Source organism: Prunus persica, chromosome G3 (genome assembly GCF_000346465.2).
Source record: "Prunus persica cultivar Lovell chromosome G3, Prunus_persica_NCBIv2, whole genome shotgun sequence".
Taxonomy (NCBI): Eukaryota; Viridiplantae; Streptophyta; class Magnoliopsida; order Rosales; family Rosaceae; genus Prunus; species Prunus persica.
This window is the reverse complement of record NC_034011.1, coordinates 26,078,930-26,147,220: the sequence shown is the minus strand read 5'-3', so window position 1 is coordinate 26,147,220 and position 68,291 is coordinate 26,078,930. Positions and strand designations below refer to the sequence as shown.

At 37.6% G+C, this 68,291-nt stretch overlaps 13 protein-coding genes and 1 long non-coding RNA gene across 22 annotated transcripts in view; 9 read left to right on the top strand and 5 right to left on the bottom strand.

Moving 5' to 3' along the window:
• Nucleotides 1-249, top strand: part of LOC18781712 (60S ribosomal protein L27a-3) — a 780-nt gene extending 531 nt beyond the window's left edge. The window contains exon 1 of the mRNA XM_007215056.2: nt 1-249. This exon is cut by the window's left edge and continues 531 nt beyond it. Coding sequence (XP_007215118.1) covers nt 1-46 — 46 coding nt within the window. The 3' untranslated portion in view covers nt 47-249.
• LOC109947865 (zinc finger MYM-type protein 1-like) lies at nt 1,561-4,659 on the top strand. Of its 3 annotated transcripts, none has more exons than XM_020559123.1 (2): nt 1,561-2,303; nt 2,709-4,659. In XM_020559123.1, exons 1-2 carry the CDS (start codon nt 2,246-2,248, stop codon nt 4,595-4,597), a joined length of 1,947 nt encoding a protein of 648 aa, XP_020414712.1. In that variant the 5' UTR covers nt 1,561-2,245; the 3' UTR covers nt 4,598-4,659. The 3 variants fall into 3 exon arrangements, with proteins under 3 accessions (XP_020414712.1, XP_020414711.1, XP_020414713.1); XM_020559122.1 differs by having other exon boundaries at nt 1,561-3,629; nt 3,819-4,659; XM_020559124.1 differs by having other exon boundaries at nt 1,561-4,108; nt 4,228-4,347.
• LOC18784500 (glycosylphosphatidylinositol anchor attachment 1 protein) lies at nt 4,931-8,548 on the top strand. Of its 3 annotated transcripts, none has more exons than XM_007214925.2 (6): nt 4,931-5,263; nt 5,385-5,476; nt 5,592-5,691; nt 5,896-6,754; nt 6,896-7,032; nt 7,592-8,548. In XM_007214925.2, the coding sequence occupies exons 1-6, from the start codon at nt 5,142-5,144 to the stop codon at nt 8,463-8,465; spliced, it is 2,184 nt and encodes a 727-aa protein (XP_007214987.1). In that variant the 5' UTR covers nt 4,931-5,141; the 3' UTR covers nt 8,466-8,548. The 3 variants fall into 3 exon arrangements, with proteins under 3 accessions (XP_007214987.1, XP_020415734.1, XP_020415733.1); XM_020560145.1 differs by having other exon boundaries at nt 4,965-5,263; nt 5,367-5,476; XM_020560144.1 differs by having other exon boundaries at nt 4,965-5,263; nt 5,358-5,476.
• Nucleotides 9,811-11,775, top strand: LOC18783962 (F-box/LRR-repeat protein 4). Its single transcript, XM_007217811.2, has one exon. It carries the CDS (start codon nt 10,076-10,078, stop codon nt 11,498-11,500), a length of 1,425 nt encoding a protein of 474 aa, XP_007217873.2. The 5' UTR covers nt 9,811-10,075; the 3' UTR covers nt 11,501-11,775.
• LOC18783774 (cyclin-dependent protein kinase inhibitor SMR6) lies at nt 17,796-18,364 on the bottom strand. The gene has a single exon (XM_007217267.2). It carries the CDS (start codon nt 18,270-18,272, stop codon nt 17,946-17,948), a length of 327 nt encoding a protein of 108 aa, XP_007217329.1. The 5' UTR covers nt 18,273-18,364; the 3' UTR covers nt 17,796-17,945.
• On the top strand, nt 21,728-23,247 carry LOC109947840. The gene is made up of 2 exons (XR_002270611.1): nt 21,728-22,284; nt 22,887-23,247. It is a non-coding gene; the product is annotated as an uncharacterized LOC109947840 (long non-coding RNA).
• Nucleotides 25,853-38,950, top strand: LOC18781677. The gene is given in 16 exon segments (XM_020559043.1): nt 25,853-25,989; nt 25,992-26,339; nt 26,521-27,030; nt 27,147-27,302; nt 27,402-32,015; nt 32,139-32,426; nt 32,510-32,992; nt 33,725-33,838; nt 33,929-34,084; nt 34,175-34,744; nt 34,854-35,153; nt 35,243-37,498; nt 37,641-37,802; nt 37,890-38,021; nt 38,112-38,261; nt 38,351-38,950. Coding segments are annotated over 16 exon segments (10,572 nt in total). The 5' UTR covers nt 25,853-25,953; the 3' UTR covers nt 38,648-38,950.
• Nucleotides 39,067-40,017, bottom strand: LOC109948154. Its single transcript, XM_020560115.1, has one exon. The coding sequence runs from the start codon at nt 40,015-40,017 to the stop codon at nt 39,067-39,069; it is 951 nt and encodes a 316-aa protein (XP_020415704.1).
• LOC18781961 (pescadillo homolog) lies at nt 42,673-46,529 on the bottom strand. Its single transcript, XM_007214889.2, has 13 exons — nt 46,410-46,529; nt 46,200-46,285; nt 45,717-45,965; nt 45,496-45,618; nt 45,294-45,378; nt 45,099-45,209; nt 44,859-44,952; nt 44,431-44,717; nt 44,054-44,161; nt 43,814-43,935; nt 43,410-43,629; nt 43,083-43,280; nt 42,673-42,966 (listed from the first exon to the last, which is right to left on the bottom strand). Exons 1-13 carry the CDS (start codon nt 46,437-46,439, stop codon nt 42,877-42,879), a joined length of 1,803 nt encoding a protein of 600 aa, XP_007214951.1. The 5' UTR covers nt 46,440-46,529; the 3' UTR covers nt 42,673-42,876.
• On the top strand, nt 49,099-53,531 carry LOC18781752 (denticleless protein homolog). The gene is made up of 16 exons (XM_007215189.2): nt 49,099-49,489; nt 49,591-49,694; nt 49,776-49,884; nt 49,987-50,051; nt 50,493-50,531; nt 50,808-50,904; nt 51,024-51,120; nt 51,215-51,278; nt 51,346-51,422; nt 51,543-51,621; nt 51,876-51,955; nt 52,218-52,302; nt 52,399-52,467; nt 52,543-52,610; nt 52,693-53,236; nt 53,329-53,531. The coding sequence occupies exons 1-15, from the start codon at nt 49,423-49,425 to the stop codon at nt 53,126-53,128; spliced, it is 1,536 nt and encodes a 511-aa protein (XP_007215251.1). The 5' UTR covers nt 49,099-49,422; the 3' UTR covers nt 53,129-53,236; nt 53,329-53,531.
• Nucleotides 53,766-56,907, bottom strand: LOC18783565 (mitogen-activated protein kinase kinase 3). Of its 2 annotated transcripts, none has more exons than XM_007214968.2 (9): nt 56,613-56,907; nt 56,267-56,515; nt 55,817-56,035; nt 55,577-55,714; nt 55,238-55,405; nt 54,906-55,019; nt 54,719-54,826; nt 54,379-54,470; nt 53,766-54,293 (listed from the first exon to the last, which is right to left on the bottom strand). In XM_007214968.2, exons 1-9 carry the CDS (start codon nt 56,718-56,720, stop codon nt 53,933-53,935), a joined length of 1,557 nt encoding a protein of 518 aa, XP_007215030.1. In that variant the 5' UTR covers nt 56,721-56,907; the 3' UTR covers nt 53,766-53,932. The 2 variants fall into 2 exon arrangements, with proteins under 2 accessions (XP_007215030.1, XP_020416375.1); XM_020560786.1 differs by having other exon boundaries at nt 55,238-55,383; nt 55,636-55,714.
• Nucleotides 60,589-62,810, top strand: LOC18781820 (LOB domain-containing protein 25). The gene is made up of 2 exons (XM_007216859.2): nt 60,589-61,083; nt 62,021-62,810. The coding sequence occupies exon 2, from the start codon at nt 62,041-62,043 to the stop codon at nt 62,566-62,568; it is 528 nt and encodes a 175-aa protein (XP_007216921.1). The 5' UTR covers nt 60,589-61,083; nt 62,021-62,040; the 3' UTR covers nt 62,569-62,810.
• On the top strand, nt 66,281-67,189 carry LOC18782328 (oleosin 18.2 kDa). Its single transcript, XM_007215041.2, has one exon. It carries the CDS (start codon nt 66,397-66,399, stop codon nt 66,865-66,867), a length of 471 nt encoding a protein of 156 aa, XP_007215103.1. The 5' UTR covers nt 66,281-66,396; the 3' UTR covers nt 66,868-67,189.
• Nucleotides 67,295-68,291, bottom strand: part of LOC18784167 (WD repeat-containing protein 82) — a 3,340-nt gene continuing 2,343 nt past the window's right edge. For 2 of the 4 annotated variants that reach the window (XM_020558827.1, XM_020558826.1), the window contains exons 7-10: nt 68,225-68,291; nt 68,057-68,138; nt 67,921-67,970; nt 67,295-67,673 (exon numbers count right to left, since the gene is read on the bottom strand). The exon at nt 68,225-68,291 is cut by the window's right edge and continues 71 nt beyond it. In XM_020558827.1, coding sequence (XP_020414416.1) covers nt 67,494-67,673; nt 67,921-67,970; nt 68,057-68,138; nt 68,225-68,291 — 379 coding nt within the window. In that variant the 3' untranslated portion in view covers nt 67,295-67,493. The remainder of the gene's footprint in view (nt 67,674-67,920; nt 67,971-68,056; nt 68,139-68,224) is intronic. The other 2 variants (XM_007215590.2, XM_020558828.1) reach the window with 1 other exon arrangement.

The following is a 68,291-nucleotide window of genomic DNA, read 5'->3' as shown; positions in this document are numbered from 1 at the left end:
GAAGAAGATCAAGGAGGCTGGCGGAGCCGTCGTGCTCACCGCTTAGGTTCTCATCCATTTTGATTTTCTAATCATTTTAAAGCATTTCCATTATCTTATAATTTGCTACTTTTATTATTACTGAGATATGTTATTAGACTCTATGCTTATTAGATGTTTTTGTTTACTTACGCCAACAAAAAACTGAAATGGATTTTGTGGACCGTTGCTCATTTTTTATATGTCAATCAGTTGCTCAATTTGAATTTGTTCGTTTTGATTCTGTGTTTGCTTGCTGGGATTTAGTTATAAATGAAAATGGAATGATTGATAGCTTCTGAAATTGGGTACATTTTGGCAATGTGTTCAATCTGAACCTGGTCTGCTTAAGGGGCTTTCTTTATAGCTATTGTAGGAGCAACTTTAACAGTTGTTGGTGTCTGATTGGCTCGTGCTTGCTGGCAAAGCGAGGACATTGTTATACTGTACCAAACTTCTACTATTGCTCTTAGGGTGCTTTTGGATGAGGGAGTCAACATTTCTTTCTGAAGAATTGGATTGGACTGAGTTTTGTTTGTTTGTTTAGGTAGCTAATAAAAGGGTTATATGGTATGAGGCAATATTGGTTCTTTTCCCTTTGCATTCTGATGCCCTGTTAAGATTCTTTTGCTTGATCATTTATTCATCACTGCGTTATGGATGTCCTGAACCGAACCCATTGGGAATGTGCTGCAAAGTTTAATTGACCTGGTCCATGACTCGCGACTCTCGAGTGAATTACTGCTGCTCTTCTCCGGGCAGTATTTGGAAGGTTGAATTGGTTTGGTCACGAGGGAAGAACCAAAAACACTTGTTAAGGAGTAGTTTCGTTAACTCTTTCCAATAGTTGTGATCAATTCCTTAACGAAAAGCTGCAGAAAGCAAAACTACCCCAAATTTTGATTGCATCAGTGCATATGACCGCAGTTCAGTATGGCAGTGGAAATAGGCATTATAACATGGGAGAGAGGAGAAAGAGATGATAAGGCCAGATGAGACAATGAGAAGGGATATATAGAAGAAACAATTAAAACCGAATTAACTCCAACCAGCAAATTGCTATCCTGTTTTGTTTTTTATGATAGCAAAATACAAATGCCTAATAAAAGAAGTGAGAACAATAACAATTATCGCTTACTTGGGATTTAAAAAAAACCCCAATTATAGGCAAAACAATCAAATGATTGTTTTTTATTGAATATTGAGTGATAACTTTTTTTGAATGTCGGAGTAAAATTTAAATAATTTTAACTCTGACAATTTTTCGATGAAAATGACCTTATGTGCAGGGGCGGATCCATGTTGGGACAAGAGGGGTCAGACGACCCCTTGGAAGTCTGGAAAATTGGCAACGGAGTCCATGGAAGCCCCCTTGGACCCAGGCTGGAAGCCCCCTTGTATGCACACAATGTGCTCGACGAAATGCCCCAACGAAATCCCCTTTGCAGCTGCGCAGCAGCGCTGCGCGTAATTTTTTTTAAAAACTGCCTTGCCAAACGACGTCGTTTGGTCAAGGCTCAGTCAAATTTTTTTTTAATTGACCTGGCCTCAAAACGACGTCGTTTTGGGCCAGGTTAAAAAAAAAAAAACAGAACAACACACACGCACAGCACTGCACAGATTCATTTTCTCCTTCATTCCCAATTCCACATCAGCCCCTCTCTTGCCATCCTCTCAAACCCTAACCTCCCAACCTCCCAACCTTGGACAACCTCCATCAACTCTTCACTGGTGGCCCAGTGCCGATCACCACCACCTTCTACCGCCGTCCGCCGCCCATTTTTTAAACTACAAGTAAGTAAGCATGGAAAATCTGAAATTAATAATTATAGTGATAAAAATTATATTGTTGATATTGATTTGTTTTTTTTATGTAATGAAATTTATGGATATAAATCATATTGATTGATTGAGTTTATGCTTGAAATTTATGGATATGATTCATGTTGATATTTTTTTTTTATGTAATTAAATTTATGGATATGAATCATAGTGATAATCATATTAATGTAGATTGATTGAGTTTATGTTTGATTGATAATATGAATTGATTGGGTATATTAAATATTGATTGCTATTTGATATGATAATTTGGTATATTGAATATTGATTTATATGGGTTTAGGGAGTATATTGAATATTGAGAGTGGGTTATTGAAATTTTCATATTCATATGATAATTTGGATAAAAATTAATGATTGATTGAATTAATTGATTTGTAGATTTATGGAACGATTCTTTAAAAGAAAATTATCTACGGATAGTTCTTCTCTGTCTAATCCGGGTAGTTCAAATGCAAGACCAATTGAAGTAGATGAGATCTTAGCTAATCTTCAAGCAGACCCTGGACTAAGAACTCGAATGGCGGATTATAGTCCTAATATTCGGGATGAGATCCGAAGAGCATATCTACAAAAGGGACCTTGTCAACCTAGAAGTTATAAATTCCCACAAACTAATCAATCAGGAATTAATAGACCCTTCATTGCTCATTGGTTTGATGATCATGATTGGTTGGAATATAGTATTGCTAAAGATGCTGCGTTTTGTCTTCATTGTTATCTCTTCAAATCTAATTTTGATCAAGTGGGTGGTGATGCATTCACTGGGGTAGGCTTCAATAATTGGAAGAAGGCGAAAGAAAGATTTAACCTTCATATTGGACCGGTTGGTAGTGTTCACAACCAAGCTAGAGAAGTTGCTTACAATTTGATGCATCAAACTACACACATTGAAACAATTGTGATCAAGCAAACAAGCCAAGCTCGCACGGCTTATCGCACTTGCTTGAATGCATCACTTAAGTGCACTAGGTATTTGTTGCGGCAAGGGCTTTCTTTTCGTGGTCATGATGAAAGTGCACAATCAAGTAATAAAGGGAATTATTTAGAGCTCTTGCAATTTCTTGCGGATCATGATGAAAAAGTTAAGGCCGTTGTGTTGGAAAATGCTCCGGGAAATTTAAAGTTAATAGCTCCTTCAATTCAAAAAGATCTTGTCAATTCTTGTGCCAAAGAAACCATTGATCTTATCTTGAGTGATGTAAAAGATAGATATTTTTCAATAATGGTGGATGAAGCACGTGATGTTTCAATAAAGGAGCAAATGGCGATGGTGTTGCGTTATGTGAATGACAAAGGACAAATAATTGAAAGGTTTGTGGGGGTTCAACATGTAACCGACACTACTTCAAGTGCACTAAAGGAAGCAATTGATGAATTCTTTTCTTCCGCGAATTTGAGCTTTTTCAAGCTACGAGGACAAGGTTATGATGGAGCTAGCAATATGAGAGGTGAGTTCAATGGCCTTAAGACAAAGATTTTGAGAGAACAACCTTGTGCATTTTATGTTCATTGCTTTGCTCATCAACTTCAACTAGCTCTTGTTGCGGTAGCAAAGAAAAACATTGATGTCAACTCTTTTTTCACAACGGCTAATAGTTTGGTTAATGTTGTTGGAGCATCTTGTAAGCGTCGCGATGCACTTAGAGCACAATACCAAGAAGAGCTTGTGAGAGCTTTTGAAGATGATTGTCTTATAACGGGGCGGGGCTTAAATCAAGAAAGGACTCTCATACGTGCCGGCGATACACGATGGAACTCACATTATGGTACGTTGATTAGTATCATTTCTATGTTTCCATCTGTGGTGAATGTGCTTCAAATGATTGTTGATGATAATCCTAATAATAGTTCGGGTGAAGCCTATAAGTTATGGAGAGAAATACAATCTTTTGAGTTTGTGTTTCACTTATTTGTAATGAAAGCTATATTGGGAATAACAAACACTTTGTCTCTAGCATTGCAAAAGAAAGATCAAGACATTGTGAGTGCAATGAATTTAGTGAAAACATGCAAGGAAAACCTGCAGTTGATGAGGGATAATGAGTTTGAAGAATTGGTTGAGCAAGCATCCTCGTTTTGTTACAAACATGATATTATAGTTCCTACCATGGATGAGGAATATGTAATTCCAGGGAGATCACGGCGTAATGCTCCAATGAAGACAAATTATCATCGTTATCGTGTGGAGATCTTTATTCATGTAATTGATGGGCAACTTGCGGAGTTAAATGATCGCTTCAACGAGGTAAGTACTGAGTTACTTACTTGTTTGGCATGCTTGAGTCCAAAAAATAACTTTGTGGCTTTTGACAAACGAAAGCTAGTTCGTCTTGCTCAATTTTATCCTTATGATTTTTCGGATAGAGACTTATTGATGCTTGAAGATCAACTTGGTGTTTATGTTCATCATATGCGTTCGAGTAGTGATTTTTCTCAATTGGAAGGGATAAGTAGTCTTGCGGAAAAAATGGTGGAGAAAGGAATGCATGAAATATTTCCTTTTGTGTATTTGCTTCTTACGTTGGCTTTGGTTTTACCGGTTGCAACTGCATCAGTGGAGAGGGCATTTTCCGCTATGAATATTATTAAAAATCCACTTCGCAACAGAATGGGAGATCAATGGTTGAATGATAGCTTGATTGTTTACATTGAGAGAGATGTTTTTGCTTGTATTGATAACGAAATTATAATGCAACGTTTTCAGAATATGAAAACTCGTCGTGGACAATTGTAACTTGTATTATTGGTTTTGTTATGAATTATGAATGGAAGTACTATCTTTCTATCTTTTTAGCATTATTTTCTTTGTAGAAAAATTTCAGAACTTTTACACTAAGCCCCCTTGGCTACATAATCCTGGATCCGCCACTGCTTATGTGTTCGATTCTTTCCTCGACTCATGCATGATACATGATACATGATGTTTAGCAAACTTGAGTCATAAAGAAAAGTGGTTGATAAAAACCCCGAAGACAGGAAAAATAACGCCGTGACGGCCCAATTTAGACAAAATCAAAGCAAAAAGCCCACTGTGCATACAGCTAAACGGCTTGACCCAATAAAAAAGCCCAAAGCCCGACGCAACAACAGGTCTTCAAGTCCACCACCGGGATCTTGTCGTCTCTGAGCTTCAGCCTCAGCTCAGCTCTTCGTCTTCGTTCGGAAATGGGGTCAGATTGACCGACTGACTGTCTGAGAAACTGTCACTTGCCTTAATAAGAGAAATAACTCATACGAAGCAAAGCGCCTTTGGATTTGAAATCCATTCCGAGGCAAGAATGGTGGCTGAGAAGGAGAGCGAGAGCGAGAGCGAGACACCCCTTATACCTAGAGCTCGACCTAAACCTAGACCAATTGTACAGTTGGGGATCTTCCTCATCTCTCACAGCCTCCTCTTCAGGTACTCTTCACTTTTCCCTCTATCTCATATTTAGTATTTCTTTAAATTTCATAAAATATCAGTAACTCTTCACCACAATCCCATCCGCCATCAGCAAGCACAGATTGGTGTCTTTTTGCAGTGTCGTTTTCTCCACAGCTGGGGTTCTGGCTCTTTTGCTGCTTCCGGTTCTCGCCAAGAACACCTACATCTCCGAGAATGCCCTTATGCCAGGTCAGCTCTCCATCTTCAATCTCTCTCTGCTTCTGATTCATTCACCTTTGTTTGTGTTATTTGTTCAGTTATTAACATGGTTCTGTTGCTGCGGGTGCAATTGCTTACTTATCAGGCTCTGTGGCTCCTATGCTCTCCAATCAGGAGGTTGCAGAGGCTAATAGATTGGTCAAGGATTTGACTTCATTGAATTCCAAGCCTCTCGCTTCGGCAATGTATGCCCTTCTTCTTCGAATTTCAGCTGACCCTTTCGTTTTTTTCCTCCTAACTCTGGTCTATATACAATGCTATTTCTGCATATTAAATTATCAACTTTGAAGATAGTATGAACTACACAGCTTGGCTCATTTTTACTCGCGTTCATGCCTCTAATTAAGCTGATATTTGTCAAAGTTTTATGATAACATTCTCTGTTGCAGAGGAAGTCAAAGACTCATATCACAGTACATGTCAAACTTGGGCGCTGAAGTTAGTCATCATAAGTTCCACCCTCAATTAAATCAGTTTCACCCTCTGCACTTCTTTTCTAGCCCTGATTCTGGAAGAGTTGAGCAGAACATCAGTTGTGCATTGCATGGTGTCAACACTGTTGGAATTATCAGAGCACCGCGTGGTGATGGGAAAGAAGCTATTGTCTTGGTTACACCTTTCAATTCAGTGAAACTTAACCAGAATGAGGCCTTATCCTTGGCCATTGCATACTCCGTGTTTTCCTTGCTCACTAGAGTTCCTTGGCTGGCCAAGGATGTTATATGGCTCGTTGCAGATTCCCAATTTGGAGAGTATTCTGGAGTTGCTGCTTGGCTAAGAGACTATCACACTCCTGTATTTAGTGGACTGGGCACGCTAGATGCAGAAATGTGTCCGGAAAGCAATAATATTTATGGACTGAATGAGAACCTTTCTACAAAAAGGACGATTTATGATGGATTTAAACGCGCTGGGACAATGGCTGCAGCCCTTGTCATCAAGGTTGCAGATCGAAGTGAACAATATGAGGATAGTCTCAGCATCTATGCTGAAGCATCCAACGGGCAGATGCCAAATCTTGACCTCATCAATATTGTGAATTATTTAGCAGTGCATAGGCAAGGTTTGCGGGTGAAGGTGGAGAAATTTTGGCCTTTACTTGGCTTGAAGTGGCTCAAGACTTTGGGTGAAATATTTGAATCACTAGGACATTTGGCTAGAAGTGTAAATCCCCAATGGAAATTTGGTATCCCAGCTGCAGATTATATTGAGGGCAGTGCTACACTCGCAAGTTCATTGTACTACCAGGTGGGTCTACTTTTCTTTATGTTGTCTCAAATGTCTTTGATTACAGTTTGATGAGCAAGGATATAAGACAATTTGTGTTTTCCCACTAATCTCTGTCAACAATGGTATGTTTACTTATATATCGATTCTTCATGATGTCAGGCTTTGGGTGTCCCCACTGGCCCCCACGGTGCCTTTCGTGATTACCAAGTTGATGCAATTACTTTGGAAATTTTTCCCAAAGTTTCTTCTTTGGATAACAAAGTCAGGAAAAATGACTTTCTTTTACGAAGTGGCCGGTTAGTGCTGAGTCATATCTCTTCCCATGAAAATTTGTTAATCTGCCTTTCCAGTTAACATCTACTATCTAGAAGTCTTGATATCTAGGTGAAGATTTCATAATGAATACTTGCCATTGGTGAATTGTTTTTTGGAGGTCATAGTTGTCTGTAACCTTTCTACCGTACTGACTGTATTCCTTTCCTTTACTTTTCTTTTTGGTCTGGGGAGTGAAGGCTTAGTTATATTTCATTGTGAGAAAAGGGAATGTGGAAAATATATAAAGCTGTTAACTTTTTCTTAATAGGTGGATCATCTGCATTTTCACTTTCACTTGGTGCATTTAAATGTCCTTAGGGTATCTACATTTTCTATCTTTTTGTAGTATATAGATTGTATTATTTGCTATGATCTCCCTAATTTAGTTTGTTCTATTGTACTCTTTTCTTATATCGTTCTCCACTCCAGTCATATCATGATTTGTTATTTTACTTGTCTTTGTATCCATGATAAGCAATAAGATGAAAATTCCTTATATTTGTGTCAATCTGGATTCAGGTTTTCTTGTTATTTGTGCAGATTAATTGAAGGAGTCATACGGTCAGTAAACAACCTCCTAGAGAAGTTTCACCAGTCCTTTTTCCTATACCTATTAACGTCTCCGGGTAAATTTGTGTCGGTGGGAGTTTACATGATTGCTTTTGCACTTCTAGTTGCACCACTTCCAATGGTGGCAGCTTCTCTCTATGTTGATGCCAGTAACTCCGATTATAGTCTAAAAATAGACAAACCTGCTCCCTTTGCCAATGCTTCTGATGAACCTTGCATCACTCTCAAATCATGGAAATGGCTTTTTGCAGCGAAGAAAGTTTTTTTTGTGCACTTGTGGGGCTCTGTTGTTTCATTACTCCCGTATTTCATCTGTCAAATACCCAGTTGCACTCCAACAACCAGCTTTATTATCTGGGTTTTCCTTTCAATACTCAGCCTTGTGGTCATGTACATTGTCTTGGCTTCTCCATCCTCTCATGCCAATGAATCTCAACCTCAAAGAGGAGAATGGGCTATCTTGAAATCAGTAACTCTGTCAGCTGCCTTCATTGGTTTGTGTCTCATGTCAGTCATTAACTTTGCTTCGGCAGAAATTGGGGGTTTACTGATGGTCCCAATGTGCTTGATGGCTCATCCTTTAAAGCTGGATGTTAAAGCTAGGAGCATCAGAACAGTTTCAAGGGTGGTTTATAATCTTGTTCTGGGGTTTATTGGGTTCCCACCAATTGCTTTTATAGTGTTGAAAGGTGCATTCGAGGGTTTCAGCGGTGTTAATGTTGGCGACTTCTGGTCTTGGGTGGAGTCTCTGTGGGCTTGGAATAGTGCTACTTACCTCTATATCGGTATGGTTTACCTGCCATGCTGGGTTTTGTGTATTCATATTTTGTTTCATCGTTGCTAACATGTTGTAAACAATTATCAGATAAATTAGTGATTGGTTTAGACCTGCCGAAATCAGAAAATGAAGGGAACTTTTCTTTCTATGATATGTCTAATGACTCTAACCTGGTGCCTGTTGATGTTGGCTGATGGTCCCATCAGAATAATTTCTTTTTGTTTTGGATTGTCAAAGCAGATGCTAGAAATTAATTAAGGACCATATTCCACACTCGCACAAAAGGTAAGGAAGGAATTTAGGCCATAGAATAGAATAAAGATGGTTGTGATTCAAAATTCGTACCGCATACTGGTGGTTATGGTGTTTTCTTCTTTTTTCAATTGATTGGTAAAGTATCACTACGAGATATATGGTTGTGGTGCTCTAGCATCGTATGGTATGATGGTACATAAAATAAAACTTGTAGATAGATAGCTTCCAATTCCATGACCGAATTCTGTCATAAACCTGTACCCAAAGCCATTGACGGATATACCCGAGTTTGTTCATGTTTGATAACTATTTTTATTTTAGTTTTTATTTTTTTATTTTTTTTTTATTTTTTGTGCTAGAATATAGAGGAAAAGAAGGTAGGATAAAAGTGAGAATGAGGGTGAAGATGAAGTTGAGAGGGAAAATGAGAGGGGGGATGAGAGGAATGAGTAATAAAAGTGCAAACAAAATTAAAAACTGAAATTTATTTGAAATTATTTTTACTTTCAAGTTTTTGTTTTCACTTTTGTTACTCCTTGCTCTCATCATCCCCTCTAATCCTCTCTCTTAATCTCATTCTCACTCCTCTATACTTTAGTATAAAAACTGAAAACTAAAAATTGAAATTGAAATTGTTATTAAACGGACTCAAAGAAAATGAAACACAAATGCTTATGAGGTCAGAAAAAAAAATGCAAATATATTCTTTGTCCTCTAATAATTTTTTCCTTTCAGTAATTACTTCGTTCCTTATAAATATTGGCCCCTTGGTTATGGAAATGAATTGAAATAAAATGAATTAGGGTTTTAGGGTTTGGGCTATTGGTTATGGAAATGAAATGAATTTGCTCTTTGGGCATGTCATTTCATCTCTTTTCTTGCCTTAGCCTTTCCTTTTCGGTGATGAATTTGCTTGGGACCCGGACAATAATAAAAGTACAGAAAGGTGAGACGGCCGTGAGCGGTTGGATGATGTATCAATCTATCATCTTATTGGTTAGTTTAATAGGTCCCACTCCTACACGTGACTTCACGTCTAGTAGCGCGTGGCGTGGGAGTGAATGACATGAAACCTCGCTTTCGGTGTGAGTTGTACGCACTTGAACCTTGGAACTGCACCTAAAGCAAACTCCTTCATCTACTAAATAATATTAAAACGCCATTTCATTTCACTTGACCAAAACAAAGCAAAACAGAGCACACCAAAGCAAAAAAGCAAGCAATAGTCAAATTGAGAAGGCCTCTAGAATTAAAAAGACAATTCCTTTTGTTTTGTAGGTGGTAGGTGGCCGGTGGCGGTGCGAACTCCAAAGTTCCAAACAAAGAACCAGAAAAGAAGAACCAATTTGATGAAGAAGAAGAAGAAGAATTGAGCCTCAGCCACCACACACACACAAACACAGAGAGAGAGAGAGAGAGAGATGGATAAGTTGCTATGTGATGAACTTGTACAAGAAATCTTCCAAAGACTTCCACCATCAACATCCTCTTCAGTTTCTCTGGTCTCCAAGCGCTGGCTTTACCTCTACCGAACCTCCAAAACCTCCCTCTCTCTCCGCCTTACCCCTCATGATTACACCATCCCTTCTCTGTCCTCCCTTCTCTCTCACTACCCTTTCCTTTCTTCTCTCTCTCTTCTCTTACATCCTGACCCCACCACCACAAAATCAACCACTTTTACTGATCATCTCCTTCTCTTAGTCTCTTCCTTTTGTCCCCAGCTTCACAGCCTGAGGTTTTTGGCTGGTCCTGTCTCCCTCTCCTCTCTCACTTCTCTCTCTGCAGCATGTACCCAACTCACCTATCTGTGTATCAATCTCTCCAGGCCTCTGTTCCTCATGTGGATTCTCAATTTCCCTTCTTTGAAGGAACTGTCAATCTTGGTTTGCTGTGGGGAAGGTCTTGAACAAGCTGTTGATGTCAATACGGAATATGGGTTCTGTGCAGACGACGATTCTGATGCAGAATTGGGTTTGGAAAGTCTTTGTTTATCTGGAATTGGAGCTGATGATTGGGGCTTGGGTTGGCTTTGGAGAAGCTGTAGAAAGCTGAAGAAATTGCAGTTTAGGAGCTGTGAAGGGATTGGTGATGGAGGGTCTTTTTCGTCCTTTGTTAGGTGTTTACAGGGTGTTCAAGAAGTGGAGCTCAGGACTTGTAGGACTATAATTGATGGGGTGCTGGTGAAATTGGCCGAGAATTGCGATTCTCTGACTTCTCTTTTGGTTTATGATGGTGGTAGCAGAGAGGGTCTGCTTAGGTTCTTTAGCCAAAGCCATTGTAACTTGCAAAAACTCGACCTTCGATTACCTCTCGACCTTAAAAATGATCATCTATTGGCTGTCGCAATGAATTTCAGAAGCCTTTCAAGTCTTAAACTTCAAAGCTGCTGTCTTGTCAGTGGTGAAGGCCTCAGGGCTCTTGGGGCCGCCGTGAGTTCTGGCCTTGAAGAATTGGCTCTAGTAAATTGTGATGTGGTTGAAAGAGAACCAGGGTTGTTGTCCACATTAGGACAGAATTTCAGGCAACTGAGGAAATTGGACTTGTCTTATAATGAAATGTTGGTGGACAAAGAGCTCGCATCAATGCTAGTTTCATGTAACTATTTGGTTGATTTGAGGTTGAGAGGATGTAAAGGGCTTACTAATGCAGCCATGGTTTCTGTGTTTAAGAGCTGCAAGTATTTGGAGAATGTTGATATCATTCGCTGTTGTGGGATACAAGCTGAGGCAATTGAGTTTTTTGTTATGAACTCTCCTCAGCTGAGACAGGTGCAGGTCGAGCAAAGCAAGATATCGGATGCTGCAAAGACTTGGGCCTCACGTAAGTTCATTGAGGCTGTTGCTTGATTCGGTGAAGCTACTAATGTATATTTATGTTAATAAAATGTTTCAAATGAAACAGGTATTTATCACACTGCTTGTTCTGTTTTAATTTGTGAATGGTTGTTGTCTAGAAATGTATGGACCAGTACTCCAGAAAGAGCAGCTTATGCTTTCTCTGAATAATGATACTTTGTGTACACGAATGTTGATGTATTTATAAACAATAAGATTGTTGCATCTGTTACGTGTAATGTTTTTCTTCTCTATTTCAATGAGAAAGGCATAACTGTTTTGATGCAGAGTGTGTTGCTTTTGCTTCTTCTTTGGTACACTGGAAATGAAAGAACTACCAATCCCTTTGAATTGGCTTCATACTTTATTGTCCTGCTGCACATACAACTTAAATTGTGGACTGATTATGAGTGTCCTGTTTCTGTTTTTCTTTTTAACTTTTCTTTCCTGACTGATCCATACATTTTAGGGTTTAGGGCCAAGTCAGTCGAAACAATATGCACAAGTGTTCCTGGGTTGTTGGAGCAGGACACGTTTCTTGGTTGTGTAGTTCAGGAAATGTTGCTCAGGCTATATAAAGATTTTGGAGTTGTCTTAAGCACATAAATACTTTTGTTTGGACTTGAATGATTGGTGAAGAGTGGATAAAACATGCCTCAAAGTTTATCCTTTCAATTCAAGGTTAATAAACCCCTTGCTGTCAGCTTCTTTAGAACATTTCAAAATGCATAATCGAGCATCGATTTTTGAAGTCTTGTAGAAGGATCTTCAGAAGACAAAGCTCATCTTTGTGATCTGCTACTGCTAAGTCTTGGCCAGCATCATTCAAGAAGAGATTTTGGGGCAACTTTTGATGTTCTGTACCAATAGAACAAATGAACAGTCCTGATAATTTAGCTTTGAGCTTTCTACTACGAAATATAAACTTCTGTTTTTGGGTGGTTCCATCCATCTCCCTTAGATTTAGAATGTTGGAGAAATTCTGTTGCTAATTGGGTTGGATAGTTGGTTGGTTGATTCTATGTGGGAGCATCTAAAGATGCAAAGTCGTTCCCATTTGGTTGGATTTCTCGATATTAAGTCATTCTCTTACTTGGTTGGTGGGATGGATTCTGAATCTCAACCTCCTCCTCCTCCTCCTGCCCTTCCAGAACTGAAAAAGCCAGAGTTGTGTACTTGTTACGTGACAGTAAAGAATTGATTGTCATTTTCTGGAAGTTTAAGGCTTAATCATGTTTTAATAAGTGCTTTATAATGCCAAATTAGAGGCTCTTGTTAAACGAAATGGAGAAGTGATTATCATCTTGATTCTTGGGAAATGCAAATTATGGCAGTGTCGCTTTAAAAGTTTAAATACATCTCTGTCATTAGGTTAGGTTGCGTTGTGCAAGTTACAACTTACAAACTTGCAACAACGCCTTCACCTTATATTTGTCATAATATTTGCCAAATGAGATTTACTGCTTCTGTAAAAATGAGTTACTGTGCCAGCCAACAATAGTTGCTTTTGGTTTGGCAGAGCCAATGAAATTTGAATGGTAGGTCAGCCAGTGGCCATTGTGTCTTTTTCCGCAGCTTCAATTAATCAAATATCTATATCTTTATTCTGGCCTATTAATTATCTTTTAAATATTCTAGCATCTTTTTTGACAAAGGGTTATTCTAAACTACTCTAATGCAGGGAAAATGAATCGAACTCTAGTGCAAATAGGCGGGCACACTGCCTTACCCTAACTCACATAAATAAGTATTGTAGCTCCTTAATTGGCCAATAACACCTTTGTTTTGGGAATAATATATAAATTTCTGAAATTTCTTGTGCTCTCAAAATTGTGGTCAGTTTGAGCTGGTCCACCCACTCACCTACTAGGTCTATAACGAAAGCCCATAAGGCTTAAGCCTGCCTTGGACTCTTGGACATTAAATAAATAAATAAAAGCAAAAGAAAAAGAAGGCCTAACGGGGCCCTCTTGTTTGGGCTCAACTTCTGCCAACTCCAGAGTCCAGAACAAAACGCACAGCTTCAGGTCCCCAAATGCTAACATGCGATGCTGTTGGTCGAGTCGAGTGCATTGGATTCGAATAAGAAAATTTTCCAATTATCATTTTTAAGGTAGGTTTTTTTTAGTTCCATTTTTTTTAAGGCTGGTTTTGATAACATTTTTTTTAAAAAAAATAAAATAAAACAGATACCATGCCGCAGTATAAATTCATATTAAAAATGGTGATTAATACAATAAAAAAAGAAAAAAAGAGAGGTACTTAATGACATTTAATAAAATAGGAAAAAGACATTTCATCTTTATCAAATTAAAAGAATAACACGACAATGTCTATGATATAAGTATTAGAATCTTATGTTGCTTTTTATCCGTTGTATCATGGGGCGGCCCACTTCAGACTTATTTTTGAACGGCCAGAAATAGAAATCGGTGGGGCCCAGCGCCAAAATCAGCGGTGTAAAGCAGTCCACGTCAATGCGTCTGGGGAAAATGCTCTGAAAAAATGGTGCGAGAGAGAGGAGGAGCTTAGAATAGAAATACATAGAAAAAGTATTAGCCGTCACAGCTCACTTTTCGCGGGGCAACAATTTTCTTTTGGCGCGAAATGAATAAATCCAAAATTCGTGGCTTGAGGGCAAAGTTCCCGCCAAAAGTATCGGGCAGGTCGGGCAGGCAGCAAAAGTGGGTTGGGTCTGCTGGGACATTGGGGTGGGCAAGGAAGGGCTGAAACCGCGTAAAAACAAAAGTCAGCTTGTGAGGGCCAAAGAAGGTCAAGGGGAACGAAATTCGATAAAATTAAATTTATTTATTTATTTGTAAATGTGGGAAGGAAAAGGTTTTAACGTTATTATTCGCAGCATTTAGATTAGAATCTTGATAGTCTTAGGATTCCTTGGGAGGCCATGTGTATGTGTCTACCGCCTTTCCTTCATCCGTCCATTGGATTCCTTTCTTACTCCAATTCTTTACCCAAATATCTAATCTTTCTCATTTAATACTACACCAACTCTAACCCTATCCCCCCCCCTACCCCTAAGCTCATTTATCCCCTCCCCTCCCCCCTCCTCTCTCTCACTCATGTCGGAGAATGTCTAATCGGTTGAATGTGTAATCGGTTGTATATAATAATGTGTCTATCTCTCTAATCACATCACATTATAACATATTTAAACTTGTTATATATAAATGGTTCTTGCATGTATTTTTTATATACTAATATCATGTTCATTGAAACTATTATATCCATATATTAGACTGAGGGATTACAAAATTATAATATATGGTGCTGATCAGTGCTATGCCTCACTAACTAACTACCATGCATTGTGTGGGTATATTTTGGTTCATTTTGTCTCTCATTAAGGCATACATGCATGGCTTGCTACTTTGAGGGAGAGCAATTAATGAATTTGATTAACAAACTTGTTAATTACCAAGAAGCATATGGTCACTTATAAGAATTGATTATATCAATGATCACGGGTCAACCTATCTGACCATAATGAGAAATAGTCTGGTCTAGCTTGGGGTGGGAAAATTTGAAATATAAATATTTTTGCTCACCACTTTAATCCAAGATGTACTATCACTATCTTTTTTAACACTTGACACGTGTCTATTGGCATAACCATAATTAACTATTTACTTTGTATTTATGAAATCATAGTTATGTCAATAGACACGTGTCAAATGTTGAGAAGAATAGTGAGGATACACCTTAGATTAAAGTGGTGAAGAACAATGCTCCCAACTTATTGAAAGTAGGATTTGAATGATGCATCAGATCAGATCCTTAATGAGTTCAATTGAAAAGGGTCAATTCACTTTAATCAGTTCAATTGAAATATGCAACTCTCTTATTGTCTTGTTCAAAAGAGACGAGACGACTGTATTTTGATACTCACACAGAGACAGCAAATCAAAGGAATTTGCTAGCCGTTAAGGACATGCTTAGAGCTTTTTCCATGAGGACAAGTACAAGTCCATTTCATAAAGGCTTAGGCACCCTTGTTTGCTTTGGTTAAAAACAAACATGATCCAATTTGTGAACATTTTTCATCTCAGATTTGCCAATTGCCGTTTGAAAAGGATTGTTTTTGCTTTGGTGCTATCAGCTATGCTACCAGAGGAAACGACGACAAGGACTGTTTTTCTGTGAGATTGTGACCAGTGTCGGTTACGACAAGCAACTTAGATATTGATGAAGTGAATTAGATTTATAACATGCTAATCAGATGCTAATCAAGGCTTAATGGTGGATTAGAATTTTATTGATTTCAGCTTATACAATATGTTATGTTCTCACTTCTTCTTCCATTTAAAATGGTGGTGAAATTTTGACAGGTATTACAAACTTCAACTACCCCAAAACCCCATATGGAAATATTCTGTAGAATATGCAATCAAGTGTTGTAATCTTTATAAAATCCAATAGAAAATAGAGCCAAAGAAGAGAGAGAGAGAGAGAGAGAGAGAGAGAGAGAGAGAGGAAACAAGAGGAAAGTCAAAATTAACACTCTGAATTCTCTCATTAGAAAACACTAAAGATAATCTACTGCATGTGGCATCCAATCCGAGTCTAACCAAACCACAAACAGGGTGGATGTCACTGTTGCTTATCCAATCCAAATTTACTATCATCACTTTGCTGTACACTTTCTTTCTTTAAAGCCAAAAAAAAAAACCCTAGTAAAGGATCCTAATCCCTAGAATCCCTTTGTTTAATATGCATTATGAATGAGAACCCTAGATTAGATAAACAAACAAATCCCTTGATCATGCAAAACATATCCTCTCCACTCCATTAAAAAAGAAAGAAGAAGAAAGAAGTTTGGTGTTTGTTTGGTGCATGATAAACATGCCTAAATCTTATCCACAAACAGTACATCAAATTGGCAATAACAGAGGCACCACATTGACAAGTTGTTTTTGTCATCAAGTGCTAAAAACGTTTAACTTGAAGGTGTACCAAACAAGCCCCCCAACCCCACATAGGATTCTAATCTATCAACTTCTTATATTGTAGTATGCTTTGTCTTTGAACAATGAAAGAAGCATTACAAGGAACTTGGCTTGGCTTTGCCAAAGAGTTCCAGGGTGAGGTGGGGACATGCGAGTGGGGCATGTAGAAAGATTAAAGAGGGCTAGACAGAGCATGGAATTAAAAAGGTACTTGATGAGAGGTGAGAGATGAGAGCTAAATATGACTCTAAGGTGTTTGTCAAATTGTCGTCAAATTGTCACAGTCAGTCAATTGTGAAGCATCCGTGCAGCATCTTCTCATCTCAGGCATGAAAAAGATTTACTTTTACATGTCTTGGCCTAACTTTTTCTCTGGGTTTTTAGCTAACTCAGCTGGCTAGAACCTATGCATACAGTACACGTGTGTTCGTGTGCAATGGACAAGAGTTGATGAGTTTGATGATCAAGTGAGGAGGAGGAAGATATTGGAGGCAGGGGCAGATGCAGAGGCTAGCTCTCAGTCTAAATATCTCTGCTGAAATGGCAATCATTCATCTGTTTCTCTTTCTGAGGAGAGAAGGAGGGGCTCAGAAGAGAGAGAGAGAGATAAGTGAAGGCACTCTGTCACCGCCACTTGTTTCAGCAGCTTTACAAAATTCCGCATCCATGTAAACCAGTGAGAGAGGTCACCACTCTACTTGTGCCAGGCTGCCGACCATGTTCAACAATCACATAAAGTACGGTGACATCAAAACAGTGAAGGAATATTATTAACCTCACAATTACAGCGCATCAATTTATTTGAAGAAAGTGGATAATACAAACCTCAGCAGTATCTCTCCTTTTATGATAATCTCTAGTAATGAGTGTAAGTGTTAGATTATGAAGTAATTATTTTTCCTTTCCTACAAGCACGTTAATAATATCAAGTTCTCAACTTGCAAAGATATGCACACTCTAATGGTTACCGAAAACAAGATATGTTAAAAAAAATCTTCTTTGGTTAAGGAAAACCTTGACCTTAACTGGAAGATTCATTACATAAATAATTTGTCTTTATACAGAAAGAAAGAAAGAACAGAGCTATTTCTGTATGTGCCATGCTTGCCTTGCCTCAATAACACCTGATCATGAACAGAGACATAGGAACAACCAAGAAAAAAACAAGCACTGTTACTAATGCAATTCCATTCCAAGTTCCAAGACATGCAAAAATGATCTCAGCTCAAACAGCAAAAAATATCCACTAAAGCTAAAACAAATTTTAAAAAAACTTGTCAAACATCATCTTCTTCACTAAAAACGAAAAGAGCCAGACCTAAACTAAGCTAAAATACCCATTACATAAAAATATTATATCTTTGTACAACATCAGCTACCCATTACAGGGAAGACAGAGAGTTACACTAAAAGGGTAAAATTAATAGATAAAAACACAACAAAAACTCCTAATCTCTGCTCTAATTCTTTGGTCTTGGTAGCCTACTGTCAACTCAATTTGCCTTCTCAACATGGAGTTTGAACACTGAGTCCAAATCGGGTGGGGTAAAGAACTCCCTCACACCATTGAAGTTACATCTTGAAGGAGGCCGGCTTTTTCTTGGGGCTGGCGGGCATGAAAAAATCTCAGGTATTCTGGCTTCTTTGGCTGTTGGGGTAGTTGAAGATGCCTCTTCTTCTTCTCCAGCTTCGCTTTCTTTAGCTCTCAGTTTCGTGTTTATCGGCTTTAACGAGGTTCGTACTGAGATTCCGGCGATTACCCACTTCTTGCCTTCGGATTCTAGGCCTCCATCCACTTGGGACTTCTTTGAAAAACCCATCTTTTAATTTGACGAAAAGAAAAATTTGCTCTTTCACCAAAATCAGCCAAAACAGAACAAGCACAGACCAAAGTCCAAACCAAAAGGTGGGATCTTGCTCTAAGAATCAGAACAAAACTAGAACAACGGCGACGAATCGGAATGAAACAACAAAGTGAGGCAAGAAAAATAAAAAGAAAAGATGGGGTTTTGATCTAAGAATCAGAACAAACCAAGAAAACAAGCTAAGAGAATCACAGGGAGAAAGATGGGAAGAAAGAATGAGAGGAAAGGGTCTTTGTTTCTTTTTCTTTGTGAACCAAAGATTTTGAGGCGGCTAGAGAAAGAGAGGGAAATAGGACGGTTTGAGAAAAAGTGTGAAAGCAGGCTTTGAAATTAATGGAGAAAGAAAAGTTTTCTGAGAGAAAATAAATAAGAAAGAGCTTTGCGTGGAGGAATAAGAGGTATATATAAATATATATTGGCGGTGTCCACAGCCAATTTGGCAAAAGTTAAAACAAGCCTAATCAGTGTGGGGATTGAGCAAGAGAGCTGCCCGAAATATTGCGGGCAGCCCAAACCGTGTGAAATGGAATTTGGCGCCAAAACTTGAGGTTTGGTTAGCAACGGCTCTTTTTCCCGCCTTTGGTTCACTTGTGCTTTTACGATTGTGCCCTTGTTTCGAATTATTATTTTCTGGGGACTGATGTTGCCAGTCAGGGCACAATCACCGGCATACAGAACGTTGTCGTTTAAGGTTAAATCACCGTACTATTGTCGGGTTCTGCCCAGCCTGGGCCTTGGGCCTTGGGCCTTGGGCCTGGGGCATTGTTGTTGTGTTCAATAAGGCAAGGCCAAGAATAGACCCTTCTACTAGGAACCAACAAATATAATGTACCCAAAAAAAATTGTAGAACTATTTTTTTTTTTTTAAGGGTTAATTAAATGTTACGTTCTCCAACCTAGGAATGGAATAAATCCCCATTGGGCTGAGATACCAACAAACAAACATAATGTATAATTAAATTTGTATTTGAAAAAAAAGATTATTTACATTTTACTCTCCAACCTCATCTTTAAAACACCTCAATGTTATACTTAAAGTTATGATTTTATGCAAATGACCCATTAGTGTATTGGTTTGAAATATTTACTCCCTCAGGTAAGGTCCTTGGTTCGAATCCTAACATCCGTCTTGTGTGTGTGAGTTTAATATGCTATCGTCCTTTTCAATAGGAAAGGTCCACCAAAAAAATAAAAAAAGTTACGATTTTATTGCAACTTTCAATTTCTGTCTTATTAGCTATCTAAATGGAGAAATTATAGAATACTATGGTAGTATGATCACGTGATATATCTTGTACACGTGTTATAATATGAGTAGACAACATGATTTATTTTTTCTCCTTTAGAGAATAGTACCAATAAATATCCACTTATATTATAACACATTATACAAGATGTATCACATTATCGTACTACCATAATATTTTATAATCACTCGTCTAAATGTCTGTTAAAGGATGACGTAATATGCACAAGATCCATTTCCTTAAAAAATCCTCCACACGACTCCCCAATCGAGAGAAGAAGCATAGGAAGAAAATCAGGAAATTTGCTGCTAACGAAAATCCCAAACATTGTTACAACAGTAACTTGTTTGAGACGTCAATAAGAATTTAGAATGGCACAAATTCTTGTTTCCTTTATGAAATTAGCAAAGAAATCGAATGCTGATCTGCCAAAGCCATACCACATTCACATGAAACGCAGAGTGTGGAAATCTGAGGCAAGATTTTACTTGAGGTAGATGTGGGGTCCAGTGGGCGGCCAGCCATCTCAGCCATCCAATGGGAGAGTCGAAATCAAAGCTGACTAGGTGCCACATAAGCCTCTTCTCAGTCTCTCAACTACAAGTCCGTCCTGGGATCCTTTGGTAGTAGTTAATTCACGTGCGTTGTGCAGTGTCGGTGGGCCCATCCTGAAACAAGTACCGTCTATGTTCTTCTTGGACGGTGCTGATCCAACGTCAGCTCTTGGATCATATAAATTGGAATAATAATGCATTATGTTGATCAACTTTAAGGGGTGGGACTCTATAGGACCTTGGTGAATTGTGACGTGACATTAATTCTTTTTTAGTCGGGTTGGACTTGGACATATATCCTAGATGGCGACAATACCCATGGTTTGACCACCGTACTTGAATTGAAACACTCGAGTTATAATTTCTCACCAAGTTAAACCACACTCGGGAGGTGATTATAGCTTCTGGGATTGTATCCGCGTTACTATCTGCCGTTGATGAAAGTGAATAGCTAAACCTATTCACAGTATTTATGCGTGAATAAGCGACTGTTAATAACATTATTTTTATAAGTTTATGCTTATTATGCTATTCGGGACAACAACATGCACCCCAAAACACAAAGACAGATAAATTATGAATTATTTAATAATTTATTTTATTATTTCAAAGCATTTTAAAGCAAATGCATATATAATGCGTGCTGCGCGCATATTCAACTGTCATCCCAATTAAACGAATTGCTCTACATGAAGTGATCAAATTGTAAAACAAGTGATATTTTTTCAAGTAATATACGATTGTTTCGTTGAAAAAGTAGAGCCAAGTTGCAATCAGCTTTTGCTTATCCAACTAGGGGCGGCGAGCAACATCAGCAGTGCTTTTTATTTGGTCGGTTTTTGATGGAGATGGTTGTCTTGTAATTTTATGCTATTATTTTTCGTAAAGCTAGAGTTGGGTGAGAGTAAATCTTACTAGAAATGAACAAAGTGCACAGATACACACAAGAAGTTAGGTATAAAATCTGAATTTCGAGCAATTTTATTTCCACACACAATTATTCTAATCCTCTTGGACGGCTTAGATGGTCATCAGCACAAATCATTTAGCTGGATGGTGCGCCAACTTGGCCATGCCAAGACTAAAAAATCCACATCAGCATGATTATAGCTATTATTCCCATTGGATGTTGAGATTCAATGAGATGGTTTCCTGGGACACCTAGCAGCGGGACCCTCCCATGCATGCCAACATGGACCGTCATATTTTTAAAATTATTTTCCTCATAATTAAATTTCAGACTGACTGTCTAAAAATATCAAAATCATGATCGTTGCCTTATCTTGGAGAGAATATAGTCTTTGGACTCATTATAAAAGTAGCCAACTAGAAGCATTTCTCACACTAATTTAATTTAATTACACCATACGCAGTCTTCTAAATTATCCGGTATATGCGTGTGGATTAGGTCAATGAATCAGGATAGTGAGTCCGTCCCCTTTCACTCAAGTTCAAATCTTCTTTAATTATAAATTAAGTTAAGTAATTTGGACGATATCACTTGATCCGTGACCAAACCCAACTCCAATAAAGTTGAAAGCTAAACTTGATGTCTACATTTTAACCATCACAATGATCAGCACTGCAAAACTCATCCGGCAAAAATATTATCCGCAAGAGGAACACATTATATTCAGCAAATTAAGGAGCTGTAACCCCACATTTTCATAGGACAAGTTAATTATATGACAAAAAGCCTGGCTGCTGCAATTTTTGCCTAAGAATAATTGGATCTAATTGAATGTGCAGTTTGTGTAAAGCTGCATGAGTCTAGCAGGTCATGTGAGCTATCAATCAATCAATCTGTAGGACCATTGCATTAGTGGCCAACTCATCCATACATTGCATATTAGCATATAAAAAGTGACAATTTTGTCACTTCCTGTGGCTGCTGCTTTTGCTATTATAACTATCAACAGATTAATACAGTCAGATCAAAAACACTGAACTCAAAAGCTGCAAAGACAGTCAGCAGCATCAGCAACAAAGGCAGACATAAAAAGCTTGCTAGCTGCATCCGTGGATTCAATTCAACTTAAAAGCTCCAAAGTTTGAGGTAGCTTTTGGAGTTTGGATCAAAACAAAGTTCCTTCATGCGCCTCAGAATCCACTATCTGCAGATTAATGGCAACAGAAGCTGATACTCCAGAAGCTATATCTGTCACGGTAGGGTATTCTAGAAACTTGATCACTACTCAAATAGCTTACTCTGTTTTTTTCTGTAATCTCATGATCTCTGTATGATAGAATTATATTTTATCTTATAATTATGCGTTATAGTATAATTGTTCTCTTTGATGAAATATCAATCACAATCATATGTAGGCAAGATCATGTATTGCTAGTTACTACAAAGGAGTATCTTAACTTCAACACTTCGTTTTCCAGCAAAAAACTTAACACACTTTTTTTTAGCCAGAAACCAATGAGCAGGTAACTATTTTTCAATCCAGACGCAGTATTAGATGAACGAAGAGGATCCTCTCCTTTGTTTTTTCTCCCTCTTTTCTATCCTTCCTCAAAATTGAAATCTTAAGAGCTTAATAAACACAACCCCATTGTTCATTTTTTTTAGTATACTTAAAGGGAGAAGTTCAAGAAAGTCTCTTGATTTTGAAAACAAATAAATCCAATTCAAGAGATCCACCACACAGTCAAGAACAATAAAAAAAAATCAACATTAAATTCTGCTTAAATGAAATAAAATAAATCGGCTTCGAGAGAATCCTTACTGGACTTGCATTGTGACATGGAAGCTGGGATGACAGGACCAAGCGGCAGCTTTAGACTAGGCAACATATCTCCAATTGGCTCCCTTGGCGCATCAATATGAGATTGCACAACTGGAGAGAAACAAGTGCGCATCATGTCAAAGGAACCCCTATTTGTTGCACTTGCACTGGGAGATGACTGAGGAGTTGGACAAGTTACACTGTTCCCGTACAAGAGCTGTTGTTCCTCACGAATTGTCAAAACTCCATTATCATTCCTTGCAACATGTTTTACTGCCAATTCTGTTTCCAAAAAACCTTTGCTTGTATCCACAGAGTCCATATAAGCATAAGTACCATCAAACTCCAACAAAATCTAATTCAAATCAAACAAGTCAACAGAACCCAAATTTGTGTCTCTATTTCCACTGCAATTATGTACCTCTTCCTTTATGGGCAACGCTGCAATTGGTTACTAAATCCCTTTTTTTTTTCCACTAAAAAACTTGTAGGAGCAGAAAACATAGAAACCATACTAGAAGCCTCCAATTCCAAATGGGAATCTGTGATATGGGCATTGCAGGGGTGTTTGGGAAGGAGAAATTCTGTTTCTAAACCTTTTTATTCTTAAATCTTCTTCGAACATAAGTTTTCTGTAACCTCTCGGCGTTCCCAAACACCCCTGCAAAGTCCATTGTGGGGTGGATCTCTTGAATTGGATTTATTTGTTTTCAAAATCAAGAGACTTTCTTGAACTTCTCCTTTTTAAGTATACTAAAAAAAATGAACAATTGGGTTGTGTTTATTAAGCTCTTAAGATTTCAATTTTGAGGAAGGATAGAAAAGAGGGAGAAAAAACAAAGGAGGAGATCCTCTTCGTTCATCTAATACTGCTTATGGATTGAAAAAAGGTGTTCAAGTTTGCAACATACAGACAAGAACAATTCAACGTAACTATTATTGTTATGCTTGAAATTTTGAATTTGATGTTAGAACAATGAATCCGGTACACCAGATTGCAACATACATACAAGAACAATTCAACGTAAATATTATGGTTATGCTTAAAGCTTGATCATTTCTTATTTAGGATTAGTATTATAAAGTTTATATTTTTGATCAAAAGAGATCAAAAGGTTCCTGCCTTTTCAGCTTTATTTCCCTCCAACATATAGTTTTCATCCTGTGTGTATGAGATTATGCACTTGTCTAGATTTTGATCCTTTTGACTATTAGATTTCATATACACTTCGTTTGCCAAGATAAGAACTGAGCTCCCCAAAAACCAAAGTTCAAATCGTATAGGGTTTAGGAAATAGTTCATGTCTAAGATATCATACAACTCCCATTTAGACTAGGCTGACGTGTATAGACCAAACTGCTTAGACAAAGCTCAAATTTTTATCTACAAAGTACCTAAATAAATTATAGAAAAGGGGTAATGAAAGAAAAGAAACACACCCAAATATGCAAAGTGAAGATATGTATTCTAACAGAACACTTACGAAAACAAATATTCACAATAAAACATTGAGCTACTTCATCCATGCGTCAAAGAATGGCTTCTTAACCTACATTCTGCACCACGAAAGAAAACGAAATACAACTTCAGTGCGTTCATAAATATAAAAAAGGATATACAATTTTGAGGCTCAAAATGAGTTAAATCGATAACAAGTGATGCTAAATGGTTTTTTGAATACACAAACCAGATGGGAGAGAGATACAATAAGCCCATGATAGTTAAAGAACCAGAAGGATGTGTAACTCTATGCTTCTTTTGTTACATTTTGTTATAGAATTCCTAGTTATATAAAATGTGACAATTCCTCCTTAATGTAGAAAGAAGGGGAAGGCAGATATTTGACAAGCGGGCAGTTCGACATCACGATCAGCCAATGTTCTCCTGTGCAAGTGAATAAATCCGAAGGTGAGTCGGATCAGCATCTGGAAACAGTGAAATGCTTTGCAGAGGGTGAAAACACACAGGTGGGATGTAGTGCGCAGGTTGAAAGCAAGAACAGCAGCTTTGGAATCTCAGAGGGAGGAAGTTTTTTAGCATCACTCTCAGATTCTAAGGTTGACAAACAAGACACTTGCGTATCGGAGAATTCCCAAGGTGATGAATCAAATCAAGCAGAAATGGAGATTTTAGACAAGGAAGACCAGCTTCTGAGAGGCAAAGAGTTTGGAGTTGTAGAAGAAACAGGAAGTAAAGAAAAAGAAGTCGTGGAAGAAATAGACAACAAGGCTGAACAACATAGTGAAAGTCATTTCATTGCCAATGACCTCGATGAACATGTTCAAGTAATCTCAGATCAACAGGATTCAATCAATGAAAATCCACAATGTGTTGAAAAGGAGGCAAAGAGTTCACATGAAGATGTGAAAGGAAGGCAACTGGCAGATGAAATTGCTGATTCATCCAGTGAACAAGTTTCCGTTCTACTTGAGGAACGCTCATTTCAAGAGGATGAAGCTGCAGTTCGTACTCTCGATTTGACGAACAACAGCCTCAAGAAGGATATTAAGCCAGAAACTTCAATTGATGAAAACAGAGACAATACCTCTAGCACCAATACCATATTTCAAGAAGAATTTGAGGAAGAAACAGGAATCAAAGGACTAAAGAACAAGGCACCAGAGTCCTTTGATGCAGTGTATGAGGAGAAGGGTCCTGAAGCAACTGTGTTTAACAATGATAAAAGTACAGATGATGACTCCAGCTCAACAATAGTTGCAGGTCCTGACATTCCGAATGATGAAGCAACCTTGGAAGCTAAAGAGTGTGCTGAGGACAAGCTACAAAAGACATCTATGACAGATAATCATGAGGAAAAAGCTGGACTTGAAGTAGGGAAGAAGGCAAATGAGGCCCCTGGTATCCTAGACACTCCACTTATCACACAAACAGAAGAGACACACTTGCCGGAAGTAGGAAATCCTGATATATTCGAAGTACATCCTGAAACTGGGTCAGAAGACATCATCAAGGAGAGTCCAAAAGAACCTGAGTACCAAAACGAATTCCTTGAGGAAACTCCCGAAGCCAGTGACACTGCAAGTGAAACAGTTAAAGATGATGAAAGTTCAGAACGACATTTTGGCAGTCCATGCATGAAACATGAGGAAAATACAAAGAGAAAAGGTGAGGCACTGGATGTGGGAGAGGCTAAAGCAGGGGAGGAGGAAGATAGCCAAGGATTTGCTGCTGTAGGACCTATCCAGGAAACAGAGCAGAGCAATATGAATTCAGCAGAACACGAAGGAGAAACTGACACTAACTTAGTTGAGAAAATTGAATCTGCACACTACGATATTGAAAGACCCTTGAATTTAAATTCTGAGGAGAATGACACAGAAACTTTGAGAGAAAATACCAAAACAATTACCACTGATGAAGCAGAGAGACAAGTTATAAACCTTGAACAAAGCTTCAAGAAAGAAGGGAAGGAAGATACAGCAATTCCTAGTTATGAAATCACTGAAGATGAAATTCCTGAAGAAAAGGTATCTAAAAATACCTACTTGAACCCCCTTTTATTGGAACTCAAAAGTTCTTGATTATAAAATTCTGTTAATAATATATCTCAGACCTTTTTCAATGATTCTTTTATCCAATACTTGGTTCATGTTATTTTCTTTGCAGAATATCCTAGAGATAATATAATTCAAAGATATCTTTATGCAGGTTCTTAAAGAACCAGGAGATTCTGGAGGAGGTGAGAGCACCACGTGGGAGCTAAATAAGAATATCGAAATACCTGAAAATATTCTTAATACGTCAACAGTGAAATGTGAAGAAGGTGAGCAGGGAGAAGGTAAGAACACAGCTCCAACAAAAGCTACAGAAGAGGATCACAGAGATGAGGACCCGTTTACTGTCGAAGTGGCTGAAGAAGATCATGACTATAACAGTGCAATCTCGGTTACAGAAACGAGCGCAAAAGTAACATCAAATGATGAAGAAGATGCACCACAGGCCTTGCAGAAAAATGAACCAGGAGGGGACCTTCAAAATGTGCTGGATGTGATGCCTGAGGAAATTAAGACAGAAACATCCAGGGAAAGTGCAGAAGTAATTACCTGCAGAAAAGAGGAAAGAACAATTCAGAACTCACAAGAATCCTCGGACAAAGAAAGGAAAGAAGATATAGAAAGTACAATTAATACAGAAGAAAATGACACTGCAGTGGTGGAGGTAAGATTAGGATAAACTTTGTTATGAGTTTTTCTTTCTGGCTTATCATGTGATACGTAATCTCCCATCACCCCCATAGAAACTTTGTTATGAGTTCTTTTTTTCCCCCATTTTAGGCATGTACTAAGGCAGCTGATTTGAGTACAATTATAGAGGAAAAGAACTTAGAGGAGCAGGAAATTCAGAAACTCTCTTCTTCATTGGTAGTAGAAGAAACAACTAAGGAAATCTCAGAGGAAGAAGAAATCTATGGAGTGATACTAAAAGAAGAGGTCAGCTTGCATACAATATCAGAAATTTTATTTTCTTTAGATGATTTCATTATACTATTATTTTACAAATGCCAATTCACAAATTCATATCCCTAACAGAGAAAGGAAGCACATGCAAAATGTAAGGAGCCCGCTGAGGGAGCAAATCTGACACAAGACTTAAAATCTGAAACTACAGAAGACAGAACAGAGACAGATAAGGACATCTATGCTCCAATTTCAGAGGGAGAAATCCATGCAGAAGAAAGCAAGAAAACATTTGTTCCAAAAAATTCCTTTCTCTCTGATGTACCCGAGATGGAGATTGAAAAACATTTTCAGGTGAACGATGTGCCTACAGTTAGCAATTTTGACTCTGTGTCCGGAATAGTGAGTCAAGTAACAGGCTTGGTGGAAGCTGAAACAGAGAACCAGGAGCAGGAAAAAAAGAATGATATTGCTCCTGAAGAGAAGGTTCTACCAACCATCTTCACCAGTGAAAAGATTGATGTACAAGAAGAGGAAAATTTCAATTCAAAAGAGAAGTTGGAGAACCAGATTCCAACAACAGCAGGTAAACCTGAAACATGCTTGAAAGAAGCTGAAGCAGAAAATAAGGAGCATGTCCAAAATATTGATCCTGAAGAGAAGGGCGTAGAAACCATCTTAACAGATAAAACAGCCTTGGACATTGAAGATATTGCTGTACAAGCAGGGGAAAATTTCAATTCAAAAGAGAATTTGGAGGAGCAGATTCCAACAGCTGCAGATGAAGGTGAAACATTCTGGAAGGAAGCTGAAGCAGAAAACAAGGAGGAGATCAAACATACTGATATTGCTTCTGAAGAGAAGGGTCTAGAAATCATCTTAACGGATGAAACGGCCTTGAACATTGAAGACATTAATGTACAAGCAGAGGAAAATTTGAATTCAAAAGACAACTTGGAGAAGCAGATTCCAACATCAGCAGATGAAGGTGAAACATTCTCGAATGAAGCAGAAGCAGAAAAGGAGGAGGAGATCAAACATACTGATATTGCTCCAGAAGAGAAGGGTCTAGAAACCATCTTAACGGATGAAACGGCCTTGGACATTGAAGACATTTATGTCCAAGCAGAGGAAAATTTCAATTCAAAAGAGAACTTGGAGGAGCAGATTCCAACAGCAGCAGATGAAGGTGAAACATTCTGGAAGGAAGTTGAAGCAGAAAACAAGGAGGAGATCAAACATACTGATATTGCTTCTGAAGAGAAGGGTCTAGAAACCATCTTAACGGATGAAACGGCCTTGGACATTGAAGACATTAATGTACAAGCAGAGGAAAATTTGAATTCAAAAGACAACTTGGAGGAGCAGATTCCAACATCAGCAGATGAAGGTGAAACATTCTCGAATGAAGCAGAAGCAGAAAACAAGGAGGAGATCAAACATACTGATATTGCTCCGGACAAGAAGGGTCTAGAAACCATCTTAACGGATGAAACGGCCTTGGACATTGAAGACATTTATGTACAAGCAGAGGAAAATTTCAGTTCAAAAGAAAACTTGGAGGAGCAGATTCCAACAACAGCAGATGAACATGAATCATGCTTGAAAGAAGCCCAAGCAGAAAATAAGGAGCAGGTAAAAAATACTGATAGTATTCCTGAGGAGAAGGGTTTAGTAACCATCTTAACAGATGGAACATCCTTGGACATTGAAGATATTTATGTTCAAGCAGAGGAAACTTTCAACGCAAACGAGAAGTTGGAGGAGCAGATTCCAAAAGCAGCGGATGAAGGTGAAACGTTCTTGAAGGAAGTTGAAGCCCAAAATGAGGAGCAGGCCAAAAATATTGATATTGCTCATGAAGAGAAGCGTCTACCATCCATCTTAACAGATGAAACGGCCTTGGACATTGAAGATAATGATGTACAAGCAGAGGAAAATTTTAATTTAAAAGAGAACTTGGGGAAGGAGATTCAAACAACAGCAGATGAACGTGAAACATTCTTGAAAGAAGCCGAAGCAGAAAATCAGGAGCAGGTAAAAACTACTGATATAGTTCCAGAAGAGAAGGGTCTAGCAACAATCTTAACAGATGAAACATCCTTGGACGTTGAAGATATTGATGTACAAGCAGAGCAAAACTTCAAATCAAAAGAGAACTTGGATGAGCAGATTCCAGCAGCAGCAAATGAAGGCGAAACATGCTTGAAGGAAGCCGAATCAGAAAACAAGGAGCAGACAAAAGATATCAATATTGCTCCAGAAGAGAAGGGTCTAGCAACCATCGTAACAGATGAAACAGCATCAGAAATTGAAGATGGTGATGTACAAGCAGAGGAAAATTTCAACTCAAAAGAGAACTTAGAGAAGCAGTTTCCAACAGCAGCAAATGAAGTTGAAACATGCTTGAAAGAAGCCAAAGCAGAAAATAAGGAGCAGGTCAAAGATACTGATATTGTTCATGAGGAGAAAGGTCTAGCGACCATCTTAACAGATGACACATCCTTGGACGTTGAAGATATTGATGTACAAGCTGAGCAAAATTTCAACTCAACAGAAAACTTGGAGGAGCAGATTCCAACAGCAGCAGATGAAGATAAAACATGCTTTAAGGATGCCGAAACAGAAAGCAAGGAGCAGACCAAAACTACTGATATTGCTCCAGAAGAGAAAGGTCTAGCAACCATCTCAGCAGTTGAAATGGCCTTGGACATTGAAGATATTGACGTAAAAGCAGAGGAAAATTTAAACTCTAAAGAGATTTTAGAGAAGCAGATTCCAACAGCAGCAAATGAAGGAGAGACATGCTTGAAGGAAGCCGAATCAGAAAACAAGGAGCAGACAAAAAATATCAATATTGCTCCAGAAGAGAAGGGTCTAGCAACCACCTTAACAGATGAAACGGCATCAGAAATTGAAGATAGTGATGTACAAGCAGAGGAAAATTTCAACTCAAAAGAGAACTTAGAGAAGCAGTTTCCAACAGCAGCAGATGAAGTTGAAACATGCTTGAAAGAAGCCAAAGCAGAAAATAAGGAGCAGGTCAAAGATACTGATATTGTTCGTGAGGAGAAAGGTCTAGCGACCGTCTTAACAGATGACACATGCTTGGACGTTGAAGATATTGATGTACAAGCAGAGGAAAATTTCAACTCAAAAGAGAACTTAGAGAAGCAGTTTCCAACAGCAGCAGATGAAGTTGAAACATGCTTGAAAGAAGCCAAAGCAGAAAATAAGGAGCAGGTCGAAGATACTGATATTGTTCATGAGGAGAAAGGTCTAGCAACCGTCTTAACAGATGACACATCCTTGGACGTTGAAGATATTGATGTACAAGCGGAGCAAAATTTCAACTCAAAAGAGAACTTGGAGGAGCAGATTCCAACAGCAGCAGATGAAGATAAAACATGCTTTAAGGATGCCGAAACAGAAAACAAGAAGCAGACAAAAACTACTGATATTGCTCCAGAAGAGAAGGGTCTAGCAACCATCTCAGCAGTTGAAACGGCCTTGGACATTGAAGATATTGATGTCAAAGCAGAGGAAAGTTTCAACTCTAAAGAGATTTTAGAGAAGCAGATTATAACAGCAGCAGATGAAGGTGAAACAGGCTTGAAGGACGCTGAAGCAGAAAATAAGGAGCAGGTCAAAGATACTGATATTGTTCATGAGCAGGTAAAAAATGATATTGCTCCTGAAGAGAAGGTTCTAGCAACCATCTTAACAGATGAGACATCATTGGATGTTGAAGATATTGATGTACAAGCAGAGCAAAATTTCAACTCAAAGGAGAACTTGGAGGAGCATATTCCAGCAGCAGCAGATGAAGATGGAACATGCTTGAAAGAAGCCAAAGCAGAAAATAAGGAGCAGGTCAAAGATACTGATATTGTTCATGAGGAGAAAGGTCTAGCGACCGTCTTAACAGATGACACATCCATGGACGTTGAAGATATTGATGTTCAAGCAGAGCAAAATTTCAACTCAAAAGAGAACTTGGAGGAGCAGATTCCAACAGCAGCAGATGAAGATAAAACATGCTTTAAGGATGCCGAAACAGAAAACAAGAAGCAGACAAAAACTACTGATATTGCTCCAGAAGAGAAGGGTCTAGCAACCATCTCAACAGATGAAACGGCCTTGGACATTGAAGATATTGATGTAAAAGCAGGGGAAATTTTCAACTCAAAAGAGATTTTAGAGCAGCAGATTACAACAGCAGCAGATGAAGGTGAAACAGGATTGAAGGACGCCGAAGCAGAAAATCATGAGAAGGTAAAAAATGATATTGCTCCTAAAGAGAGGGTTCTGGCAACCATCTTAACAGATGAAACGGCATCGGAAATTGAAGATAGTGATGTACAAGCAGAGGAAAGTTTCAACTTAAAAGAAAACTTGGAGAAGCAGATTCCGACTGCAGCAGATGAAGGTGAAACAGGCTTGAAGGAATCCGAATCAGAACACAATGAGCAGGTAGAAAATGATATTACTCCTGAAGAGAAGGTTCTATCAACCATTTTAACAGATGAAACGGGCTTAGACATTGAAGATATTTACGTAGAAGCAGAGGGAAATTTTGACTCAACGGAGTTCTTGGAAAATCAGATTCCAACAGAAGCAGGTAAGACCACGGAGCAAAGCTTTCAAGTGCAAAGTCTTGAGAAAGCAGATCCAAAATTGGGAGTTGAAGATGAGAGTCACGAATCAGAAGATCATCCTGAGAAGAATATCATAATAGTTGAAGAGGTATGCAGTATAATAGAACATGAATGAACATATATATGCATGTGACATGCAAAGCACAAAATTACGTACAAACACTAATTACAAATACAATACAATTTATATCTTTCCTTATTCTTTATGAAGCCGCAATGGTTGCAGGTCTTTGATGAACCAAAGATCAAAGGCAGAGATTTGAACAAAGAAGAAATCCTAGAAGGCAATGTCACCTTTTCACCAGAATCAATTGAAGAAGATGCAGGCAATAACTCCCAAGAAATTGAAAAAGAGATAAAAAATCTCAAAGAAGAGGGCAGCAGTGTAGAGAGCATGAAAGAAGGCAATGGTGATGACCTCTCACCAGAGTATATTCCAGAAGATGAAAGTGAAAAGTTCAAAGAAGACAAAATGGATGCAGTGGAGTGGAAAGAAGAGGTCAGCTTATAAGCCTCCCTCTCTACAGAAAATATTATTTTTCTTTGTATGTATATTTTAAATATAAACTATCTTTTGTGCAGATCCTTGAAGAGTCACGTACTGCTGGAATAGGTGAGAGCACAGTATCTGAGACAAATAAGATTGCTGAAGAAATTCTTAATACTTTGCCAGTGAAATATGAAGGTGGTCAGCAGGGAGAGGGTAACATCCCAGCTTCAGCAAAAGCTTCAGAGGAAGAAGACCCAATTGAGGACACATTTCCTGTCAAGTTGGCTGAAGTCGAGGATGATGATATTAGTACAGTCGAGGTTATAGAAACGAGTGCGAAGGTAATTGGTGAAGAAGGTTCACCACGGGCTGTGCAGAAATATGAACCAGGAGAGGGGCTTCAAAAATTGCTGGATGTGATGCCTGAAGAAACCAAGGCAGAATCATCAAGAGAAAATGCACAGGTAATTACCTGCACAAAGGAGGAAAGAGCAATTCAGAACATAAAAGAATCCAAAGAAGAAGATACAAATGCCATAAATGATACGAAACAAAAAGACACAGGATCGGAGGAGGTAAGATTAGCATCATCAAAATGTTATGACTTTTTCTTATTGGCTTACGCAGGATAAAAAGACAAGTCACTGATCATATGAACACAGGAAAACATCATGTAGTATTTTAAAAATTGAACCGAAAATTTCGGTGTTCAAAAAATCGGCTAGGCGGGTCTGGGCGCTTGGGCGGGTTGGGTCCCCTTTTTTTTGGTTTGAGTTTTAGTCCGATACCGAGAGAGTCTTGGAGGGACATGGAGAGGAGGAAGAGTTAGACTTTTAGAGGCCTAGCTTTTCATTTCAAGGATTTTTCTTCGTAGTTCTATTATATGCTTTATGCTTAACTTTATAATTTATATATCTTTTTATTTTGCATGATTTTGGTATAAACTTATAATTTATAAATACAAAATAATTATATATAAAAAAGAAACGCCTAGGCCACGATTACTCCTCTAGGCACCAGGGCCTAGCGATTTTTCGAACATTGCAAAAATATATATTTTAGTTTCAGTCTTTTCTTAATCCATTGTCTTCAAGGTGCTATAATGCTATAGAAAAGTTCATGTAGATTTGGAAAATGGTTAGGAAGAACTCCTATCAACCAGCAGTTGAAGGCTGACAGCCTTTGTTAATATCAGAAGAAACCTTAGAAGCTACCTGCTATCATCAATAAGGAAACAAATTGTTATATATTGACATTATATGCCTGCTATCCCAGTTTATAATCCTTTCATCTCTTATATTATATAGGTGTTGGAGAGAAACAGTAGAGAACAAGAAACAGGAGTGCATGCATTACAGGAAATTCATCCTCAAGAATTCAATGATAAAGAAACAACTGAAGACAACTCCACGGAATATCAGGTCTTGAACACAAGCACAAGGCTTACTGAAATACATGCATGATCCCTTTTTGGTCTTCTCTAATCACAAAACTCACACTTATCCATGTAGGCGTGTATTGAGGCAGCTGATTTTAGCCCAAAAATAGTACAAGGAAACTTAGAGGAACAGGCCAATCGGGAACTCTCTTCTTCACTGGTGGGAGACAACATAATTAAGGAAAGCTCAGAAGAAGAAGAAAATTATGTGTCGAATCTGAAAAAAGAGGTCAGCTTGCATACGATATCAAAATCAGTTTTTTCAGATTGTTCCATGATGTTATTTATTTACAGCTGTCAATTTACAAATTTATAACAGAAAAAGGAAGCGCATGAGGAATGTAAAGAGCCCATTGAGGTCACAAATATGATAGAGGAGGAAACAAACTCTGAAACTTTTGAGGACAAAAGAAAGCCAAATGAGGACCTCTGTACTCCTATTTCAGAGGAAGAAACCCATGCAGAAGAAAGTAATTCCTTTCAGTCCGAGGTATCTGAGAAGGATGGCTCCACAGTTATCAATTCTGACTCTGTGTCTGGAATTGTGAGGCACCAAACAGTCTTGAAGGAAGCTGAAGCAGAAAACAAAGAGCAGGTCGAAAATACTGATACTGCTCTTGATGAGAAGGGTCTAGCAACCATCTTGACGGATGGAACTACCTTGGACGTTGAAGGTATTGATGAACAATCAGATGAAAATTCCAACTCAAAAGATTTCTCAGAGAGCCAGATTCCAACAGTTGCGGTTGTGGATGAAGGTGAAGAGAAGGTAGGACTTGGAAACATCAATTTAGATGACGCCCCTGTTAACTTTCAAGTGCAAAGTCTTGAAGAAGCAGAACCAACACTGAGAGTTGAAGATGAGAATAATAACATGATAGCTGAAGAGGTATGCAATATAAAATATGATGAGCATATGCATGTGACAGCATGCACACAACACAATTATATAAAAACACTAATTAATCTCATATTTCTAAATTTCTTGCTTTTTCTAGGTGAAGCCTCAACTGTTGGACCAGGTCTTTGATGAACCAAAGAACATTGAGGGAGATTTCAATAAAGGAAAAATCATAGAAGCCAATGCTGCAATTTTTTCGCCAGAATTAATTCAAGAAGAAACAGTTAAGAACTCTCAAGACAATGACAAGGAGACAGAAAAGTTAGAGGAAGAGGGAAGCAGCATAGAGAACATAAAAGAACTCAATACTAATGACCTCCAACTAGAGTCTATTCCAGAAGATGGAAGTGAAAAGTTCAAAGATGACAAACAGGAAGCAGTGAAGTTCAAAGAAGAGGTTAGCTTATAAGGCTCACTTTGTCCCTAGGGAAAATATTGGTTTGTATTTGTATGTCTATTTTAAATATAATCTTATCTTTTATACAGATCCTTCAAGAGTTACATGCTGCTGGAGTAGGTGAGGGCACTGCATGTGAGACAAGTAAGATTGCTGAAAGGTCTGAAGAAATTTTGTATACTTCACCAGTGAAATATGAAGAAGGTCCACTTGGAGAAGGTAACAGTCCAACTTCAGCAAAAGCTTCAAATGAGGAGGATAAAGATGAAGAAACATTTTCTGTCAAAGTGGCTGAAGACGATGATAGCAACAATGGTGCAGTCACAGTGACAGAAACAAGTGAAAAGGTGACATCAAATGAAGAAGGAGATTCATCACAGTCTTTGGAGAAATATGAATTGGGGGAGGAGGTACAGGTTAAAACTAGTGATTTAGCATATGAAAACAAGGTTTACAACCTGGAGGTCAAAGCTTCTTTTGCTGAAAGGACAGCAGAAGAGACAAGCTTGAGAAAGGAAGGGCACAAGGAGGTATCGGATTTGGCTTTGGAAAAGCTAGATGTTGATGCAACTGAAGAAGAAATCAGAGAAGGATCTGAAATAGTTCCTGAATCTGATTCTCAAAACATTGATGTAGTTTCCAAAGATGATATCATTGCTTGTCATGCACTCCACGAAGGGATATCAAAAGAGCAACTTCAAATACCATCTTCTACATTGCTTCCCGAGGAAAGAGAGCTCAAATCTAATCAACATGAGCATGAAACTACAACCCAAGACAAGAATATAGAAGAAGAGCACACACATGAAGGGGAAGTGCCAGCTGATGAAAACACGGGAGATGTATTTGCTGCAAGGTCAGTAGAAGAGGCACACTTGCAAAAGGAAGAACCCAGAGAGCTCAAAGCTTCTGAATTGTCTCTGGAAAAGCTAGATGCCAGTGAAAGTGAAGAAGAAATCAAAGAAAGTTTTGAAACGGTCTCTAAATCTGATTGTCTAAGCATTGATGCAGTTTCCAAAGATGAAATCATTGCTGATCAAACACTCCTTGAGGGGATAACAGACATGCAACTTCAGATACCATCTCATAGTTTGCTTCCCAAGGAAGAGGAGCTCAAAACTTATGAACACGAGCACGGAATTACAACCCAAGACAAATCCATAGAGGAAGAGCATGCCAAGAAAATAGAAATGCCAGCTGATGAAAATGGGGGATATTTTTTTGCTGCGAGGTCAGTAGAAGAGACAATCTTGCACAAGGAAGAGCTCAGGGAGCTCAAAGTTTCTGAATTGGCTCCAGAAGAGTTGAATGCTGATGAAACAGAAGAAATCAAAGAAACCTTTGAAACAGTGTCTAAAGCTGATTCTCAAAGCACTGATGTAGTTTCCAAAGATGAGATCATTGCTTATCAGATAGTCCATGAAGGGATATCAAAAGAGCAACTTCAGATACCATCTTCTATATTGCTTCATGAGGAAAAGGAGATCAAAGCTTCTGACGATGAACATGGAACTACCTCGGAAGAGATATGTCCACAAAAGGAAGAGCCCAAGAATGCCAAGGTTTCTGAAATGGCTCTGAAGACAATGGATGCAGATGAAACTGCAGAAGAAACAGAAGAAACTTGTGAAACAGCAAATAAATTTGCTTCTCAAAGCACTGATGTAGTTACCGAAGATGAAGTTGTCGATGATCAGACACTCTGTAAAGTGACATTAAAAGAGACTCCATCTACTGCATTGCTCACAGGTGAAACGAAGCATGCCACAATCACTACGACAGAAGAAGAAAACATGAGCAATGTGCAAATACAGGATGATGAGAACGGAAACGCTACAAGCACTGCAGAAGAGAAAAGCTTGCCAAAGGAAGAGCCAAGCGAACTCAAAGTGTCTGATGTTGAGCTTTACTCTAGTAAAGAATTACAAAAGGAAAGTTCAAATGAAGTTCATGAGGAAGAACGGAGCTCTCTGATAGGAGTTCCAGAAGTAGAGCCTCATGAAGATGAAGAAGGGGAAAGATATGATGATTCTCCATTGGGGAACCAGAAAACCACAGAACTAAAAGGAACAACCATGGAAGCCTCCAATCTTGACATTGAAACAAGTGAAAATGCTTCTGACTGTGCTCCAGAAGAAGGCTTCAGCAGATCACAAGATGCTACGATAAACAGAGAGCACCTAAAGAATGAAGCAAATGAAACAAATGAAACCATAAAGAACGAAGTTTCAAATGAACAGAAGCATCTTGAGGTAGCAATATCTGATTCAAGGGCAGAAGAGAGGTGGTGTGAGACAACAATTGAAGCAAATGAAACCAGAAAGAATGAAGTTTCAAATGAAGAGGTTAGATAATGAAATTGGACCGTACTTAGATATTAAATTTCATCTCTAGTTCTCTTCTTCCCTTTCCCCAAACACCCTCCTCCTTTATTTTCTGTTCTCGCATTGCAATTTCTGTATTAACTTAGGTGGAAACTTAAAACAGATCGAGGCCGAAAAGCTAGAGGCGAAAGATTTGCGGCCGATTTCTGTTAGTGGAGAAAACATCAGCCATAGAGAACAAGAAAATGAGTTGATAGCTGAAAAATATGAAGTAGAGAAGAGTGAATCATTTAATACCGCAAGAAATGAAAATCGGGACAACGAGGTTAGAGCATAGACAGCATTCTTCTCTTAGTTTTTCATTATGTGTGAATTTCAATCTTTAAAGATTCTGTTATCTATACTCATGCAGGAATCCCCGAAAGAAACTACAAAAGTGGCTAAAGATTTAACTGAAGACAAAGAACTTCAAACCAAAGAGAATCTGTGTGACACAACAGTTGAAGCGAATGAAAAAATTAAGGCTGGACTTTCAAATGACGAGGTCAAATATACAATTGGACTACCCCATCATATTTTTTTCCTGCAGTTATCTATATATTAGAGAAAGTACTAACACGGGGTATATTATCAGATCAAGGAGGATAAGGAACTTCCAAAGGATTCTGAGGCAGACTCTGTCAGAGAAGAGAGCCATCAAGAAAAAAAAGCAATAGCTGAAGAGTATCAAGTAGAGAAGACCAATGAAAGTTCTGTGATCAGAACAAACGAAAATCGGGGCGAGGTCAGTGAATAGAAAACAAACGTTCTTAATTACCATTTTAACTTAAATCCTCATAACCTATAATATTGAATATTTCATCTATAACTCAGTTGCCTGAGGAGAAAGATACAACAGCTAGCAAAGAAGTGCGAACTGAAGAGGAAGAAGAAGAGCACGAAAATGCTGAAGAAGTAAAAACATATGAAGAGACGGGAGAAAATGAACACAAAAATGCAGAGCCAGGCTATGATTCTCCCGTCATTGTAGAAGCCTCTAGAGATGCTGATGCAAAGATTTCACATAAGAAATCCCATAATATCCTTTCGGGTATCAAGCATTCAATATCCAAGGTGAAGAAAGCCATTACCGGCAAGTCTTCTCATTCAAAGACACAATCAGAAAAATAAATAAATAAAAAACAAAACCAAGTCGGTTCCGACAGTTGAAGAATTGGATGAATAAAGGTTTTATGTGGGTGTGCTTTTTCTAAGAGGTTTGAGTGTGGTATGTGTGCTTGTGCAGCTTGTATAAGTTCAATATTCTTTATTTGTATAAAGTGAGTTAAAGAATTGCCTGATTGTAAATTTGTAATCTTTTTGCCAATTTCTAGTGCATTCTGTTTAGGCATATATACAAGAAAATGGAGTGTACAGAGCCATTGTGTTCATCACTTTGTTTATTTGAGTGAAATTTTATTTTATTTTTCTCAATTCTTATATCTAAATCACGCATACCAACGTTAAATCTCACCAAGAGATACCATTACTGAAGCTACCTATAAGTTACCAATACGCACATGAATAATAAAAATCAACTAGCTAGCTAGCTATTCAATGTATGGCGTGAACCAAACAGTTTGAGTATTGAATAGGCTAGTACGAGGGTGATCATTGGGAACAATAAAACGCTGGATGTTCTTGTTTGTCAAGGAAAACACCCCAAAGTCGCGTCCCATCCACGGTGATGCTAAACAAGGATTATCGAAAGCAAAACAAATGCAATTTCCTTCAACTCTCTTCTTATAATCGCCATAAGTGAGACTGAGGCTTGTAGCAGAGATGAGCTTGTTGCTTGCCTTGCTCAGGAACAATATCCTATCGCCGCCGATGTCTTCAACCTCTACCCATTTAGGACCATTGTTGTTATATTCAAGCTTGAACACTCGGAATCCTTTAGTTTGAGGTGGAATGACATAATTGTGACCTAAGAGGGACTGGGGAATTATTGGATCCTTTTCATAAGCAAAACTAGTGTTATGGAGAATCAGAAACAGCTCCTTTGTTGTAGGATCTTTTGCTAAGCGAGGGCTTTCCTTTTCGGTAACATATACGACGCCACCCGTATTGTTAGAGGACAGGGAACGAACTGGCCTTGGATGAAGCATAACCAACTTTTGAGGTGGCCCGCTGTACTTATTACCAGGAGGCCCGGCATTGGCATGGCCGTCAGCATGTAACATTTGGAGATCGTACACGATCAAAAACTGTGCTGCATCCTGATTTGCAGGATATAATTTCCCATCAATTATTTCTATATCCAGAGGAGTGAAGCGTGTACCCTCTAGCACTGGCTCAATGAGGGTCCATGATTTATCTGTTGGTCTACAAAAGGCCAAATAAAGGCCTTCCCCGCAAAGGCCAGCCACAAGACATGATGAGTTTATTATCTGATGACGATGATGATGATGATCATCTGATTTTGACCATGACGACGTCGTTAGCAACGGCAATGAAGAGGCTACCACTTTCTTGAAAAAGAAAGGTCTGGTGCCGTACATGTATGGAATAGTGGATTGTGATGGCAGCATGACCCGAACACCTGAAATTGGGTTCAAGAAGAAGTTGAGGGTAGTATAAGGGTACTTGAGATGATAATCTCGCAAGGCGTGCAAGCAGAATGACCACGGATACAAAAAACCCTCGGGACGCTAAAATTCACTATCAACCATAATCAACCACCCCTCGATGGAACCAACACAATCTCGTCTGCTTATATAATCGTTAGAGCCAAACGACGACGACTTGTGAGTTTTGTTGTCACTTAGACTCAAGAAGTAATGATCTTTGAGAGAGAACGGGTGTGAACGGAGCATGAGCCAGGGAATCTCAAGTTAAGGAACAGGAGGGCAACGCTTAACGGTTAGGGCGGCTCTCCAAGAACGGCATACTGCGCCACAGCGGAGATAGTCTGGGAGGCATAGCCGTTGCAGAATCAATTGCATGATTTCTTCTGGGAGTTCATCAGACCACCTGCTTGTAGTAGTGGTACTGATCACTGCTTGAATTGCTCTTCTTATCCTCATCATCGCCATTGTGATGTTGTGGCGACTAAAATGTCGAGGGAGAGAAAGCAACAACTTTCTCGACAGGCGGTAGTATGTGAATGTGGCCTGAAAAATTGCAAAACCAACTTGTGTCCATTTCAACCTTGTGTTCCTAGAAACTTTTCTAATCGGCATGTTCTCCTGCATGCATATGTAGGACAACCAAGCAGCCACCAAACTCGTCTCAAGACGGAGGGGCTAAGGGGATGTGCAAGGAGGAAGGAGGGGAGGGAAGTGGAGGAAGAGAGGGATGGAGGCCTTCGGGGACGGCGGCTAAAACTTCTCTCTTAAGGTTTTCTCACTTAGGGTTTAGCTTTTTTTATGCTTTTTTGTGTGGGTACAGATTGTTCTTCGAAGTGTATCCGTGGGATTATGTTTTTGACACAAGTTTTGACATAATTTTTTGGCATTAGATTACTCCACTTTCAATGATTGAGATTAAACCTCACATGATAAGTAGTTTTAATTTTTTAAATAGACAATTATTAATTTTATTTTCTTTCTCATAAAAATAAAAGAAATAATTTTCTCTCTCCTCCCTTTTTTCTTATTGACGTAATCCCAACTGCCTCTTTAATATCAAATATTTATTAAGGTGTAATAAATAAAGAATTTCACCAAAAACTAAAGGCCCAAACCGTGAAGAGTCTCTTCAGTTTCCCCTTCTTGCTGCACACGCATATGCAGCCATCAATTCATCTTCAGTAGTTTTTTCTTTTATGTCAAAGCAATTTCTCCTATCTTAATATAGATATTGTATCATCAAAATATTGGAGCACCCACAAGATATTTCCTCCAACTCTCAGTCGCATATCTCCGGGAAAATTAATTAAATTTCAAGTCAACTTCCAATCATAGTTGTAGCCAATTTCTGGAATGGTAAATGCCCAGTTTATTAAGCTTATGATTCACAACAATCTGTAGCTCAAAGAATGACTTTCCCCCCAAGGCTACCTGTGTATATTGTATAACCCCGACAATGCCAGATGCCATCTTGGACATTGTTCATCTCTAATAATGTTTTGATATTCCTGTTCACATTGTAAGAATACTATCTATAAGTTTTCAAGCATAAAAATCTTAATCAAAATTAAGCCATTTGTCTACTTTCAATGATCTAAAGAATTTCAATAGTTCCAAAAGGATAGCTGCCAGTCATAGAACATCAATCATGAATGGTGATTCAAATTAAAGAAGTTCTAAGCTCATCTAATTGGTAAAAGTGAAGGTTGATCAGTGGAACTTGCCTTCTTCGCGAGATAATCAACAAGTGTTGTGGCATCAAATTTTCACTTTGTATTCTCTCTCTATTAAAACGATAAAAGTTCTTAATAAAAACAAAAAACAGTAATAGTCAAAATTTCAGATATGAGAAGATTAAAATCCCTAAATCAAACCCTCAAAAGAGATGGAGGTCTTTTCTGGTTTCTTGAAAGAGAGGGAGGGAGGAGACTCTTGTTGCAGATAAAGAGAGAAAAAGATATCGATGTTTTTTATGGTCTCATGAAAGAGAGTGAGAGAGATGTGTGTGAGAAAGAAGGGAGATTACCAAGAAAAAGGGAGGAGAGAGAAAATCGTTTCTTTTATTTTTATGGTGAGAGAGAAAATAAAATTAATGATTGTCTAATTAAGAAATTAAAATTATTTCCCATATCAAGTTTAATCTCAACCACTGAAAGTAGAGTAATATAATGGCCCAAAAAGTAGAGTAATTTATTTTTTAAATTTTTTTTAATTTCCTAGAAGAGTCCACGTCCTTGTGGGTCTCAATTTCCATGCAAACGTGGGGGTTTCTGATATGGATCCGGATCCGGATCCCTTAATATAACATTGGAACAGGTGAAACTCTACTTTTTAGGATTTGGAGTTTTTCATTAGAATTGAAAGTAATAGCCTTTGCGTTAGATTTTAAATTTATTTTTATTTTAGTTTGAATTGATATCATTTATTTATCTTCAACGATAAATTTTTAGTTAACTTGAAAATGTTAATTTTTTATTATCTAGCATGCAAGTGAAAAAAATATATATATTGTTATACAATATGAAGGGGCCTAATTCTTTACTTTAGCCCTGGCCCTCAAAAACTCAAGACTGACGAACAAATAACTTCGCAAAAACTTACGCAAGTTGGCAATAAATATAAATGATTGTATGGAAAATGCTCCAATAGGTTCAAACATTACCAGATATTACAGACATCAGCAGTCTATAACGAAATCAAACAAGAAAATTTCCTTGGCCACACTACCAAGTCTCGCTCCGAAACAGCAACTCAATAACAAAACCATAGAAGGTAATTTTCTCAGGCATCTTAACCTTCCTTTGATTTTTGAGATTCTTTAAGTTTTCTCTTCCGTTCCCTGATGACATCAATATGGTCCTTCTTTCGTTTTATCCCTTTCTGTATGAAAGAAAAATCCAGGACAAAATATTATTGCATTTGATATATAGTACATGTAATTTCTGAAGTTTTTTATAAGATCCATGAAAATAGCATGACGGCATCAACAAATTTACCTCCGCGGCTTCAAGGTTACCCCTCTTCCTACGGGACAAGCTCAATTTAGCCAATTCACTATCATCATCAAATTCTTCCTTATCCTCGGTCTCCTTGCCAGAGATATGATTATCTATATTTGAGACAGATGATGAATGCGGGACGCCATGAAGCTCCTTATTCAATTCATCATGATACTGCCTCTCAAGAGCCATCATCTGTACAGCATCAGAATTCAGTTAGCATCAATCAAGTAGTTTTGATGTCTCTATGCACATGACGAAATTAAATGGCAGAAAAATATCATACATCTAAGCATCATGCTACATTCTTTAAAACTTGTTTACCTTCTTCTTTTTCTCAACAGCTTCTTTTGCTTTTGCTCGGTCAATTACACCTTCAGCCAGTAATTTCTGAGGATCTTCCAAATCTTCTTTTCCCACACCTGGTAGGGGGAGGACTTCACTTCTGCCAGCAGTTTTCCATTGTTTAATGGTCTCAGCATAGTCAGGTACGTAACCTTCTGCCTCATTGTCAACAAATGGTGACAAGTGTGGGGGAGGATCCCTGTTCAAAGAGCAACCAAATTAACAACATTACATGTCATAAACTTCTATTATCAAATAGAGCAATGATAATCACAGGTAAGGAGTAAATCAAGGTCTATCAGTTCATGTAACCTATTAACCGGAAGCTGAGGAACATAGCCAATGAGACTTATTAGTTAATTCATCGTGTCTCCTAATATTACCTTCCCGCCAAATAACCCCCAGTTGGTAAAATGATCCGAGCATTTATACAATCATAAACCCATTGTGGTTGAATATATTCCCTGGCAAGGGTCTGACGACCATGCATTGGCCTGTCAACAATCTACAAAATAAACAAGCACTCTTGTCAGCCCTGTAATACAGATCAATGTTTTTCTTTTGTGGGAGGTGGGGTACCAAAGATCAGTCGACGACTCCGCCATATAGAAGTAACAGCATACCTGGTGGGTAATGCTCTCATCATTTTCCTCAAATGGAGCCCCATCACCTTCCCAAGAAACAGTGCCACCAAAAGCAGGAATAACAAAAAGCAATGACTCTCTGTAAACCTGAACATAGAAAAAAAAAAATTACAAGAAACACAAGCACAATTTCTATTGCCAATCAACTAAAAGAAACCAAATTACAACAGATTTTCAAATTAATCATGATGGGAGTTGCACTTTGATTATTATAAGAAAAATTAATTGCGTTATTATATTCTTTTATATTAAAACACCTTTAAGGCCTCACCCATCAGACCTATTTATTGGTAGGAAATTAATTTTTTGTCAATAAGATCTCTTCTAAGTTCCAATTTAAAACTTCTAAGACTCACCTCACGGTTCAAGAAAAATTTCATATCCTTGAAAAGTTTCTTACACTCTCTTGTGTCATCATCCTCTTCTTCCTCGCCAGCAACATCTTTAACAAGGTGCATTAATGCACCAGGTTCATTAGAAGGGAGTTGATGCTGAAGTTGGGCAAGCCTTAATTCAGACTCACTAACTGAATCCCCAATCTGCTGGCTCTCAACATTCCCTGATCCAGACAAACTTGAAGCTTGAGGATCCAACACAGCGGACCGAGAGTTAGCATCAAAGTATCTTGATAGTGCATAAAGATCTGCAAAGTTGAGAAAACTAAATCATACTGATGCTCCATTAACAGATATACACAAGCATACAATCCAACTCAACAATGCTAAAAACCCCGAAAGACAAGCTAAGATGTAGCTTATCTCAAGAAAGTAGTAAAATTGCATACCAGCTGCTAAAGCTTCTAATCGAGGATCAAGAATGGGTGGATACTTCACATTTATGGAACGATATAAATGACAATTCACAAATGCAAGAAGAGCCTGCACCATAGGTGGAGAAAAACTTTATTTCACGTAATTGGTTCATTGGAAGAATAAGAAAAGTAAATATATTCAACTATCAAAACATCTTTTACAGTACATGCATTGATAAGGAATAAATTGAAATTCAATGTAAAATATATAACCTCATAAAATTCCAAAAAGTTTAGCACGATATTGAAGTCAATATCCTCAGTCAAAACTTGCTGCAAGGGGTGAGGGGTCAACCATGTGACTTTTTGCCCCTTAACCTCGGCCTGCATGGACAAACAATGCAAACATATAACACAAAATGCACAGTATAAAGATTAAAATAAGCAGTGTACAGTATGTAACCACACCTGATAATATATGCCCTTGACAGATACAAAGACTTTGCGCAATTTATGAGTCCGAGATATATAAGCTTGCCATTCATGACTCAGCCTACCAATAAAGAAACACAAAGATCACGAAATGATTAACACTTGGAACTATCTAAACATCATTTCATAGTTCAAACGCCATTCTTCTTTTCATTTATGGCAGAATTCAGGTATCTACCTTCGACAGTTATGTATGCGTTTCACTTCAATTCTTTCCTCTATAGCAGGTAATGCTGCAAAGAGGTGAACCATGGTGAGACAGTCATCCAAATCTCTAAGTGCATCAATGAAATTTGGATACCTGCAAAATCAAACATACCAAAAAACAATTGTCAGAAGCTCAGCATACCATCAGAGACATGCAACTAACTTTTTGGCAACAAGAAAAAGTTAACAAACCTCTGCAAAATAATTTTATCTAATCTGTAAGTGGGTCTCCTTTGTCTCAGAAGATTTGCGCGATCCCGGTTCTTCTTCGCATCTGCTTTCTTTACTTTTCTTTCATATGCCCTGATCTCTCTCAAACGCTCAAGTAATGGTTCGTGTTGAATGAATGAAACATCCTTCAAGTGATAATAGGTATGGTGATTTCCTTTCACCTTTTTCTTCGGCTCCCGGGGAAAAACACCCTTTAAAATACACAGTTTCCTAAAATTTCCACAAGAACAATCGAAAAAATCAATACATAACAAAACTCCTTTTTCTTTCCGAACGAAATAGTCTAAGATAATTCAACCAGCACCTGGTTAACATTATAATAAAGCTCGAACTAACCTGAATACATAAACCCTAACAAATATGTAAACAGAAGTTGTATAAATATGTACACAGAAGTTGTATAAAATCACGTGAAAATATAGAAATTGCAACTTTAATGTGTACCTGAAGAGGGGTAGACTGACTTGAAGTTGCTTGACGGCTTGTGACCTAGTGATGTACCTCGCTGCATTTCCTTCCTTTTTCTTTCCCTGCAAATACGAAATAAAATTAAGGAAAAGTGTTAGAAAATGTTTAAATTATATATTGGAAAGTTTGATTTGAATATTGATACAGCTTAATTTATCGAACACGGGGAGGCGAAATAGAACTCACAGGAGGCCTGTAATGCTTATGCTTAACCATGGCTGCGGTGATGCTGAGACTGACAGAGGGAGAAAGAAGCGCGAGGAGGCTGAAGAAGATGTAATGTTATGTGTAAGTTTAGGTTAAGGGACTTAAAGAGTGGAACCGACTTCACGTTGGTCAGATGGTTCGGGTGCGGGTTTGTGTGCTGTACATAGGCTTGAGCCCAATTATATAAGAAATGTCTGGTTTGGGCCAGGCCCAAAACTAATAAGGACGTATTACGGAACAGACGGTCCAATTTGAGTGGGTGGTGTATACAGAAAATGTCGTTTGTAACCTTATGCTTTGTTTATAGGGGGAGTTTGTGTATATAATAAATGGTACAATGTGAATTATGGATAGATAGAGAGCTAGGGTTTTTCTTTTTCCAACAAGCAAGCATGTCCCACTGCCCAATAATTAATTGTGTATGATATTTTCTTCATCTTTTTTCCAATTTATCAGTTGTACATTTCACTATGAGAAATATAAAAACGATGTTAATTGCCAAATAAACATGAAACAATGCAAGAACGGAGCTATAATTGTAAAATTAGGAGGGCCGAAATAGAAAACACAAGTATATATTATTTTTAAAAGAGCCATTAATTTAAATTACAAATTGTCTATTAGTAAGTTTTATATATTACATTATATAATATAGAAGAGATATAAAAAAAATGGAGAGGGGGGAGGGGGGGGTGTGGTGTTGGGAAGAGCAGGGCCACTTTTTATGAATCCTAAACTCATTCTTGACATAGGGGTTTAGCAAACTAACCTAATTTTTACATTCTCGTTCCTCTAATTCAATGGTTGGAATGAAATATTGAGAATGTTATCATCAAAAAACTTGATGTTTACTTATTGGAGGTAGAATTTGTATGTATGGTTGTTAATATTTACACACTTATAACATTTTCATAAAAGCATACCATTAAATTGCAGGCCAAAAATATAAAGGTACAATTGTTACAATTGAAATGTTTAATCTAAGTGAATTGGAAAATTTATGGTTTACAATTTCTCCACCTTAAAAGTTAGATAAATCGAATAATTCTCAATCTACAATTGACACATGAATTATCGCTACTACCACACAAAGTTAAAACTAGATAATATGTATCATAAAATCCACTTTTTGCGTTTGTAAACTTTTGGTATCCATACCAATCTTAAAAATGTGAAGTAATTTGGACTTACTTGTGGTAACTTGGTAAGCCAATATTAGTAATTTAGTATTAGCATTCTAGCGTGTGTCAGCACAATACCTATTTTCTTTGTCATCGTATAATATTGATATATGTTAAAAAGGAGAGAATTGTCCCTTTAGAAAAGAAGTCTCCACATACTTAGACTGAAAAGCAAACAAAAATTGTATACATTATGTTTACTGATATATTGATGTATGTTAATAACCTCATTATGGTTAGACCCATGTGATAATTCAAAAACATCAATTTTGAAGGTATTATAAGAGCAACCCCAAGGGAGATTTCAAATGCAAAATGTTAATTTTGAAATTGATGGCTTATGTGGCAATTTGACAGTTTGAAAAAAATGTAATTCCACAAAAAATGCAAAATATCATATTATTTTATTATATTTTAAAAAACAAACGAAGCTCATATGATGCATAAAGTTTTAAAAGAAAGTATTATTCTAGCCATTCTCTCCTTATGTGAGTCGTAAAGGAAAATTCCATAGAGGAGGGAGGAGGAAGAAGCGTCACTGCCCCTCCTCCCCCTCTTATCTTATCTTCTCGTCTTTTCCTTTTAGGTTAGTGAATAAGTCCACGGGCGATTTGAATAAAAAACCTCTTGTGGTGGTTTCTTCTAAGCCGTGGTTAGATTGAAGTTTCCCATCACTCATTTTAGTCTATATTCTCAATCAAATCCTACTCCCAAAACCATCTCCCTAACGCCCCTCATGTTCTTTAAATTTGATTTTACATCGTCTTTGACGGAGGTTGTTGCAAATCATCCAATTGTTATTTGGCAAAGTTATTGTTTTCGTTCATTTGTTAGCTTTTATGCGCAGGTAGATCGCTAGAAATCATGTTTTTTCGAGATCTGTTATGGATGTGATGGCGGGTGTGGCCACGACGACGCTTTTTCAAGTGGTGGTGGTAGGGTTTGTTTAGGCTTATGGGTTGATTTAGGGTTTGGTTATGTTGGGTTTGTTGGCTTTGTTTGAGCTTATGACTAATTGTGGTGATGTGGGCTAGTAGTTTTAGTGCGGTTTTTATCTTTGTTAGTTTTGCTTTTAGCAAGTTAGTTTGTTACCCTCTTGGGATTGATGTTTTAGATGTCTTATTGATGTCTTTGATTGTACCGTTGAAGTTTATCTAATGAAGTTTCTATTTGATTTTAAAAATTAAAAAAAAAATTAAAAGAAAGTGAATGGTAGTGGGGTCTATGACTAAAATAATATTTGACATTCAAGATTTTTCATATGTTATTTTTTATATATCTCTTCCGGCCTTCAAGTGATCCATGAAAGATTTGACCATTCGGTTGGAGCAATTTTAACTTTCAATTTTTACCATTTTATGTCTATATGACAATTTAACAAATCGGTTGAAGATGCAAATTTACACAAGTTAACCAAATGTAGTCTTTTTGGTAATTAAAAAAAAACTAAATGTAGTATTTTTTTGTTCCAAGATGTAATTAGCAGTAATTAGCACTAAACCCTAATCCTACCGAAAAGAAAAAGAAATTTTTTTAAAAAACATAAAGGTAGGGGAGGGAGATTTAAAAAAAGGGCAAACATCGGAACCCTCTTCGCGCCATCTGGTGTCCGCCAAACTTTCAGGAATTAAACATCAAATTCAATTTCCCGCCAAACTTTACTCGCGCCATTGCCCCCAAAAACAAATAAAGAAAATGAAAAAAAAGAGAGAAGCCCTTATTCTTGATTTATTTTGTTTCCTCCCAGTTGCCAGTTCCCTCTTTGGCAGCTCTGTGCTCTGCTACGTTCAACGTTCGGCAAAAAGATTCAGATGGAGATCTCAAAGCCCCAATCGTTCTTCCAAGACATCAGATCCAGAGAGCTACATGGATTCAGAGGTTCACTCTATAAATTTACAGTTCATAATCTCTTTTTTTGCGGTCTGATACAATCAATCTGTTTGGGTATCTTACGATTATCATATCCTGTGTTTTTCCAGCTCCAAAGCGACCGTACATCAATGGCCTGGCATCAGATTTCCATGAAATTGGGGCCATTGCTGCTGAACACAACGGCCCTCCAATGGCGATTTCGTTTGGCAAGGTACAAAATCTGCTGATGGAGCCTTTCTGATTCGTGAATCGCATTTTCCTTTATTTTTATTTTTATTTTATTTTTGTGCAGACGTGTAAAAACTCTGACATTGTCGCAATGTCAGACGAAGATGGGTACTTGAGCTTGTTCGATACACGTCGCAAGTTCTCTGCATCAGCATCTTTCCAAGAAAATGCAGGTTGGTTACTTGGAAATCAAATCAGTCACCACCATAGATCGTTGATTGCTATTGTTTTTGTTGTATTTTAAGTAACTAAATCTTTGGGTTATTGGTCTTCAGATAAAACTAAGGTGTGTGATTGGGTTGCACATCAAAATGCTGTGTTTGACGTCTGTTGGATTAAGGTATTAACCACATCTTTTCCCTCTCTTGTTTAATGTGGAATTATTAGTCCAGTATTCTTCAAGTGTAAACATTTTCAATTATGCTATACACAAAAGTAATTTGAGTGGTCAGATGGGGAAGGAAAAATTACTGTGGAGTAGAATTTATATGTATTCCTCCGAACAGGGCACTTTCAATGCACAATTAAAAATTGGGAACTTATCTTGCTGCTAATCTGGAACTAATCAAAAGGGCAACTGTTTTTGAAGTACTTTCGGTTTTGATCAAGTAAAAAGGGTTAAACGATGGGGTCCTGTGTTTATGCCATTGACATTGTTATGAAAGCATAGCAGATAAGTGGGAGAATCAAATTGAAGATTGTTGTGTGTTTTTGCATCAAATTTAAGTTTTTCATATTTTTTTAGTGCTAATGTGTTTTTGCAATACATGTGGTTTTGCAGGATGATACTCAAATTATGACAGCTTCTGGTGATCAAACTGTAAGTTATTAAGTTCTAGTCGTGCCTGGATACTGTGTAGGTTTTGTGATCATAGCAATGTTTTCATCTTCAGAGGATTTTAGAAAATTGGATTGAATTTATTAGGAATAAGCTCTTACTAAAATGTGCTATAACTTTTAAGTAACAGATAACTCTGTAAATAAAGCTATGAAATTTGGTATAAGGAAGGTTATATTTACATAATTGTCCTTCATATCACAGCTAGTTCGGTTTCTTATTCATTGTGTTTTCCTTGGCCTTTTTATCTTCCTCCAGATCAAGGTATGGGATATTCAGGAAAAGAAATGTACTGCAATACTGATGGGGCACACAGGAAGTGTGAAATCTCTCTGTCCTCATCCAACTAATCCTGGTAGGTTTAGATTTTCATCTGTTGTGGGTTTTTGTACTCATTTTCTCTTGTGCTATATTTGTGAAATAACTAATGAGAAATACAACTAATTTAAACCACTGATTCTTCTTATCTGACAGAGATTATTGTCTCTGGTTCGAGAGATGGCTCCTTTGCTCTTTGGGATATGAGATGTAATTCAAGCTCCAAAAATATTCACGGGGAGATTGCAATATGGTAAATTATTTAATGTAAAGCTATTTTCATTTTCAAGAATCGGGATAAGTTTGTTTTCTGTTTTCCAAAATAAATTTATAATATTTTCATGCAGCTCAACTGCTGTGGTTAAAGGGGCTCATCTTTTTCCACGGGCAAAGCGTGTAAGGCGCGGAAAGGTTTGTTTCTGATAATAGGTCTTATTAAATTTGTTTTGTACACTTTACTCAGATTTAGCTTTTTCAGGCTGCTTCCATGAGCATCACATCAGTTCTTTATCTTAAAGACGAGGTTTCCATTGCTACTGCTGGAGCTGTGGACAGGTATATACGGAACAGTGGCAGTGAAATGGCCGAATTGAATCCTAAATTTTTTACTCAGACGTTATGTCATACCAAGTGATATGAGGTTATTGTTTGATTTGATCTTATGCTTCATTTCAGCATTGTCAAGTTTTGGGATACTAGAAGTTTGAAAAATGTCGTCACACAGACATCCCCTCACCTTGAGTCTACTGAGAAGGTTAGTCTGGAAGTCTATGATATGGTGCTAATTTGTCACAGGTTAAATGTCGCATCTACATTAACCCATGAAGATTATATTGAGCTATAAAGATGACCTGAGCCTTGATGTCCACCTTGATGATATGGGGTGGACAGCGAGTGGACAGCAATGGCTGGAGATCTAGTCATATAGGGTGTGATGTTTTTTTTTTCCTTTGTGGTAAAGTAGCATATTGATGATGTCTTGACAGCTAGCAATCCTCTTCATTTCAGGAAAGAAGATTACATGGTATAACTAGCTTATCCCAAGATTTAAACGGAGTGTTTATTTCAGCCTCATGTATGGACAACAGGTACTTTTACTCTGATTTGCATCTTTTCTGTTGTAAACTGAATTGGCTACTCGAAGGAACATTACCTGGAAATTGCAGCCTTGGATTTCAGCACATAACCCTGTACCATGCAACCTTCAGATTAGTAGTTCCTAGCTTAATAACCCAGTATTGTTGTGGAGTCTTAGACAGTTACCATGCACTAAATATATGATACACTAATATTGTAAAGACTATCAAACATTCAACTGATCACACTTTTTTTTCCTATGTTTTCTTTCAGAATATATTTGTATAATGTACTTCAGCTACAAAAGGGTCCTATGCAATCTTTCAGTGGATGTAGGATTGAATCTTTTTTTGTGAAGGTAAGCCTTGCTGTTTAAAAGTGCACTAACTCAGTTTGTCATCCCAACTGATTTCCTGCCGATTTACAAATCTTGGTTTCAATTATGTAATTGCAGTCAGTTCTTAGCCCTGATGCTGCTCACATGCTCAGTGGTTCCAGCGATGGAAATGCCTATATTTGGCAGGTAAGATTTGTTCTTTCGGGAGCTATTGATATTGGTCTTGATTAGATACTGACCTTGTTGGCAATCTCAACCCAGGTAAACAAGCCTCAAGAAGATCCTGTAATATTGAAAAGCCATGACGGAGAAGTTACAGCAGTGGATTGGTAATTTTTTTTCTTCTAACCTAATGCTGCCGATTTTAAATATTTCATGACAAATGATTAAACAGTTTCCAAATTTTAATAGGTCCCATTTTGAGGTTGGGAAGATGGCAACTTCTTCGGATGATTTTACAGTTCGCATTTGGAACTCTCAGAATAGTTACGGCCCAAGCACAAACTCACCATCTGTCATCCGGAGGAGAGTCATGGCAATCCCAGGTGCAGAATGTAGAAAGCTTCTAATGAATGAATCAATTCATACGTCAAAGGACTCTGGAAATTTGTGTCCGTCAGACGACGGATTGGATGAATCTAGTTCAAGAAAACCAATTAAAATGCCGAAAATCAGTACTCCCCAATCTCAGAAGAAACAATCTATGGCAGATTCTGACTTTATTGAAACCTTTGAAAAGACCCCAGAAGCTGCGTTGAAGAGCCCTTCTTCTGTTCTGAACCCTCCTTCCTCTCTAAAAAGGAAAACAATCCGAGATTACTTTGGAGTACCTACTTTAAACTTGTAGCCTGTCTTTTTCTTTTTGTTGGGTTTACTGTACAAAGTGCCGATAGTGCCTCTGAGCCTACTGCTTCAGAAGTGGATGCATTCAACCCCCTTTTTAGAATGTTTCATAGTAAGTATTCTCAAATTTTTCTCATACCCTTTGTTTCCTTGACATGGCATTCTTAGTTGCAGGGTTGATTTTGTTTGTTTGACTTGATGCAGGTTTATATTTGGAATGTAAAGCCGCATGCAAAAGGATTTTACGCGATGGAAATATAACATCGCATTTTTGTCCACCCCGCCTAAGAAAAAGAAGGGAATATATTACATTGCTTTATTGATGTTATGTGACATGTGTTATCTGTTTTGTGTACGTTCCAAGCAATTTGGTCCTATGTGGGAATTTTTTCTTTTTTGGGTCAAAATGCGGGAATTTTTTCATGTTAGGTAAAAGACTGCCCAGAAACTATTGAATTAAAATGGTAGAGGGCCATTATTCAAAAAGATCTGTTTGAGAGTGAATTACTGGAAGGTACCTGCAATTGGGACCTAGGGCTTGTGATTTGGTTTGTTCGGTACAGTGTGGCTATCACACTACTCATGTAGAACGTAAACTCATGAGCAACTAGTATGATTCTAAATCCATCGGGAAAGATTTATAATTAAAAAAAGGTTCTCTTCTTGGCGTGCATTTGAAACCTATAAATTTTATGGGCATTTGATTACAAAGATGGTAATGATGCATCGCAAATTTGCCCATGAAAACTTTTGGCTGTACATTTGTTTTACGTTTGACATCACATACTAGTACTTATTCCGGCAGTTTTTACTGCATAATGTAAAGTTCTTGTTTAGATATGGAGTAGCGCCCTATTATATTGCTTGGCTCCATAATGAACTGCTCCCGGAATGTACCCATTCGCTTACTCGAAATATCAATGGAAAGATCTTTAATGCTTGGCAAGCCCTCTACCTGTACACCGTCTCCACATATAAGGAACTGATTCCCGACAATGAATGATCCGGATACCCTAATTGCTACACCATCCTGACCATGAGCACGGCATTGAAGCTTTTCCACAACATGCACAAGTCTTTCAGGAGGCCAGTCACCAGCTAATGTACTTCGTATACTTGACAGACTTGCAAAGATATCATTTGGGCCGACTAGTTGCTTTCCTGAGAAACTAAAAAGGATAAAAGTTTATATTAGAAACATGAAGCTGCCGGTTGGCGTTGACCGGCAAGGGCTGGTGTTTTAAATTTCTGTACCTGAAAACTGAATCTTCACTGTATAAGGTCCTTGTATGTTGCCAGAGCTCATCAGGTCCATCAAAAAGTAGGTAAAAATGTATTGTAAGCATCTGGTCAGAAAAAAATAAGTGAGATCAAAATCAGTAGATCACAAGCATGATGTAAGTTCCAAGCCATTATAAATAAATCGTACACTGTGGATTCTGCATATAAATTGAATACTGTGAACTTTATATTAGTAACTGAGACCAAAGTATATTGGACAAACTGTTGAGATTATATTTAGACTTGACAATTTATGTGGTTTGTTAGCACACTTTATGACAGTAAAAAGATAATGCAAGTGTCTAGTACTCACATCTGCCAAGTCCTTCATCCTTTGTGTTGGATCAAATACGCTTCGGACAAACACTGCTAAGTCCACTTGGGAATCCTCATACTTTGTAATGAAGGGGTGTGAAAGTAGCTGCACTAGAAGAATACTAGTGAAACAATGTTGATGTCAAACTATCATGTTCCAGATTGTATACTGTGGCTTTAATCACCTGCTCTGCTGTTGGCCTAGCATCTGCATCCTTTTGCAAACAGGCTTCAATAAACGAGCAAAACTCTGGTGAAAAATTGTGTTTTGAAGGCGTAGGTGATGGATCATCCAAGATCTACCATAAAACCTAAAATGTTTAGTTGCAAAACAAAGGCTGGCAATGGCATGTAGGCACTGGAAAGCATATGAATGCAGTAATTATGTATGTCCAACAGTTGGAGTATCTTTTTTTTCAGAACCTCTCCTCAGTTGCGCTTGAGAACATATCCTACAAACCTAAGAAGAATCAAATGCAAGGCAACACCAATTAAGGGACAGGTATAGGCATGTTACCTGCAACATAAGATTGACAGGTCCTTCATTAGCTGTATATGGGAATTCACCGGTACCACACTCAAAGAGAGCAAGACCAAGGCTCCAAATATCAGCTGGATAAGAATAATTCTCATTTCGAATTCTCTCAGGCGACATGTATGTAACTGTCCCAACGAATGTCGCACACTGTTAATCGCATTGTGAGACTTGTTAAAACCAAAATACCAAACTTAATATCTATGCCCCAAATGTAACACAGAAGTACACCACCACTAGTGCAAATGAATGAACTAAAGAAAGCAGTGATTGAACATGATAATAAAACAAAAGCACAAAGATGCAGCGAGTTTCACCAACCATTGCCATTGAATTCTCTAAGCCAGCACTTATACCAAAATCTGTTATTTTTGGCTCACCCTTGAGATTTACAAGCAAATTGGCAGGCTTTATGTCTCGGTGGACTAGATGCCTAACTCCATGCAAGTAGCTCAGCCCCTTCCATAGTGAAAACATTAAGAAAAAAAAGAAGCTTAAATAACATCACTATAAACCATATTCTGATCAAATCAAGCTGAAACTGAGTGCGGATATGCTCACATGCAGAAGCTTTTGAAACATAGAAGAAAGTAGAGGTTCTGGTATTCTTTTCCGCAATCTTAAGATATCCGCCAATGATCCTCCATCCATATACTCCAGAGCAATGCTTATTTGACCAGAATCCGGCGTATAAAATGCACCATGAAATTCTACAAGACCTTGGTAGCAAGGTGCTTCACATAGCGTCCGTATCTCAGTAAGCAGCTGTTGCCTTTTCTCCTATTATGTAATAAATATAAAGTCTGCTTCAATTTTCACACTCAAAATTGGCTAGTCTTTTTTTGCACCATTTGCATTTCGGTCAATAGAAGCTAGCATAAAGGTACCAAATTTTGAATTTAGGGACTGGTCACCACTCACCCACATGCAGATAGATGCAGGGAAAATCAAACTACCCATTTTTACTTGTGAAGAACCAAACATAATTATAATTTATCTGAAAAATTATACCTTTTCAAAAATATTGATCTTCTTGAGCGCTAAAATCCGATGAGTGGGAATGTGGATAGCTCTCTGTACAACGCTGCTGGCGCCACTGCCAATTGCCCCAAATACCCTCATCTCATGCGAACCACACCGGTACGTCTTTTCGCTGCTGTCGTCCACCGCCAAGGTCGTGCATTTCTGCAATCCGAGCTCATTGATGTTGTACACACCGTACGATCTGCTCAGCAAGTTGACCGTTCCACTGTCCGATAGCTTCAGCGAAACCAAGAATCAATTCCATTTCCAGGAGAGAAATTCAAAATTCAAAATCCAATTACGCAGATTGCGGCAAAAGCAAGAAGAAACTTACCGTGTAAGAATCGCAAGGGTCCAAGTCCAAGGTTGAGCCCGTGGAGAAGCCCTTTTCGGCATCGAACAAAGGCGTGAGCTTTTTTCTTAATTCCTCTAAGCCAGCCATTTGGGGATGCTTAATTGCTCAAAATTTGCTTCAAATTTTTTTTTATTTTTTATTTAGCTCAGGTTGTTGTTCATCTTCTTGCTTCAAATCTGAGGCAACCTTCCACTTGAGTTTGACGCTGTTAGGTTCCTGCAGTGCTCGCAGTTACCAATTAAAAAATGTAGTCATTTTTATTTTTTGTTCCAAAAAAAAATATATATATTTACTCTTTCAAAAGAAAAAAAAATTATTTTTCATTTATGAACATTAGACTCTCTGCACGCACTTCCGCGCCTATAACAATTGTTTTTTAAAAATTTTAAAATTTATTTTAGAATTAAAAAAGATAATGGGTAGTTGTTTTCCATAAAAATAGGATTTATTATCTGATTTTTCTTTTAATTTTAATTTTTTTAAATATGAAAAAGTGTACCAAATTATCCTCATTTAATTAATAATTTCAATTCTTAATATTTACATTAACTAAAGATTTTTTCTTGTATTTTGAATGTTTCACCATTCTCTACCTTTTACTTTATATATCTAGATATAGATACAATACAAAATCAATAATGAATTTTAAGATGGCTCTACTTTATTCTAACAACTTTGGAAGAAAAATAATAAAGATATCTGTGTTAAATCATTCTTCCTCATTTAATTATCTTTCCATAATAAAAGAACATCTTTATATTATTGTTTTTTTTATAAGATATCTTTCTATTATTGTAAACTTCACAGATTTTGTTGTTGTTGAGGAATTGTAAACTGCAGTTAGCCATGGTTGGCCAACGAATGTCCTTTTTCAGACTTGTACGTCTGAATATTTATTAGATATCACGACAATATTACAATCGAGTATCACAATTATCTTCACTTTGTTTAAAAATAAAATAAAAAACCTTCTTCATCTTAACTATAAAATTCAAGCTGCATATGGGAGAAAATATATTTTTCTGCAACAAGCAAGCAGCCAAGAGTAGTCTATCTATGCATTATATAGCAGAGCCACTTGTTAAACATTTACATGCATCAGCAACTCACAACAACAAAAATTTGGGCAAGATAAAATTTCGCCGAAAGGTTTGTTTCCGAGGATAGATTGCCGGGAAGTGTCTATCCCGACCAAACCATCGTTGGGAAAGGTCTATCTTGACGAAAGGATTCACCTCAAAATGTCTATACCGACGAAATTCTCTTGAAAATGTCTAATAATAAAACTAAGCCTAGAGTTTGTCATTGTTCATAATTCTTCTTATATGCACTAGATGCGTGGGTTACCTGAAAGGACTTAATTAAAACATAGTCTAACTTGAATTAAGTTCATAATTAAACTTGTAAATTGAATTACGTGTAAAGAACTTTATACACGGATCATCATGAAAGTGGGAGTATGCAGAAGTTGAAGGGAAGAAGCAGAATTATAAAATTAGATATGTTCAAAATGCATTGTATTCTAGTACGAGCGTGCATGTGAACAAGTCTAGAAGATAAAGGGCACGTCTTCCATCAACCAAATAATTGACTCTCTAATCATTAGGACTACAATCCCTGAAGTACCTAAACCTAATCTATGATCATCATGTTCCAAAAGATTATATAATATTTTTAATTCCTCTTTTATTTCGCAATATCCAACCAACCCACAACGCGTAAAGAGAATTATATATATTCTCTCAGAGTCTCAGGCATGCCGCATGCCGCATGCCGCAAAGAAAGCTCCTCTTGGTGGATGGAATCAATGGGGACATTATGGTTTATGGGTTGATTATAAGCCACCAGGGCCATGTATGTAGCTCGATATCCACTAGCTTGAGATTGTTTTAGCACGGCATAAAATAGTAATAAAATAAGAAAAAGAGTGGGTGGTCATTGGCTAACTTATATATTATTACTTTCTTTAACCAGCAATTATTATCGAATAATATTTTTCTCACAACTTTAATTTAACGTATTCTCTCCATCTTTCTTAATATTTGATATGTGTTTATAAGCATAATCATAGTTAATTTTTTACTTTATATTTACAGAACCATAATTGTGCATATGTATAAGTATTAAATGTTGAAAATGATGATGATAATATACCTTGAGTGAAAATGATGAGCAAAAATGCTCTCATTATTATTGATCGATGCATTGCAAAATTAATTTGGCACACCAAGGTTTCCTTCAAAGGCAAGGAGAGATTAATAATGCAAATGCAAAATATACAAATATGGCATATGATTGACACACTTTTTAAATTCGTTTATCTTAATAAAGAGAAGAATCTAAAGAGAAGGGTTATCGTGATCAGTTCATGATTATTAGTATTTATTAGGTACTAATAATTATATAACTTATTATGGGACTTTTGATTATATATAAAAAAATCGACATGTTTTTCTTGTAATTATAAGTAAATGAATAATTATATATATATATATATATATATTATGTGTTGATCAACAAAAGGGAAGGCAATGAATATGTATATACAAGACATAGCGGGTATTATTTTTCTTAGGGTTAATTATTTTATTAGTCTCTAAATTTAGACTCGATTTGTATTTGAGTATCTCAATTTCTAAAATGGTTTCCGTGGTCCTTCAACTTCAGTTTCGTTAGGAAAAATGGTCATGTCGTTAATTTTGTTAATTTTTCTGTTAAATACAAGGGCAAAATGATATTTTTATATTTTAAAAAAAACAAAAAAAAAGTTAACAAAATTGACGGCAGAACCATTTGTCCTAACGAAAGTGAAGTTAAAGGACCACAGGAACCATTTTGAAAACTGAGGTACTCAAATACAAATCGAGTCTAAGTTCAGGGACTAATAAAATAATTAACTCTTTTTCTTAACTAGTTTCTGGTGAGTGGTGACTCTCTACTGTTGGACGGCCCACCAACCAAACTTATAAGGGAGAGAGAGTAGGGGCCAAAGTTCTCATTGATTCTTCAATATATAAGTAGGGTTATCTTATTCACCTTTTAGGCCTTTCGGCAAGATATCAAAGTTAGATTATAGCTAGCTAGCTAGCTAGGGCACTTTTTAGTATAGTTGCAAGAATGCCATGCCACTTTAATGTTGGTTATGAACGAACTTGAATCTTAGCTACATTCGTTCTATAATGGCATGCCACTATAATTGCATTTTGAATGAAATTACTAAGCATATGATAGCGGAAGATAAATTGACCAGTTTTGTATAGTTCGACGCATTACTGGAAATAATGTCTTAGATTTGGATTATAGCTAGAGTCAAATGTATTTGCATCATTGCTTGCTGCCATACGCATCCATCAACGTTATGGCCTTTGTCAACTAGTGAGCAGGAAATTAAAACTGAGAGTACGTTTCTAATTCAAATGAGATGACAGACCCGACAACATTTAATTTTTTTGTTTTGATCCTTATTGTTTCAGGCCTTTGTCAGCACATATTGAAAAACTTACGCATATGCATGACTGAATTCAATAATACAAGTAAACAGTACTAGTAACAGTACTAAGTGCTTTTACATATCGATAGCTATTTCCTGTCGCATTTACTTTTACACGAATTTTTGAACCCTTTAAGCACTGAAGCATTCGATGATGACCTACAGTACAGTACAGTACAGTACAGCACAGCACAGAGACAATTAATCATCTCATTCTATGCAATATTCCATTAGATTAGGGGAAGATAAACATATACCAGTAAACATCTGTCTCTGAACATTAATATAGTGATCTAATTAAAGTACTTTCTGATCATCTTCAACAGAAGAGCACACTATCGATGTATGAAATGCGCACTTCCGGTTTCGATAACAAACTTAAACTCTAACATACATTATTAATCAAGGGTTCCATATAATCATTTTGTAATTAAAAATGTTTAATATTATTAGATCGGTTTAGTATAAAGGAGAAAACATGGTATTAGCTTAGACATTTGCAGCATTTGATAGGACATGGGAACAAGCTAAGCAGTGATTAATCTGGCAATTGTTGCTGAATAGTGATTGATATTATTATAAAGGCAGAGTCATACTCATCCTTTTTCTTCCTTGGTAGCCCATATGATTTATTACACTTGTCTTTTTGCTTTCCATTTCTTCTCCCCCCCCACTGAAAATGCTCTTTGCCTCCTCCTCACTTCTCACTTCTCACTCATCATCAATTCCTTTATAAACTTTTTTGTCACTGTGGTTGCAGTGAAGCTCTCTCTCTCTCTCTCTCTCTCTCTCTCTCTCTCTCTCTCTCTCTTTTTCCTGTCCCTGCAAGAACTATATATAGCTAGCTAGGGTTTAGATCTTCTTTGAACTTTCACATCTCCAGCAGTAAAAGCCCTGCAACTTCATGGTACAATCACAGAAGAGATCTTGAAAGAGTTTTTTCACACAACGGAGAAAAAGGTAATTGATTAAATATTAATCTATTCTTTTTGCATCTGATGATCAGAAAACCAAAATCAGAGTGAGAAGCAGGGTAAGTAAGCAGACCTCTTTGTTATTTCTATAATTGATTGTATTTGAATGCCTAATTTTTCCGGTGGGAAGCCGTTGCGCTTGACTTTAATTAGGTTGAAGGGTTTGATCCAGGACATTGGGTTGTGGAATTAGAAAATGAACTGCACCCTACAGTAATAAAATGGATATATATATAATTGCATCGATCAGCAGGCTCTGCACTTGATTCATATACATATAAGAAAGGAGTTAACTATTTGCAGTAAGTCCAGGTTCAGATTAATTTGTGTGTGTGTGTGTGTGAGAGAGAGAGAGCAAAGAAATCAGGGAGGAAGTACTGTTACGTTTTTGTTTTTTTTTTTGGGGAACAAATTCGAGAGACTATATAAAACCAGGAAATTCTAGGTACTTTTATTTTCTTGCCTTTTCTTTCGTTTTCCCTCATTTGGAATTTTTGAAATCTAAAACTTATATTTGGACGGATATAAATTCAAAACCTGCAGTAGCGTTCAAATTCAAGAAAGACTGCTGATTTTGTCTGGCAAAAAAGTAAAGAAATTTGAAATTTAACAAGAAAGCATGCAACTAGCAACTCTATGTCGGCTACCCTAATTAGAAGTACTAGCTATACCTCCAAAAGTGAATACGAAAAAAAAGGCCTTTCTTAGTTAACCAGCTAATTCAGCATCATGATCATTGATCTCAGTTTAATCAGGAACTTCATCAATCTTATTTTGATCTTTTTTCTTATTCAAAAGAAGACATTAACGACATTAAATTATGTCAAGAGAATATATAATTTATGGCTTTGGTGAGGGCTCACTGGTATTTAAGTTAATGGTATTTAACTTTCGATTTGAATATTGGAATTAATTTTCTGCAGCACAACTGGTCCACTGGAGGATGGCTTCATCTAGTTCTAGTTATACGAATTCTCCTTGCGCCGCGTGCAAATTCTTGAGGAGAAAATGCATGCCGGATTGCATATTTGCTCCCTATTTCCCACCTGAGGAACCACAAAAGTTTGCAAATGTCCACAAGATATTTGGTGCCAGCAATGTAAGCAAGCTTCTGAATGAGGTGCTCCCCCATCAGAGAGAGGATGCAGTCAACTCTTTGGCCTACGAAGCGGAGGCCCGGATGAAAGATCCGGTGTACGGATGCGTAGGAGCCATCTCAGTCCTCCAAAGGCAAGTCATTCGCCTCCAGAAGGAGCTGGACGCCACAAATGCTGATCTCATCCGCTATGCAGCAAGCAGCTGCAACAATCTTGAAATTCCAATTGCATCCCAGTCCGGGAGGACTAGGACTAACAGTAATATGGGTCATGGAGGAGGGTCACTTGGTCAAAATCCTGGGTTGTATTTTTCTTCACCATGGAATAGATCAGATTCTTATGGAGGAGATAGAAACGAGAGAGGAGGAGGATGAGGATGAGGAGAAGGAAATATGTAGAGTTAGTCTCATATGACATGAGATGTTATGTGCCAATAGATGTCCATTATTAATAAAAAATAGTTATTGTTATTGGGTATGTAGACCCGATTTTTAGGGTTACATATTAGGGTTTCTCCGGGTGTATCTACACTGGATTTAGAATGGTGTAATAAGTATGTGGATTAGTCTATGAACTCTCCTGTGATATATAAAATTGAAAGCATTAATTTCAGATATCTTATTGCTTGTCTGATTTATAATATCATGTGTACTGCTTGCCCCAAATGAAGCTCTGGTTAATTAGAGGTGATTTCTTTGGTTGATTAATAATCTCAGTCCATGTCCTTTTTAGATAGCTAGTATTTGGTTTGTTTCAGAGTGAACATCTCTCTCCATGGCCTGGTTATTTACTAGCTATATAAGCTGCATGTTATATATATATATATATATATATATATATATATAAGATATTTGAAAATAATCTTATTTGAGGGACATTCTTGTAGAGCCTACTTCGTATTGTATTTCACTAATCCAAACCGTCTATTTTATAGATCATTTCTACAAAAAATTACTTGAATCCGATATCATTTGATTACTTAATTGAATTATTGAAATTTTAGTACTTTTTGAAGTACCGTGGTTCATTGATTTTGTAGAACACAATTGGATATCGAAACGGTTTCCGATTTGTCTAATTTTTTGTAAGGATGATCTATGAATGTAGACTTAAAAATAGATGGTTTGGATTGTTGAAATTTTTTTTGTAAGGGATCCTAAAGAATGTCCTTCAATATATATACAGAAATTCCCTATGTGGACATTCAGACGTTACTATCGTGCGGACGCCATATATTTTATATTATCCATTCCTGCTTTCATGCCTGTTTACAATAACATCCGCACGATAATAACGTGCGGACATCTAAATAAGAATAACTATAACTATAACTATAAATATATATATATATATATATGAGAACAATACAGTGAAAGGGAGAATTGATAAAAAGAACATGTTGATCATATCCAACATATGGGCTCCCTCCGTCCCCCTTTTTCCTTATCCATGCATTGTATCAGGTCTTAGTGTGTGAAGTGTGAAGAAATGACAATTTGATGGATGTGGGTTGTGTTGTTGTGGGATATTCCTATTGCTTTTTGTGTTGCCTCAATGCCTCATAACTATCTATCAATTCATCTTTCAAACAAGAGACCTTCTTCTCACAAGAACTTTTATATATCTCCCCCTGCCACCCAGAATAACCTGTTTTTTCAGGGACAGGCACAAGTGGCAGCCACTGTAAATATGTTGACTTCTGCACCCACCTAGCTATATCAATCAAATATATTTTAACCTTAATAATAGGATATATACTGCTTGTGAATTTCAGGGTCCTCTCTCCTCTTCTGTCACAGTCTGAATAATTCTGAAAGGTACTATATATACAGTAAGTCGCACAGAGATGATTCTATGAATGAAGATCCATAAAAGGGATATTGTTTGCGCATGCCATGTGTGATGACGATTGATAGGGTACCCTCGACCCTGCTGCTTCACAGAAACATATTAATTGGCGGACCCATTATTATTATTTTCCCATTTATATATATATATATATTTATTTACCAATCATCATGTCCCTTTGGACATATGAATATTAAACAACTTGTTTCTGCGTATGAAATATTTAAACTATGTTTCGTACTATAATTGTGGTCTTGGGGTCAAAACAAATAGTAATATTGTCACGTGCATATATTTGCATGTTTGTTTTTTCTTTTTGGTTGATGCTACAAAGCTAGCTGCGGGGGAGGCCGCATTAGATTAGGGTACTAACTGCAATGCTGATGCTTCAACAGTAGTACGTATATGTATATAGATAGCACTAGCTAGGCACAAAGATTTTGATGTCGGGCTTTCACTTTTAACATTATATATATAGGGTCCACTATATACTGTGCTTTAATAATCCGAATCGTTTAGTTTTAGTTCATGTTATATATAATATGGTGGATTCATACGTTTGTATTCGTTAGTTCGTAGCAATGCAATTAAAGCTATGACTTGATGAAGTTATGTAGCTGAGGGGCAATGGTTAGTGTTGTGTTATGGTGGCATTCAGTCCTCATTTTATCAGAGACGATGTTGAGTTAAACTTTCGACGAGAACTCACTTTTGTGTGATTTTAAAAAAAAAAAAAAAGGAAGGAAAGTTGAGTCACAAATGAAATTGAAGTAAAATGACAAGAAAAGATGCTAAATGTCTCTCTTTAAGCAATGCAGAAAGGAGCACGCGTAATAGAAAAAAAGAAAAGTGTCAAAACGTCCTAATCGATTTGGGGTAGTCCCAGCTATAGCCTCCTCTAGCCTAGGTCATGTCTATCGCTCTCCAAATGTTGGGCCACCACAAACCGCCCAAAAAGGTAACCCAAAAGGCCCAACAGCATAGACTAGACATGCGATTGCCTTTCCTTCTAAATGAATCAATGTCCTTGGAATCTCTTTGATTGACTGATGAGACATATGCCTCAACTGAGAAACATTTGCGTAACATGGACATTACTATTTTGCTCTACCGGTCAATAACTGTATGTCACGCTTGATAATTTTCTACTTATCATACTATTGGAAATAGCAAAATATTGCTATCAAAGTTTCACACAAATTCTTTGTTTTTTTATTTTTATTTTTTTGCGCTTTATCATTGTCAGCCCAGTTTTCATGGGCCTGAAGGTGTATAAGGTGGGCCAAGACATCCAGAGTAAGGCCCAATAATAAATGAGGCAAACGGCAGGATACAATTACACTGTTGTTGTTAATAATGTACTTTTAAAAATGAATGCACGTACCTTGCACTTGTGCAAAAATGAAGTAAAATGCTATGTCCTTGGTATGTACAAATAAAATGGCCTTTTCAAATTTCCTTTTTTTCCCCGACCAGCAAAGGACCCGAGTGGAGCACATTGCATTAGAAAGGGAGCACTTTTCCTAAAATTCGAACGGGTGACGGGGGAATGGGGGGAGGGACCTCACCATTGAAGTAAAACCCATCAATTTTTATGAATAAAAAGAGAGGAGTGATTCTGTGGACACCAAAACTTGTTTTCATAAAAATGAAATTTGTTTTAAACACCAACATTTAGACATATATCAAATTTAACTCTTTAAAAGTTGCATTTTCATTTCTTTGCATTTTTTTAAGGCTAATTACAAGAGGAAGGGTTATCACACACACTATCAAAGTGTCATGGAAATTCGAACTTAAATTTATTAATTTGTAAAATCAAAATTATTTTTTACTTAGCTAGACCCATTAGCACTTAGGGTTTTCACTTTGGGGTGTCTATAGAAGTCTCCACCCATTAACTTAACATGTATTTAGATTTCGCTAATTTTTATTTAGGGGCTTATGCATGTAGACTAGAAAGCAAAATAAGAGAAAAAGACAAGCTCGAGACAGTAATGCCCGTTTTTATAAACATGCAGGCAACCAAACAATGTGGCAGAACCGAACGCGAAATGGTGGCAATAAAGACTCCACAGAAAGCCACCTCAACTTTCGAATTAAATCTTTTTTTTCAGTATTTTGGTTAAGTGCCCAAAAGCGGCACTGAAACTTGTTCCTCATGCAGAGCCCCAACTCACCATCTCAAACGTACGTGTCATCACATTGCACTCACCACTCTTCTATAAAATATCACCACCTCTCCTCTTATCTCAATCCCATTCGCATCCATCCTTTGCTTGATCACTCTTCTGAAACAAATTGTCCAAAGTTTCGTCACTCCCAAAACTCTTCTCTCAGCTCAGCTCTCATCAATGGCGGATCGTCCTCAGCCACACCAGCTCCAAGTTCGTCCCCAGCATGGCCTTGGGGCCAAGACCCAATACCAAGGCCCGTCCACTGGCCAGGTCCTCGCAGTCATAACTGGCCTTCCTGTTGGCGGAACCCTGCTAGCGCTTGCTGGTCTCACACTCATGGGCACCATCATTGGGGCTCTGTTGGCCACCCCACTCTTCATCATCTTCAGCCCGGTTCTTGTCCCGGCTATCTTTGTCATTGGCCTGGCTGTTACCGGATTTCTAACTTCGGGCGCTTTTGGACTGACTGCACTCTCGTCTCTGTCTTGGGTCACCAACTACCTCCGGAGGGCCACGGGGTTGGTGCCGGAGCAGCTGGACCAGATGAAGAGGCGCACGGCGGATATGGTGGAGTTTGTGGGACAGAAGACCAAGGAGGGCAGCCAAGACATCCAGAGTAAGGCCCAAGACGAAAAGAGGAGGACATGAAAGTCGTTGAAGTGGAAGAAAGGCTACAGAGGTTGTATACGAGAATGGAAGGGAAATAATGTCGTAACCTCTTTCGGGTGGTTTTCTATTGTTAGGTGTTGATGTTGGCTGGCTTCAGAGGTGTACGTATCTAGTGCTGTTCGTATTGTCATGTACTTGTTCTCGTACGTAGAAGAGTCTAATGGGGTTGTTTTTGGCAGAATTTAAGAGGTCCATGAATTTCGGTTATGGTTACCTCTAGAATCTGGCACTTCCTGTGTAATTATTTACATTGTGTTTAATGTATGTCCTTAAATTTTAATTATGCAAATTTATCGGTACACGCACTCTCTGAAGGTGGCTCGGAACTCGGACTAGCTCCTCGTAAAGCAAAGTTAGGTCATTTTGCATAGGCCCCCCGCGAGCATACGATCTTCTAAAATGTTGCTAATAAGTAAACACACAGCCGTTTCTGTCCATAAAAAAACTATTGTACATCTGAAAGCCTTTTTTTCTTTTTTATGGTATATTTAAGTTTAAACTGATCTCAAGGGGCTAGACTACTCTGACCCTACAAACAAACCAATGCCAATTGAAGAACATTGGAAGCATATGAAATTAATAGGAGGAACTAACTCAAAAGGGTTTTACTGAGACGGATGCTCGGCTTCAACACCGGCTTCGGTGTCCATGCGAGTCGGCTCGGCGTTTGAGTCGTTAGGTATCCAAAAGGTAAGAACAGATGATGCAGCAGCAAACATGGCCCTGCGGGGAGCCCACTTCAAGCAAGATGGAACTCCAATGTGACTGTTCCAGCATGCCACCTGCTGAAAAAAGAAATTTACCGATTGTCGGAGACTCAAAATTTTCCATCTATAATCTCATGGTACAAAGCATTTAATTAGTGTATTTGAGCAATGTTGTGCTGTTTCCAAGCATTTACAACCCACTACAAGCCAAAATGGATAACCAGTACACCATTTTTATCAAATTAAATGAGGTAGTTAATAGTCCTCATGACTAGCATTCAAAACAATACAATCATAAGCAGAATCAAAATATATAAATCGTTACCTCGTTCCGCTTGTTGATGCTCCAGGCATGCAAGTTTCCATCTCCAGAGCCTTTGACAAAGATGAAGTAAAAAAAATAAGAATCAGAACATTAGATAAGATGCCACATCGTAACAAGCAGTGCAAAATACATATACCTGACACGACATACTGGCCATCTGGGGTAAAAGTTGCCTCTATTATTACGTTAGGAGATGGTTCCAAACTGTACCCACAGCGCTGCACAAAGGAAAGTTCTAAATTTTAGGCATATTGTTGTAACACACCCAGAGAGAGTACAAAATAATCTCAACAGGAAAACATACCTTCTCTCCTCCATATGCGTCCAGAATATAGATGTTGTTATTTGTGGTTGTCAAGAGCATTGATTTG

Bases quoted from the DNA above. Each gene is read 5' to 3' on its own strand.
- LOC109947865 (XM_020559122.1), top strand. From the start codon at position 2,246: ATGGAACGATTCTTTAAAAGAAAATTATCTACGGATAGTTCTTCTCTG. The intron at 3,630-3,818 runs GTACGTTGATTA...CTTTGTCTCTAG, and splicing joins ACGATGGAACTCACATTATG to CATTGCAAAAGAAAGATCAA.
- LOC18784500 (XM_020560144.1), top strand. From the start codon at position 5,142: ATGGTGGCTGAGAAGGAGAGCGAGAGCGAGAGCGAGACACCCCTTATA. The intron at 5,264-5,357 runs GTACTCTTCACT...ATCCGCCATCAG, and splicing joins TCTCACAGCCTCCTCTTCAG to CAAGCACAGATTGGTGTCTT. The intron at 7,033-7,591 runs GTTAGTGCTGAG...TTATTTGTGCAG, and splicing joins TTTCTTTTACGAAGTGGCCG to ATTAATTGAAGGAGTCATAC.
- LOC18783962 (XM_007217811.2), top strand. From the start codon at position 10,076: ATGGATAAGTTGCTATGTGATGAACTTGTACAAGAAATCTTCCAAAGA.
- LOC18783774 (XM_007217267.2), bottom strand. From the start codon at position 18,272: ATGGGTTTTTCAAAGAAGTCCCAAGTGGATGGAGGCCTAGAATCCGAA.
- LOC109948154 (XM_020560115.1), bottom strand. From the start codon at position 40,017: ATGTACGGCACCAGACCTTTCTTTTTCAAGAAAGTGGTAGCCTCTTCA.
- LOC18781961 (XM_007214889.2), bottom strand. From the start codon at position 46,439: ATGGTTAAGCATAAGCATTACAGGCCTCCT. The intron at 45,379-45,495 runs GTAGATACCTGA...CTTTATTGGTAG, and splicing joins CGCATACATAACTGTCGAAG to GCTGAGTCATGAATGGCAAG. The intron at 44,162-44,430 runs GTGAGTCTTAGA...TTCTATGTTCAG, and splicing joins AATTTTTCTTGAACCGTGAG to GTTTACAGAGAGTCATTGCT.
- LOC18781752 (XM_007215189.2), top strand. From the start codon at position 49,423: ATGGAGATCTCAAAGCCCCAATCGTTCTTCCAAGACATCAGATCCAGA. The intron at 50,532-50,807 runs GTAAGTTATTAA...ATCTTCCTCCAG, and splicing joins CAGCTTCTGGTGATCAAACT to ATCAAGGTATGGGATATTCA. The intron at 51,956-52,217 runs GTACTTTTACTC...GTTTTCTTTCAG, and splicing joins GCCTCATGTATGGACAACAG to AATATATTTGTATAATGTAC.
- LOC18783565 (XM_007214968.2), bottom strand. From the start codon at position 56,720: ATGGCTGGCTTAGAGGAATTAAGAAAAAAGCTCACGCCTTTGTTCGAT. The intron at 56,516-56,612 runs GTAAGTTTCTTC...GTTTCGCTGAAG, and splicing joins ACCCTTGCGATTCTTACACG to CTATCGGACAGTGGAACGGT. The intron at 55,406-55,576 runs GTTGGTGAAACT...TGCGATTAACAG, and splicing joins TAGAGAATTCAATGGCAATG to TGTGCGACATTCGTTGGGAC.
- LOC18781820 (XM_007216859.2), top strand. From the start codon at position 62,041: ATGGCTTCATCTAGTTCTAGTTATACGAATTCTCCTTGCGCCGCGTGC.
- LOC18782328 (XM_007215041.2), top strand. From the start codon at position 66,397: ATGGCGGATCGTCCTCAGCCACACCAGCTCCAAGTTCGTCCCCAGCAT.